This window comes from Gymnodraco acuticeps, unplaced genomic scaffold, assembly GCF_902827175.1.
Source record: "Gymnodraco acuticeps unplaced genomic scaffold, fGymAcu1.1, whole genome shotgun sequence".
Classification (NCBI taxonomy): Eukaryota; Metazoa; Chordata; class Actinopteri; order Perciformes; family Bathydraconidae; genus Gymnodraco; species Gymnodraco acuticeps.
The window spans coordinates 353,826-425,914 of record NW_022989882.1 but is presented as its reverse complement, the minus strand read 5'-3'; the positions used below and the strand labels follow the sequence as shown (position 1 = coordinate 425,914).

Sequence of the window (72,089 nt, the reverse complement as noted above, 5' to 3'; positions counted from 1 at the left end):
TCCTTTGCCTCATTTTTTATTTTGTGACCTGTCTGGTTTAAATGAGTGTGTTGCTGCTTTGATGAAGCCTAATTTGATAAAGTTTCAAATTAATTTCTGAAATATTTCGTTAATAAATATTTCATGAGTATTATATAGTTGTCTTTGTCACATTTTATTTGGCATTAGTAAATAATTATGCACATTTACAGATATTTTTACATGATATGAGTGATAACACGTGTTATGAGGGCTATTTTGCACAATAGGTGTGCCTTGAGATTTTTACTTGTCCTTTGGTGTGCCTTGGGCACAAAAAGTTTCGGAACCACTGCTCTAGAGCAGTGTTTCTCAAACTTGTTCATACCAAGGACCACTTAACCAATAAAAAAACACTCGCGGACCACCTAACTCCACAAATATCCAAAAACACATCATTTTTTTAGAACAGATTACAAATCGCCTGAAAATTGTACAAACAAGTGGCAACATGTGTGATGAAGGTGTTGCGCTGGGCTATATCATTCCATCGACAGTAAAACTTAAGCTCACTCCATTGCGGAGATATTCCCGCGAGAGTGCGGAAAACTTACATTTATTCATTTATTTCAAATGTGAAATGTTACCAATATACTCACGGACCACTAGGGGGCGCTCACGGACCACCAGTGGTCCGCGGACCACACTTTGAAAAGCACTGCTCTAGAGCAACAGTCTGACCCACGTCAACAGGGACTACAGTCTGACTCAAGTCTTCTAGAGCAGCAGTCTGATTCACGTCAACAGGGACTACAGTCTGACACAAGTCATCTACACTACTGATCTTTCTTTCTTACAGTGCAGACGCTTTTCTGCTTGCTCCTGCCTCTGCTTACTTTTTATGCTGATGTTCCTATTCTTATTCTCTGAAAACTTCAAGCAGCGGCTCCTGGACATTAACTTATCACTTGGACAGTTCATCTTCGTAAATAGACGGAGGGTTTCAGCCATATTTCAACATTTTTACGACGACCTCAGTCTTACAGTAGCGTGGCCTAGCAAAAGCTAAAGCCTGGTAGGCTACTGCATGCTATTTAGCTTAAGCAAAAAAAAAATGCCTCAGTTCTCTACAGATGACTTCCACAAACGTATACAGAAGATGGCTGTGTTGGAAATGAAAATGCAACGGTTGGAAGTTAACGTGGAAGTGAATGGACTATGTCATGGGAATGACACCACTTTACCAGTGTTGCAAAATAATGGAGAAGGGTATGCTAACTCACAGCTAGTTAACAGCTACAAGGATTCCAAGGAACAGGAGGGCTGTGTACCGGGTAATAAATCTACAAGTGATAGTCCTCCCTGGAACTCTCTGGGTGCAATGCCTAAGAGTAAATCATTTCCATGGGATTTGGGAGGACGGATAACATGCAGAGCCCAGCGCTCTGAAATCTGTGATGCGACCGGCTGGCCTGCATTGTTATCACCCAGGAAGAGCGCCTCTTCAACCCCTATTCATACTAGGAAACAGCAGTGGACAGCTGCTAAAGGGAGAATTACAAACAATCCTCCTAAACCACCAAGTGTGCCAATCCAGAACAGATACGCTCCGCTGACCGAGAACCGGAGATCTGATGACCTGGATAACCTGTCTTCTTCACACAGCAGGGTAAGGACCAATAGCTACTCCAAAAGTAAAAGGCTAGAGGGAAAGCTAACGACTGGGCCTGAAACTCTGATTGTGGGTGACTCTGCTGTAAGAGATATAGAAGGTCTGTGTAATAAGAACAACACCAAAGTACTCTGTTTTCCCAAGGATGTGGTCTCTGACTTGGCTGAGAAGATCCTGCATATTGGGGCTGAACATCTGACTGTGAAGAATGTGGTACTACACATTGGAACAAATGATGTTGTGAAACAACAGTCAGAAGTGCTGAAAGAAGATTTTAAATGTTTGTTGGAAACTGCCAGCTCTCTAAATGCCGAGGTGTTCATCAGTGGCCCTCTACCGCCAGTCAGAAGAGGAGTGAAGAGATTCAGCAGATTGTTTGCACTGAATACCTGGCTTTCAACTGTCTGTACTGACCATTCTGTTCATTTTATTGACAATTTTAACTTTTTCTGGGATCGCAGACATATTTTCAAGGCAAATGGAGTTTGCCTGAACAAGTCAGGAGTGAAATAGTTTATCTCTAACATATTCAACTGCCTGCGTTATCAATCTGTTCCCTCTGCCAAGGACAAGCGGCAAGAGGAATCAAAACAGGAGAAAGACACAACACATCGCGCAGAAAACCCTGAAGAATTATCACTGCACCCGCCTGAGGAATGTTCTGATTATGGCGTTGACACTGTCAACGCCTTTGAGGATACTCCGTTCACCCTTTCACCCTCGCCCACCTTCCTGGGGATCGTTGAACACATGAAGGAGATACAGAGGGTTGGCACCGATTCCTTCCTGGAGTTCAAAGACCAAACTAAGGCGATACGCAGGGCTGGCACCATGTCCTTTACCGCCGCTCCTCAACGACGCCCACCAAAATCACCGCAGAGGCGCGCACCATCTCCCCCGTCTTCATCACCGTGCCTACGTCAACCACCTCCACCCCCTGGCAGCATGTCCTCTACCCCCACACCATCTCCCACGTCTCCATCACCGTGCCTGCGTCGGCCGCCTCCCCTCCCTTCGAGAGGGCATCTGCAGTCTCCGAAGCCTGATAAGGATGTGTGTGTACTAAACGCTGCAAACTGATATTTGCTGGGTCCAGGCTCAAGGGCGTATGGCACTCTCAACTCTTTCCAGGAAATGCCGGGGCCCTGCCTGCCTATAGCTTTGCCGATATCTGTGTTGATAGGTAATAGATTAAGAGCGGTGAATCATCTTAGATACAGGAAGCGCTCAAACGTTTGTGTGAGTTTATCTAATTTAGCAGTGATTCCATGTCAGCCACAGCTTGTTACAAAAAACATGACTGATAGTGTGTTTAAAAAACTTAAACTAGCTTTATTAAATGTCAGGTCTTTGGCAGGAAAAACATTTTTAATCAATGATTTTATCACTGAGCACAATCTCGATTTTATGTTTTTAACAGAAACTTGGATTGAACAACATAACAGTGCAGCTGTTGTTATCGAATCAACCCCTCCCAACTTTAGTTTTATGAGTCAGGAAAGAATGCATAAGAAAGGGGGTGGAGTTGCTATTCTGTTCAATGATTCCCTTCAATGCAGGAAGACATCGTATGGAAACTTTGATTCTTTTGAATATGTGGCCCTTTAGCTGAAATGCACAATAAGGGGCACACTCTGGACTTAATTATCTCAAAGGGTCTGAATATCTCTCAGGTTGTGGTGACTGATGTTGCACTCTCTGACCATTCCTGTGTTTTCTTTGAGAGCTCTATTTCTGTTCACAAAAATCTTCAAAAAGAGGTAACCACAAAGCGATATTTAACTGAAAATACTAGGGAAATGTTTACTCAGAATTTCTCTTCCACACTTGCCCCTGCTAACATCTCAGTAAATGAGCTAGTAGATCATTTTAATTCAAAAATTAAAAATGTTATAGATGCCATTGCTCCAACTAAGGTAAAGGAAGTGTCTGGCAAGAAAATATCTCCATGGAGAAAGGCAAATGAGCGTGAAAACAGAAAAAAGAGAATGTCGAAAAGCTGAACGCAGGTGGTGAAAAACAAATCTCCAGGTTCACTTTGAAATATATAAAGAGAGACTTGGCCTTTATAATTTGGAATTGAAAAACGCACGAGAATCGTTCTTCTCTGACATCATTACCAACAACAAAAACAACGCACGTGCCTTGTTTGCTACCGTCGACAGACTAACTAACCCCCCAGTGTCAGTAGCCTCTGAATTTCTATCCACCAGGACATGCAATGATTTTGCCTCCTTTTTCACTGACAAAATTTAGAAAGCAGTCAGTGCCTCTGCATCAGGAACAGCAAATGTGTTGTCTCTGTGTCCACCTAATATCAATTCAAACACCATGACACAATTCCATCAGATTAATGATAAAAACCTAGAGGACATTATACAACTTCTGAAATCCTCCTCCTGCTGCCTTGATATTATTCCAACAGGATTTTTTAAAGATGATTTAACTTGCATGGCCTCAGATCTACTTCATATAGTAAACAAATCTCTTCACTCAGGTATTTTTCCACAGGCCCTGAAAACTGCAGTCATTAAACCGCTCTTAAAAAAGAATAATCTAGATGCTTCAGTAATGAACAATTACAGGCCCATATCAAACCTCCCATTTCTAGGTAAAATCATTGAAAAAGTTGTTTTTCAACAGTTGAGTAATTTCTTGCATTTAAATAACTTTCGATGTGTTCCAGTCAGGCTTTCGTCCAAACCACAGCACTGAGACTGCTCTTGTAAAGGTCTTTAATGACATCCACTTAAACACAGACAGCGGCAGAACTTCAGTGTTAGTATTATTAGATCTTAGTGCTGCGTTTGACACTGTTGACCACAGCATATTACTAGACCGGCTGGAAAACTGGGTGGGACTTTCGGAAACAGTTCTAAATTGGTTTGAATCCTACTTAAAGGACAGAAACAACTTTGTTTCTATAGGTAAATACACATCTGAGTTGACAAATATGACATGTGGGGTTCCTCAAGGCTCCATCTTGGGGCCTCTTCTCTTTAACATCTACATGCTACCACTGGCTCAGATAATGAAAAACAACAAAATAAGTTACCATAGCTATGCAGATGACACACAAATGTACGTAACAATTTCACCAGGAGACTATGCTTGTCCATGCTTTTATCTTCAGTAGACTCGACTACTGCAATGGTGTCTTCACAGGTCTCACTAAAAAATCTATTAGGAAGCTGCAGCTGATTCAGAACGCCGCTGCTCGAGTCCTCACTAACACTAAGAAAGTGGATCACATCACTCCTGTTCTGAAGTATTTACACTGGCTTCCTGTGTGTCAAAGAATAGATTTCAAAAATACTGCTGCTGGTTTATAAAGCACTGAATGGTTTAGGCCCAAAATACATTTCTGACCTCCTGCTAAATTATGAACCATCCAGATCTCTCAGGTCTTCAGGGACTGGACAGCGTTCTGTCCCCAGAGTCAGAACTAAACATGGTAAAGCAGCATTCAGTTATTATGCTCCAAATATCTGGAACAAACTCCCAGAAACCTGCAGGTCCGCTGCAACTCTGACTACTTTTAAATCCAGGCTGAAAACTTTTCTTTTGCTTTTAATTGAACTATTCATATCTTAGACTGCACTGTACCTTTTATCCATGTACTTTTTCATTTAATGTTTAATTGAACTATTCATATCTTAGACTGCACTGTAACTTTTATCCATGTATTTTTTCTTTTAATGTTTATTTTATTAGCTTTTCTTTTTAATGACTGATTTTAAATGCCATTTTCTTAATGACTTTCATTTTTTGTAAAGCACTTTGAATTGCCTTGTGTTGAAAAGTGCTATATAAATAAACGTGCCTTGCCTTGCCTTGCCTTGCCTTGCCTTGCCTTGCCTTGCCTTGCCTTTCAGCAGCAGTCTGATTCACGTCAACAGGGACTACAGTCTGACTCACGTCATATGGGGCTACAGTCTGACACAGGTTCTCTAGAGCAGTGCTTCTCAAACTCTTTTCAGTAATGTACCCCCTTTGAAAATGTTTCTCAGCCAAGTACCCCCCTGACCGACCCGAACATTTTTGATCGAAAAAGCCTATATAAATGATTACAATGTAGTGATGTTCCCTCAGTGTGTGATTTATTAACTCCTTCGTGCATGCACAATAAACTAAGGATATTTTCATCTTCATGCATGAAAAAAAATAACATAACAACGTTTTTATAAAACAGATTTTTCCAAGGAGTTTTTCAATTTAAGTCATATGTTTAACAAACCAATGAACAAAATGATATATTGTGAAAAACTATAAAATACATACACATTTGACATGTTTATATGAGGACCCCCCTGGTGGTTCTAGGAATATTTTATATACAATTGTGTTTTCTATGTAACTTATTGTACTGAGATTATTTTTGTAATCATGCATGGTATTTTTTTAATTAACCTTTTTTTAATTTTATTTTTTAAATCTCACGTACCCCCTGCAGTACCCCAACGTACCCCCAGGGGTCCGCGTACCCCCATTTGAGAATCACTGCTCTAGAGCATAAGTTCAGCCCGTATTAGGTTCATCATGAGCATCCTGACGCAACTTTCAGCAGAGAGCATCTTGGCTTACAGCAAAGCATCCAACAGCATTCTAAATTACACCACCAGGACCAACATCAGGGCAGTTTTTATAGAGACCAGCATCAGACTGTCACACCATTTCATGATAATGAACAAGCTCTCAATCAAAACCGCTCATATTCTCATTATTACCCAGATCAAAGAAAAATAAATGTCAGAACTTGCCAAATTTCTAGCCAAAAGCCAGCTAGTGCTAGGCGGATTGACAACATTTGATGATCAGCCGGAAAATTACCTCGGGTGGAAGTCAACGTTCAACAGCTCTGTGGAGGGTCTGGATCTTTCTGCTCATGAACAAATTGACTTACTCATAAAATGGTTGGGGCCAGAGTCAAGCAAACAAGCACGTCGACTCAAATTAGTCAATGTCAGACACCCATTGGTCGGCCTCAAAATGATTTGGTCAAGGCTGGAGGAAAGTTACGGCTCACCTGAAGCCATAGAGAGTGCTCTGTTTTCTAAAATAGAAACATTTCCAAGGATTTCTAATAAAGAGAACCACAAGCTCCGTGAGCTTGGTGACCCGCTCTTTGAACTAGAAGCAGCCAAAGAGGATGGATACCTACCTGGCTTGACATTCTTGGACACAGCAAGAGGTGTGCGTCCTATTGTAGACAAGCTGCCCTTTCATCTGCAGGAAAAGTTGATGTCTGTAGGTTCCAGATACAAAGAAGAACATGGAGTAGCCTTTCCACCTTTCTCCATTTTTTCTCAGTTCATACAACGTGAGGCCAAGGCTAGGAACGACCCCAGCTTCAATACCACAGTGTCTACTACACCTTTGATAAAGGAAAGACCAGTAGGAAAGCCCATCAGCAAATACCCTGTCACAGTGCATAAAACCAGTGTGTCCATCGAAACTGACAACAATGCAGAGACATCATCAGAAGATCCTGGATAAATATGCCCCATACACAAGAAACCTCACGCACTTGGGAAATGCAAGAGTTTCAGAGCCATGCTTCTTGAGGATAGGAAGAAATTACTCAAAGAAAAGGGCATATATTTTCGCTGTTGTGCCTCAACTTCTCATCAGGCCAAGAACTGCGAAATAGTGGTAAAAGGTGCAGAGTGTGAAAGTGAGAGACATTTAACAGCACTTCATCCAGGTCGTGCTCCACACCTACCAAAGCCATCAGGTCCCTATAAAGAACATGGCGGGGAGCAGGTAACTTCCTTTGCGCACGTATCTAACCAAGCCGCACAACCAATGTGCACACAAGTCTGTGGAGACAGTTTCAGTGGAAAGTCATGTTCTAAGATATGTCTGGTAAATGTATACCCATGTGATCGTCGTGAAGAAAGTAAGAGAATGTATGCCATTTTGGATGACCAAATTAGCCAGGACGGAATTCTTTGATGTGTTTAACGTTCAGGGAATGCCAGCACCATATGTCTTAAGAACCTGCGCAGGGGTTGTTGATGTATCCGGTAAAAGAGCTCAAGGGTTCATTGTGGAGTCACTCGACAGAAAGACAAGCATCCCTCTCCCAACTCTTATAGAGTGCAATCAGGTGCCGAACAATAGAGAAAAAATTCCTACTCCTGAAGCCGCATATCACCACAGCCACATGCGGGCCATAGCTAATGAACTACCAGCACTTGATGACAATGCAGATATCCTGTTACTCCTGGGACGGGACATTCTACGAGTCCACAAAGTCCGGAAACAGTTTAATGGTCCTTATGATGCTCCGTATGCACAAACACTGGATCTTGGAAGGGTCATTGTAGGTGAAATGTGCCTTGGTGGTGCACACAAGAAAAAAGAGGTCAGCACTCTGAAAACCTGTATCCTTGAGAATGGTCGACCAAGCCATTTGACACCCTGTGAGAGTCAGAGTCAAGGAGAACTTCAACCTGGGCTGCCCACAGGTCACTCCAGACTGGTCTCATATGCTAAAACCAAAGAAGAATCGTGAAGCAGAGGAACGTTTCGGCCAGACTGTCTTCCAGAGAACTGAGAACGACAATCACCTTGCACCTTCAATTGAAGACCTGGCTTTCCTACAGATAATGGAAACGGGATTTGTCAAGGATACTTCACACAGTTGGGTGGCTCCTTTGCCCTTTCGTGAGCCAAGAAGACGTCTTCCGAATAACAGACAGGCAGCTCACCAACGTCTCTGCGACGTACCTTGGAAAAGAAACCCACTATGAAGAGCCACTATACCGAATTCATGCATTTCGTAGAAAGAGACTTCTATGTAGATGATGCCCTGAGGTATTTCCCCACAAAAGAAGAAGCCATTGACATACTGCAAAAGACTCAAGCCGTGTTGGCACAATCCAATATAAAGCTTCACAAGATTGAATCTAATAGTGCGGATGTCATGAATGCCTTCCCCACGGAGGATCGAGCCAAAGACATCAAGCACCTAGATCTTTCGGTTGATGACCTACCAGTTCAGCACAGCCTTGGAGTGAGCTGGAATATGAAGTCGGACACATTAACATTTCAAGTTCCAAAATGCCAGAAGCCCTTTACACGCCGTGGTGTACTTTCCACAATAAACAGTTTGTTTGACCCCCTTGGACTTCTTGCTCCGGTAACAATACAGGGAAGACTTATCCTAAGAGAGCTAACATCTGAAAACACAGAATGGGATACACCCCTCCCTGAAAGTAAGTACACAGCATGGAGGAGATGGCAGGACTCGCTACAGGAGCTGAAAATGTTGGATGTGCCTCGAACTTATGCTTCATTCCCTCTTTCAAAGGCCAAAACAACCGAACTTTGCTTATTTTCAGATGCCTCATGCAAAGCAATTTCCGCAGTCGCTTACTTGAAGGTGACAGATGAAGAAGGTCACATTGAGGTTGGTTTTGTCCTCGGCAAGGCCAAACTTGCACCTTCATCAGAACCAACTATTCCCAGACTAGAACTCTGTGCAGCAGTACTGGCAGTAGAGGTTGCAGAGTTTGTCAAAGAAGAAATAGGGCAGAAGCTGGACAAAGTGACATTCTATACTGATAGCAAAGTTGTCTTAGGATATATCTGCAATGACTCACGAAGGTTCTATGTGTATGTGCACAACAGGGTGCAACGTATAAGACAGTCAACTTGCCCAACTCAGTGGAAGTATGTTGCCACTGACAACAATCCTGCAGATCATGGGACGGATAACAAAAACCCTTCCGAGCTCAGATGGAGTAGTAAGGAAAGTGGAAGTAAAAGTGTCTCTCACCAACCTAAAAAGACATATACAAGGCCTATCTCGGACCTTGTGCTTCTCCTGGCTTCTGAGGAGTAACAGGAAAGAGAAGAGAGGAAGTAGCTAAATGTGGCATCATTAATGACGCCAGACGGGGAGTGTCATGGAACACAAATAAGAATGTATTAGCAGTTAGAAGGCAGCTTTTATTTTGAAATGTACTTTGAAAGAGATGGCACTTCCTTTGTGGCTATGACCACTTCCTTAATTCCAGGAAGTCCTTTTACACATGGACACTAATGCAATAAGCATGTAATGGGAGCACTCGCTGCAGAATCCCCATCCATCCTTCGTTCTAAGCTCGAAACGTGGCATTATCAGTAAGTCAAGTTACTAATTATTATCTTAGCTACAAGTGTTTGATATTATTTGTGGTAATATATTTTTGTAGTAAGGATAATTATTATTTTTGTAAGAACTTGTTGCTGTGTTATAGTGTGTTACGTAATGCTGTGTAATGTTGCATCACATATTTACCTGCAATAACCTGCTCTTGTAAAAAGTACATTTATTCTGTAAATGTTAAGAACATATCATTGTTTTATGTGTACTTATGGAGAAATGTATTTTGTTTCAGTTTCACACTTCTTACCATTAAAATCCCTGCCAAATACAACACCTGCCTGTTACTTGGAGGAATGATGCTGAGGAGAGTTTAGCTGGCTGTTAAGTTTCAATATCCACATGTTGAAAAAGAGAACAGTACAGTACAGTACTGTGTTAATACAAATGGCATACGTTTTGGTGAGGGTGTGAGTTATTATTATTTATTTTCAAATGTTGGAAGTTTTAAAGCTACAATAAGTCTACAATGAAGCATATAGCCTAAATACAGACACTTAGACCTGATGTTTTGAAGTGGGGTTGTATGAGGTACTTATCCATAGTCAGTGTATTACGCCCACAGTAGATGATGGTCGGCATTCCCCCAGTTTGGAGATGCAGACAGGAATTACCGCACAGAAGCAAATCAATGTACTGGGGTGGATGCGGTCGGCAGCAAAACATTATTTAAGACACATAAAAGAAAGGCTCACAAAAAAAATTAGTTAAGTGTATGATATATTTAGAACATTTTGCTGGTTTACCTTGCCATGAGACAGCTATACTGTCTATGTTTCTTACAGAGAACCGAAGTCACCATCTATGTTCTCATCAAACCACCAGACAAAAAACAATAATTTTACCTCTCAGAACACTGGAGTCGCTTGTCTGCTGCTGCCTCAATCGCTTAGTTTGTTTGTGCTATTGTGTGACTTTGGTGAATCCAAACTTACCAAAGTCACACAATAACAAAAACAAACTTACCAAAGGTTGCTTTGGCGAGAGCATAGATGCATACAACAGCTTCAGTTCCCTGAAAAGGGCTGTCTTATGGCAAAGTAAACACACGAAAATATTCAAAATATAGCGTACGATATTTTTAGGAGGGCCTTTCTTTAAGGTGGCTACAATATGTTTTGCTGCTGACCCTGTCCAGAGCAGTACATTGCTTTGCTTCCATGTGGTTGCTCCTGTCTGCATCTCCAAACTCGGGGCATACCGAAATCATCTACTCTAGGTAAGACACTGACTATGGATAAGTACCTTATACAACCCCACTTTAAACACCCAAACTATCCCTTTAAGATGTGCCATCTTCTACTGTTAACATTAAGAAACACTTAAGAAAGAAAAGAAAGCTGCAGGAGCTCACAATTCTTTAAATACAATTGGCCATATGATCACCAGTACAAACAAATATGAACAATCTGCACCAAATATTTTTTGCATTTATAATTTTTTTTGTAATTTTTTTACAGGGAGTTCTCCCCTGACAGCTGGACACTTCATGGTCGCCGTCGACCAAACCATCGTCAATGGCAGTGTCCCAAATGTTGTTGACACTGATGTTTGCAGTATATTACTGCCTCAACATCAGCTATCCCACAGAACTGGGAGGTACCCTGGAGTTCTTGCAGAGGTAAGACTTGAATTGTAATTATTCTAACTCATTCCATCTTAAACCACAGAGTAGAGGATTGTGCACATTTCTGACACACGATAAGTGCTCCTGACAATACAAGATAATCGAGATAAAAAGATTATTGCGCTGCATTCTGTTTCGCATTATGCTCTAGTTCTGTCTTGCGATGTCAATTCAGCGTACCCCTTTCCTTTGCAGTGGTGTGCTTTAGCTCCTCCCTAAAAGCCCAAACTCACTCTTAGCCAATCGGTGGTATGTTTACTTCAGCTCAATGAAAATGACCGAAAGAGGGCCTTTTGTCGACAACAAAAGAAAACCAATTAAGTTATTTGGAAAAAGGAATTGTTTTCAAGGAGTCCAATTGAATAGGGATTCAGCTAGAACTGTATAGGGGAAGGTTTCACTCGGAGTGACTTACACTTTGGGGTGTCGGTAAGAACACACAAGATTCTTGGTAGCGGTTGATTTCCTTAACATATTCATATCAACAGCACAGTAATACAGCCATGGAGCAGGTTTAGTGTATGTGTGTGGTCTATAGAGGCTTTGCGTGCGTGTCAGCACCTGATGACAACGGAATCTGACGAGGAAGAAGCAACTATTTCTTGCACCGAAATGGGATGGGCACCAAAACCCGGTATTATTGCAGTGAACAAACACATTAATACTTATTTTGGTTAACTAAGATGCTTTTACACCGCTCACTCTGCTGCTGACACGCACCTCATCTGCCCCAGTTACACAAACCTCTCAAGATGGCACTCGTAGCTACCACACTCAAAAAGTATTTTCTCCTGTTTACAGACCTGCTGCGATACTGTCCAGTGTGATAGTGATGCCAAGTGACAACTTTATATAACAGAACTCTTTTCAAACCAATGCTTTAAATGTACAGATATGATCATAACAGTCAATTTAAGAGTAGTATTGCCCTTTGACTTCAAGCTGTATAAGTGTGAAGACAATTAATGGCCGTATCATCCACAGAATTTGTAATTATAAAAACTATTGTTTGTAGCACTACATTTAAGTGTACTTCTGTCTTAACAGGTGCCTTTTCAAAATCAATCCGGACAAGGGGACTAAAGTGGAGAGGAAAGCTTCAAAGAAACAGCAGTCAGTCAATCCGAAGGTGCTTTCATTGATCACCAACATCGCTGACTTTGAATGGAGAGAGTAACATCGCACACACATAGTCACATACATAACTGTTAAGAGAGTTTAGTGTTTATAATGTTATCTTTGGCACAATATGTTGGCTAATGTTTAAGGTATCTTTGAATGGAGAGAGGGAAATCGCACACACATAGTCACACACATAACTGTTAAGAGAGTTTAGTGTTTATAATGTTATGTTTGGCACAAAATGTTGGCTAATGTTTAAGGTTTCTTTGCCGGTCTATTCTGCTTTATTATTATTGTGTTTATGTGTATGGATGTATGTGTGTATATGTATGGGTTATATATATATATATATAGAAAGTATTGTGATAACGTGTATATATTGTGTTCTTAATTATGTTACGGCATTGCAAATAATAAGAAATTATAAAAAAGAATGGTGGTGGTCCATCCATCCATCCATCCATCCATCCATCTTCTCCCGCTTATCCGTGGTCGGGTCGTGGGGGTAGCAGTTCCAGCAGAGAGCCCCAAACTTTCTTTTCCCTGGCGACATCAACCAGCTCTGACTGGGGGATCCCAAGGCGCTCCCAGGCCAGCGAAGAGATATAATCCCTCCACCTGGTCCTAGGTCTACCCCTTGGTCTCTTCCCAGCTGGACGTGCCTGGAAACACCTCCCTAGGGAGGCGCCCAGGTGGCATCCTAACTAGGTGCCCGAACCACCTCAACTGGCTCCTTTCGACGCGAAGGAGGAGCGGCTCAACTCCGAGTCCCTCCCTGATGACCGAACTTCTCACCTTATCCCTAAGGGAGACACCAGCCACCCTGCGGAGAAAACCCATCTCGGCCGCTTGTATCCGCAATCTCGTTCTTTCGGTCATGACCCATCCTTCATGACCATAGGTGAGGGGAGGAACGAAAATGGCCTGGTAGACAGAGAGCTTTACCTTCTGGCTCAGCTCCCTTTTCGTCACAACGGTGCGGTAAAGCGACTGCAGTACCGCTCCCGCCGCTCCGATTCTCCGGCCCATCTCACGCTCCATTGTCCCTCACTCGAGAACAAGACCCCGAGATACTTGAACTCCTTCACTTGGGGTAAGGACTCATTCCCTACTTGGAGTGGACAGTCCATCGGTTTCCTGCTGAGAACCATGGCCTCAGATTTGGAGGTGCTGATCCTCATCCCAGCCGCTTCACACTCGGTTGCGAACCAATCCAGTGAGTGCTGAAGGTCGCAGACCGATGAAGCCATTAGAACCACATCATCTGCAAAAAGCAGTGGTGCAATCCTTAGTCCACCGAACTGCAGACCCCCTCCCCCATGACTACGCCTCGAAATCCGATCCATGTATATTACAATCAGGATTGGTGACAAAGCGCAGCCCTGGCGGAGGCCAACCCTCGCCGGAAATAGGTCCGACTTACTGCCGAGGACACAGCTCTCGCTTTGGGAGTACAGAGATTGGATGGCCCTGAGTAGAGACCCCCTCACCCCATACTCCCGCAGCACCTCCCACAGTAACTCCCTGGGAACTCGGTCATACGCCTTCTCCAAGTCTACAAAACACATGTAGACCGGATAAGCATACTCCCAGGCCCCCTCCAGGATCCTTGCGAGAGTAAAAAGCTGATCCGTCGTTCCACGACCAGGACGGAATCCGCATTGTTCCTCCTCAATCTGAGGTTCGACAATCGGCCTGACCCTCCTTTCGAGTACCTTAGAGGTAAAGTAAACTTTCCCGGGGAGGCTGAGTAGTGTGGTGCCTCTGTAATTGGCACACACCCTCTGATCCCCCTTTTTAAAAAGGGGAACCACTCACAGGTCTGCCACTCCTTCGGTACTGTTTCCGACTTCCACGCAACGTTGATGAGACGTGTCAACCATGACAGTCCCTCAACACCCAGAGCCTTCAGCATTTCCATCCACCCCCGGGGCTTTGCCACTGTGGTGGTGGTGTCATTTTTTATTTATATTGTCAAATATTTTCAACATGTTGCCAAAGGCATAACGTTTTAATGATACCTTTCTTTGCTGCATCATTTCACAGATTTTAAAGTATTATGCAGACAAATATCATCATACTTCAGGAGTTCTTTTTTCCAATTTATATTTTTAAATACAAGATTGACACAATGTAAAAGTACAGTAAACCTACATTTAGAGAAAGTAAATGCATTTATTTTTGACAGTTTATTAATGTATTTGAATACAGATTTTTTTCTGCAAAACATCTGACAGTTAATGTAAACTTAAGCATTTGCGAAAATAAAATTAAATGTTTTCTTTGTATTTTACAAATATAATATTTTTAAAGAACAACAGTAATCTTCTGTATTTTAGCTTTTCTTTATCATTTTTAAAAGATAATTATTCTGTTTTCTAGAGGTTTATGACTCTATTCTAACAAATAATATATGTTAAAAGAAAGATATTTCATGTTAAATTACAGTAATAGAGGCTACTTGTGGTAAGGTAAGTTACTGTTTTTTTACATTTTATCTCCGTATTTTATTTTACAGTTTTTTTTCTTTTTTTAACAGACATTTCCTGGCGCCCCCGTCGCCAGAAAAGAACCGTTTTTTTACAATTATTTTTTTTACAGTGTACTGTACAGTGAAATAAAATACGGATACATTACATTACATTACATTGCATTTAGCTGACGCTTTTATCCAAAGCGACTTACAATAAGTACATTCGACCAGGAAGACACAACCTTGAAGAAAACAGAATCATATAAGTACATCAGGTTTCATAGAGCCAAACATTTCAAGTGCTACTCAACTGGCTTTAGATAAGCCAGTCCTTTATTAGTATATAAGTGCTTTGTTAATAATTCTATCGCTCAAAGTGGAATCGAAAGAGATGAGTTTTCAGTTTGCGCCGGAAGATGTGTAAGCTATCTGCTGTCCTGATGTCAATGGGGAGCTCATTCCACCATCTTGGAGCCAGGATAGCAAACCCACGTGTTTTTGCTGATGGGAACTTGGATCCCCCTCGCAGCGAGGGTGCAGCGAGTCGTTTGGCTGATGCAGAGCGTAGTGCACGCGCTGGGATGTACGGTTTAACCATGTCCTGGATGTACGAAGGGCCAGATCCATTCGCAGCATGGTAAGCAAGTACCAGTGTCTTGAAGTGGATTCTAGCAGTTACCGGAAGCCAGTGAAGGGAGCGGAGGAGCGGAATGGTGTGGGAAAATTTAGGAAGGTTGAAGACCAGACGAGCCGCTGCATTCTGGGTGAGCTGCAGAGGTCGGATGGCACATGCAGGTAGACCAGCCAGGAGGGAGTTGCAGTAGTCTAGGCGTGAGATGACGAGAGCCTGGACCAGAACCTGAGTCGCTTTCTGAGTCAGCTGGGGACATATCTTCCTGATGTTGTAAAGCGTGTATCTGCAGCAACGGGTTGTAGCAGCAATGTTTGCAATGAAGGGCAGGTTGTTATCTAGGGTCACACCCAGATTCCTTGAAGTCTGAGTCGGGGAAACAACTGAGGTGCCGATGTTGATTGTCAGGTCAAGAGTGGGACAATCTTTTCCTGGAAGGAAAAGCAGCTCAGTCTTGTCAAGGTTGAGCTTGAGGTGATGAGCAGACATCCACTGAGAGATGTCAGCTAGACAAGCAGAGATGCGTGCGACGACCTGGGTCTCTGAGCGGGGAAAGGACAGAATTAATTGGGTGTCGTCAGCGTAGCAGTGGTATGAAAAACCATGCGGGCTAATGACTGATCCGAGCGAGTTTGTGTACAGGGAGAAGAGGAGGGGACCAAGAACAGAGCCCTGAGGGACCCCTGTAGTTAATTGACAAGGGTCGGACTCAGACCCTCTCCAAGTTACCCTGTAGGTACGGTCTTTGAGGTATGAGGTGAGGAGGGAAAGTGCAGAGCCTGAAACTCCAAGTTTTTGGAGAATGCGAAGGAGGATCTGATGGTTTACCGTGTCGAATGCAGCAGACAGGTCCAATAGGATGATGACAGAGGAGAGGGATGCTGTTTTGGCAGTGTGCAGTTCCTCAGTGACAGCAATGAGAGCAGTTTCTGTGGAGTGACCTGCCTTGAAACCAGACTGGTGCGGATCCAGAAGGTTGTTCTGATGGAGATAACAGGAGAGTTGTTTAAAGACAGCGCGTTCAAGTGTTTTAGACAGGAACGGGAGTAGAGAGACAGACCTGTAGTTTATAACATCTGACGGGTTGAGAGTGGGTTTCTTTAGGAGAGGGTTTACTCTTGCCTCCTTGAGACTGTTAGGAAAGTGACCAGAAGTTAGAGAAGTGTTGATGAAATGGGAGAGAAACGTTAGAATATCAGGAGCGATAGTCTGAAGGAGGTTTGAAGGGATAGGGTCCAGAGGACAGGTGGTAGGGCGGGCAGAGGTAATGAGGGTAAGAACCTCACTTGGAGAGAGAGGGGAAAAGGAGGTTAGTGTGTGGGTGAAAGGAGGGTCTGGTGACCCAGCGGTAAGTAAAGGTGAGTCAGAAAAAGAAGAGCGAATATCATCAACCTTTTTTTCAAAGTGGATAACAAAGTCGCTTGACAGAAGTGAGGAGGGGGGAGGGGCTTTGGGAGGGTCCAAGAGGGTGGAGAAGATGGAAAATAGTTTTTTGGGATTGGAATAGGAAGATTGGATCTTATCTTGAAAGAAAGTGCTTTTTGCCTGAGAGATCGAAGCAGAGAAAGAGGAGAGGAGAGCCTGATAGGTTAGGAGGTCGTCACAGTGTTTGGATTTCCACCATTTCCGCTCTGCTGCCCTAAGGACGGTTATATTAGCACGCAGTGCATCATTTAGCCAGGGAGCAGGAGGGGACTGACGAGCCTGCCGAGATGTGAGAGGACAGAGCGAGTCCAGAGTGGATGAGAGAGTAGAGAGGAGAGTTTCTGCAGCAGAGTTTGGAGGTAGTAGTTGGAACGAGTCAGAGGAAGGGAGGGCTGAGAGCACCGATGAGGCAAAGATAGAGGGGGAGAGGGAACGAAGGTTACGGCGGACAGGTGCAGGATGAGAAGAGATTAGTTTGTTATGTTTGGAAAGGGGTAGAGAGAATGAAATGAAGAAGTGATCGGATGTGTGGAGCGGGTTTACAGAGAGGTTAGAAGTAGCGCAGTTCCTTGAGAATATGAGATCAAGAACATTGCCAGCTTTATGAGTTGGTGAGGAAGGAGACAGTGAGAAAGCAAAGGCGGTTAACAGAGATGTTAGTTCGTCTATCTTCCCTGTCTGGAGGTTGAAGTCTCCGAGAAGTACAGCGGGAGGGCCAGTTTCAGGGATGTGTGAGAGGAGATTATCTAATTCCTCCAAGAAGTCCCCCAAGGCGCCTGGTGGACGGTAGAGAACAACAATGGTTAATTGTATAGGATGGGTTACTGTGACGGCATGGAATTCAAAGGTGGAAGGAGTGAAGTTAGGTAGCTTGAAGAGGGAAAAGCTCCATTTGGGAAAGAGCAGGAGACCAGTGCCACCTCCTCTGCCAGTGGGTCTGGGTGTATGGGAGAAGGAATATGCTGTGGAGAGAGCTGCTGGGGTGGATGTGTTGAATGGAGTAATCCAGGTCTCAGTGAGAGCAAAGAAATCCAGAGACTGCAGGGAGGCTTAGCCAGAGATGAAGTCAGCCTTAGGAACAGCTGACTGGCAATTCCACAGGCCACCTGAAACTAGATGTTGGATCTCAGTGGAGCATGTGGGATAGATGAGAGCAGGCCGGTTATAGCGATTAGGAGATACACGGGGCCAGTGATAATTGCGAGAAGACACATGAACAGGAATGGAGAAAATACACATGATTATAGCATGAGGGGCTAGAAAACTAAAGAAAAGAGAAATAAGAGACCAGCGGTAATTAGCTGAATCAGAGTAGGATTTGCCTCCTCTTTGCCTCCCTCGTGACTCCCGCAGGACTCCAATGTCTTTGTCAGTCTTACTCCCGCAGGACTCCAATGTCTTTGTCAGTCTTCGGCTGTCTGACGCTAAAGCTGACGCTCCAGGAAAGAGCTACCTATAATGGACGCCTGATTGCTGAGTTCTCACAGCTGTGGGGCCACGCCCCTCTAATTAGTTAACTCTCTACAGCTGATGGGCGACAGCAGACTGGCCCTGCCTATATTGTAATGCAGGCTTGAGTGCCCCTACTGAGACCTGTGTAACAGGTTTCGCTTGAGCAGATCTGAGATTTAAAATCTCTCAAAAGCGCCGTTTTAGCTACAATAACTACAGAACAATTATACAGAGTAGAATAAATGAAACAGAGAAGTCTAATTAAACAAGAATATAACTTACAGTGGTTGCTGCGTCAATAGGTATTGTCGTCACCCGGTCGAGATGCACACTGAAATACAAGCCTATGGTTTGTATAATATTTTTTTATATACTTTATTCCTGGACATCTTCTTACAAATCGTGTCTCTGCAGATCAGCTGTCCATTCTCAACTGTTGAGTCAAAACTGTATCCAGATCAGTCTGGCCTGGTTTGACCCACATTGTTTCTGTTTCAAGTGCTGTTCATCTAGGATAGTGACTCTTTTTGCATGCCAAATAAACATACTTTCCAGCCTAAACACTGAGTACCCAGGACTGGTTGTGGCTGGGGTACAGCGACCTTGATTGGCCTTTAGATGGTCTTGTTCAGACCAGAACAGTCTGGCTTGTAAGTTACTGAAACAATATTTTTGATTGATTTTTACACATAATGCTGTGGTACAAGTTCTATCCTTTACAGAATTAAACCAGAAATTGCATTGTATCCGCTGTCCCTTTGTGTTCCCTTTCGTGAACCTCAAGCATTCATTTAGGATGTAATTTCTCTTGCAGTCTCTTTGTCCGAAGTTCATGTCCTTGTTCCTGATATCTAAACATTAAAACATGTTCTTGGAAGGAAAGAAGAAGATGCCCTGATAAGTCAAAGAATAAGGTTCAAGGGAAAAACGAGGTTAACCAGGAGGAAAGGGATATTACAGACTTTGTAATCTGTGCTTCCAACCCTAAATAGACCATGGGGAAGCATACTGAGCAGAGAGAGAGCTGTTTGTGCCAGTCAATGACGTCTCATGTTGGCTTCACACTCTCAAACAAATAATTAGGGCTGTCAGTCGCTTAAAATATTTAATCGCGATTAATCGCATGATTGTCCATAGTTAATCGCGATTAATCGCAAATTAATCGCACATTTTGTATCTGTTCTAAATGTACCTTAGAGGAATATTTGTCAAGTTTTTAATACTCTTATCAACATATAAGTGGACAAATATGCTTTATGCAAATGTTTATTATCATTTGAACAATGACAACAATTCTCATGAATATTAAACACAGCAACCTCTGAACATTACAAATATTCGCCTCAATTCAACCTGGAACCTCTCTCATACAATAATACAATACAAAGTGTGTGTGTGTGTGTGTGTGTGTGTGTGTGTGTGTGTGTGTGTGTGTGTGTGTGTGTGTGTGTGTGTGTGTGTGTGTGAACGGGAGCTGCCTGGACGCTGCGATCATGTTGCGCGCACTATCCGTGCTGAGTGTGCTGACTTTTCGTACAATGTCCCACTGTCTGGCTTCCTGCATAAAGTCAAGTGCTCGGCGCAGTTGTCGGCGAAATGTCGCTCCTCTGTTTTCATTGAAACAGCTTCTTATATCCGTTAGCGCAGCTAGCTAGCACCAGATGCTAACAACAACAATACACGTAAGGTCTCTCCGGGGCCCTTTCTCATTTCATCAAATCCCCCTCCTCGACTCCTCGGTCCTCCGGTAATGACCCGGAAATGAATTTCAGCGCGTCATGTTGAAGGACATCTAATTTCTCTAAATGCACTTCGAGGACCGAGGATCGAGCGTCGAGGAGGCTCTCTGGAGGAGCTCTAACCGAGGATACACTGAGGGGTCCTCCACGGTCCTCCACGGCTCCTTCGTGGATGCATTTCCGGCAACAGAGATGTGACGTACGGCCGGACTTATCTCAGCCAATGACAGCTCTGCATGCATCCCCTGGATATTATTGTATTAACTGCTTTCATCGCGACGCGATGTTTACAGTGAGAACAGCTGTGAGGTCCGTGCATAAAGCAGAGCAGTGTGTATAATATATATCACTCAGTATAACAGGCCTACTCTTTTTATTTGATTTAGTTTAGTAGACATCTACAAAGGGTCGATATTTTTCTAAAACCATTTAGTGCTTCACATAATAAAATACACAACGGCTGTAGCCTGTTTTAGGAACTGTATGTGCGTGTGTGTGGTACAGTGTGTAGGTGTGTGTGGTACAGTGTGTGCGTAGACACAGCGGACAGACAGGTCTTAGTTGGTTTGGTGTTCTCTGCTTACTTTTAATACTTGTAAATAAAATAAAACATTTGGCCCGTAATTTATTTTCCTCATTGTAGCGACCAGAGAGGGGGGGGGGGGGATATATCCAGTCTCTGATAGTGTTACGTTATTATGAGAGTGCTCTGTTTGATTCTGAAATTGTATATATTTATATAAATATATACATATATATGTGTGTGTGTGTGTCCGCATCTGTAGCCTGTTATTGTCTCATTACACCGCACTGTGAATGAATCAAAGTAAATATATAAGTCATCATGAACACATCTGTCCATCAGACAGAGGGCTGCTGTGCCTCCTGTCATCATTAATGGACGTCTCTTTAAAATGACCGCTCAGAAGAGAGGAGTTCTCATTTCTCTAACCGCCTGCTGCTTCCCCTCCTCTCTCCTCGGTTCCCCTCCTCGGCTCCTCCGCTCGCATCTCCTGTGGGCGGGACTAAGTGTCGAGGAGGGGAGTTAGAGAAATGAGAAAGGGCCCCGCTCCTCCCAATAGCCAGTCGGTGCCTGCCGGTGAGCGTGGAAGTGTGGTCTGCAGCAAGCGGGCGGCAGGAGCGGGGCTGTCAGCATCAGCTTGTAGATGGTATTTTAAACTCGATGCGCGCTGAAACTACGGGGCGGTGGAGGAAAAAAATGCACATGCGTTAATCGCGTTAAAATAATTTGTGGCGTTCATTTTTTTTGCGTTAATGCGTTATTAACTGTGTCAGGCCGTTGTGTCCTTGGGCAAGACACTTCACCCGGATTTGCTCCTGTGGGTATTGTCCACAGTACATGTATAATACCAATGTGTACCTGTAAAAGCGCCTCGATGACCTCGAGGCGTGAAGATGGACGGTGTGGCGCAGTACGCTGTGCAATGATCATCAGATCAAGGGGTGAAACCCGCCGCTGCTGCGTCTGTAAAGCCGGTGTGTCCTTGGGCAAGACACTTCACCTGAACTTGCTCCTGTGGGTATTGTCCACAGTATCTGACCATTGCATGTATCATATATGTGTAATGTGTGTATATGTAAAGCGCTTTGAGTCATTGATAAAGCGCTATAATAAATGTAAGGAATTATTATTATTATTATTAACTTGACAGCCCTACAAATAATATATTAACCCCACAAGCTCTAGATATCATTGATAGAGTGGTTACATTGGATTATTTTTATTCAAAGCTCTCCAAAACAATCACAAAACCGAATGGAGATATTTAAAATGTGACCCACTGGTAACCTATCTGAAGATTGAGAATAGGGCCCAGAAACTAGATTGGAAAGAGTGCATGTTTGTCGAGTCTAATAAATGCACTCTTTTCTAATAATTAGACTGTAACATGTACAACCCACAAAATACCTCACTGTTACCAAAGACCCTTAAAAATACCAAACCTTACCTTAACTAATACATGTTTTCCAAAATATTGATTCTATCAGTCAAACATTGGTTTAAATTGGATTAATATCAGACGTGATAAAACGAAGAAACAAGGCAAGTAAAAGTGCAAATGAAATGCATTTGGCAGGGCAATCCTGTCTCCTAAAAATTACGTTCCCACAGAACTAAACTGCATTCTCAATTACGTTTAGCGAGAAACGTATTTTCTCCCACGTTACGTTCGTTACAACGAGACAATCCTTGGTTTTCTGCTGAATTATCTATTCTCCTACATGAGAGAAACAAGGCCTGGGCAAAGGCTAGGAATTCAGGCTCAGAGGTAGAATGGCTGCGTTTTAGGCAGCTAAGAAATAGCTTCACTTCACATGTCAAAAGTGCTAAATCTAAGTATTATCTGTCAGTTACCACAAAGAAGCTGAGCAACCCTAGAAAATTCTGGAAAGCCATAAAATCGATATCCACCGGTGATATCCGTAATGAGCTACCTCCGTGCCTTACCACAGTATCTGGCACTATATCGGATAGGGCCACCATACTAAATTGTTTTAATGAGCATTTTGTGTCCTGTGGCTCTCTGTTTCATTCTGTTTCTAATTCTGCTTCTGTGAACACCACAGTCGGTGACTCAGAACAATGTGGTCTGGAAAACCCTTTCAGTTTTACTCCTTTTACTGTTGATGTTGTTCGTGAAGTCTTAACTAAGCTAGATCCTAAAAAGCCGGCTGGTCCGGACAACGTAGAACCTTTCTTTTTAAAGATAGCTGCAGATTGTATTGCTCCACCTCTTACTACTCTTTTTAACCTCTCTCTCAGCAAGAACAAAATCCCAAAAGTATGGAAGTCAGCTTATGTCCTGCCACTACTAAAAGGAGGGGATGCCACCTTATTAAACAATTATAGACCCATCTCTAAATTGTCAGTTCTGGCCAAGGTTCTTGAACGCCTAGTGAGTGAACAGGTAAAGGTGTTTTTATGTAACAATGACATCCTGTCTAAACATCAGTCAGGCTTCAGAAAGCAACATAGCACCATCACTGCCACAATGAAAGTGGTAAATGATATTACGAGTATTTTAGATAATAAGCAGAGTTGTGCAGCTCTATTTGTTGACCTATCCAAAGCTTTTGATACCGTCGATCATCGCATTTTGAAGCAAAGGCTGGTCAGTATAGGCATGTCCAGCCATGCAGTGGGTGGTTTGTGAACTACCTCTCTGAAAGGTCCCAATGTGTTCAGTTTGATGGGCTGTCTTCTGAGTGGTTAAACATCACTAATGGTGTACCACAAGGTTCAGTTTTAGGTCCGCTATTATTCTCTATCTATATTAATAGTTTAGGTGAAAATGTCGAAGGAGCAACCTTACATTTTTATGCGGACGATACCGTTATGTACTGTGCAGGTCCATCGATTAACGAGGCTGTTGTTAAATTACAGGCTGTTTTTAACATTATTCAGGCTCAGCTCTCTGAACTAAAGCTTCTTTTAAATGTGGATAAAACCAAGGTAATGCACTTTTCTAAAGCTAAAGCTAAAAATACACCAGAGACTACTTTGGATATTGTAACTACACAAGGAATACAACTTGAAGTGGTTACCTGTTACAAATACTTGGGTATCTGGCTTGATGACTGTCTCACTTTTAAACTTCATGTCAATAACCTGCTTAAAAAGCTGAGGGTTAGGCTAGGTTTCTTTTAGAGAAATAAGTCCTGTTTCTCGCTTGAGGCCAGGAAAAGGCTAGTCACTGTGACCTTTTTACCTGTGCTGGACTATGGTGATTTGTTATATATGAATGCACCTGCTAATTACCTGAGCAAGTTAGATGCTGCGTATCACAGTGCACTGAGATTTTTGACAAATTGTAAAGCACTTACGCATCACTGTACCCTGTATACCAAGGCGGTTATGCCATCACTTACTGTACGGAGGCTCAGTCACTGGTACTTTTTCATTTACAAAGCCATGTTGGATAAACTACCATCTTATATCTGCTCCCTGATCTCTCGGCGAATTGAAAGTACTTATTGCCTGAGATCGCATGCTGTGGTTTTATTAAATGTGCCAAGTGCTAGGACTGTCTTAGGGAAGAAAGCTTTTAGATGTGCAGCTCCACTAACATGGAACAGTCTGCAAAAAGAATGGAAAATGACCAAGCTAGTACTACTACATGTTTTTAAAGCTCGGTTGGATGCTACACAATCAGATGCTGTTGGTACCTGTACATGTGGTTAAATATGTAAATTGTAATCCCTGTACATTTTGCTGTATGATGTCCTTTTGTTGTTCTGTTGTTTATGTTTTTATGTCTTCTTGTGGAACCTACTGCTGCAGGTCTCCCTTGAAAAAGAGATCATTGATCTCAATGGGATTTTACCTGGATAAATAAAGGTTTTGAATTGAATTGAATTGTTATGAACATATCTCAAATACGTTTATTTTCTATCTTTGCCATTTATTGTCTTGCTTATAATAATGATAATAGTCATTTATAAATATCATTTTAGAGAACACATTGAAATCAGTAGGCGAGGCTGTAATCTCGCCAGCTGTTACTCTCATGAGCGAGGCAGAAAATAATAGTTTTAACATGCCATAAAGCTGCTGTGTCGTTTATTGCACCTCAAAGATTAACACAAATCCAGAGTTACGTGTTTCTGTACTTCCTCTAAGAAGAAAGGACAGTAACAGAAGATCTCTGTGACGCCAGATGTGGTGTTGTTAATGCGATATGATATCCGGAAAAAAATTCAGTTTAGGATGGCCGAAGACACTACACTACCCATAATCCCCAGCTATCGTTTGGGACTACAGTCCTGTTGACAAACCACGTGATTAATCTTCAAGCTCTGGGATTGGATGTTGGAGTGGCAGTGCGCCAAGGTTACGCCGAGCGTCAAGCTCTTTGAAATGGAACGAAACCACGGCAGACTATTCAAAACTGGACTTGAACGCCCCCCCAGAACTACACATGCTGGCTATTGTGTTTCGCAACATGTTCTCTATGGCACGTCTCTTCTGGGAATTGTAGTTTTAAAAGACGTTTTCGTTTTTCCCAAAATTGAAAGTTGACAGTATTAAGCTGGAGGTTTAGGCGATAGGAAACACATTGGCGACAGGAAACACATTGGTGTGTACAAATTTAAAACATGTAATTACTAAATGGGTGAAAATCGCTTGTATCCATAATGGGCAGCATTAATATATACCAACATGACAGCTCATTGTTACTTTGTAATTCTACTCCACTACAATTCAGAGGTTAACCTGGTATGTTTACTCCACTACATTTATTTTTGTTACTTTGCAGATTCTGATTGATGATGTGAAATATAAACAACCCTTAAAGCAGTCTTTAGTTACACCTGAGTAAAATTCAGGGTACAATCAGGAGAGATATTTGATTGTTGGTGCTTGATAAGACTAAACATTTATCTGCAGATCTCTATAAAGTATATTCATTACTCGTTATTCTCTACTAATAGTTAATTAAAAACTGTATATAATGGCTATTTTGCACATCCCTTTCAAGATTTCAAGATTTTCTAAGGTTTATTGACATATCATATACACAACTACGGTGTAGTTATGCAATGAATGAAAAACTTGGGTCACAGGTTCCTCAACAGTGCATTACAAGACATCTATCAATATGTGTGTATACCTCCACCATTAAACTGTCAAATTCTGCACATTTCTTATACTATCTACATAAGAGTATAATTAATGTGTATAATATCAGTTAAAATAAGTGCTTCAACATAGTTAACATTGCAGGAAAGCAATATATTAGACGTTAAGTACTTTGTCAGGCTTAATATTTATCTATAGATAGATACCCCCAAAGCTTTTTCCTTATTTGAAAGAAGACCTTAACCTAAAGTACTCTTTAATGTGTTAATAAAGGTTAATTAGTTTGTCTGTTTTGCACATCCTCATATTAATATCTTTGTACATCCTGCACTAAACTGTTTTATTGTAGAGATCACTTACAGTATCTTCTTGATTTTTTATATTCTATATTTCTATCATTGACCTTCTACTTTCCCCCTATGAAAGTATGTATTCTTAATATTTTGTTCATCAAATAACATTATTCAACAAAAATAATTCAATAATGTGCTTTAACCACTAGGCGGTGCACACAAGGTACACACAGCATACTAATAATAACTTTGTATTATTAGTGTAGGACACTTATGTATGTATAACATCTGAAGATGTGTATTTTTATTCATGTTTTACATAATTGTACAGGATATTGCTATATTATTTCTCATGTTTTACTTCTACACAATTTAATGGTAAGCTATTGAAATTGTGATTCCATAGATGTGTCTCCCATCACCCAAATCCCCTGACTATTCTCTCAACTCAGTATTTACATTCTTATATTCAAAGAAAATCAGTAATATCTTTAAAAACTACAAGTCCTTTTCTACCAGCTGTGCACCGTTATGGTGTAAATATAACCTATCTACCAATTGGATCAAATATAAAAGTCAGCCGAATTACTATTGATACTGCAAGGAGACGTATTGTGTGAAAAGAAAGAGATTTCAGTATTTTGAGGCTCTAAGCCCCATTTATTTTCCTCACAGACGACAAAAAAAGTCCGACATATACCCTTTAAAATAAAAACAAATACATAAAAAGTAGGGCCGGGACTCGATTAAAAAAATTAATCTAATTAATTAGAGGCTTTGTAATTAATTAATCGAAATTAATCGCATTTTTAATCACATATAAATATTTGACCTGAGAACAGTGAGAAGCAATTTTTTTCACATGGATTTTAGTATACCATTAGGTGCATTCACACCGCAGTACTTTTCCCACAAAGGTTCATGAGAATTTAGTTCATGAGAACTCTTTAAACCTGGGGGAGGATTAGGCAAATGAAGCCACTGACGTCACTTCTTCTTCTTCTGCTTTGGGTTTACTGGCAGGCCGCAAACCACTTCACGGCGTATACTGCCACCCGGAGTCCCCGGCCGGAAGTCCCCGGAGTTGGGGACTGGCTTCAGTAGAAGCTGCTGGGAGTCCCAGCAGCCTTCCGAGTAAATCGCCAGAACGCCGACACCTCCTCATCTCCACCGCTCCCATGTTTTATTTTGTGTTGCCATAAGTTAGTCTCTCTGCGTTTCTGCGCTGGGCTAATGCTAATAATGCTAATGCGAGGATAATAAAATGGCGGCTTCACAAAACTTTTTGGGAGTTTTACGGGGCGTGGTTTGCAATCCGCCCAGCCAATCAGAAATATAGCTCTTTTCTCACAAGAGAGCCGTACGAAAGTCCCTGCTCTCTAGCAGCTCTCTGCTCTCTAGCAGGGACTTTCGTGGGGGTAAAAAGGTTCTCATTAACTAATTTTAGTACCGGCTCTTTTTGGTGTGAACGCGATAAAAGAGGCTAACGTCCATGCTAGTTTCCACGCTAGCTGCTATATGTTTTGCATTGAGGTGATACTTGAGGCTTGATGTGCTGCGGTGATATGCGAATTCCTTTTTGCATAATTTGCACACAACCGTGCTCTTATCGACGCTTCCATCCGTCCGTTTTTTAAAACAACATTTCCCACTGTTGTTCACTGTGGTTTGTTGTTGTCTGAAGTCATGAACGTTAGTTGGTGCTCCAGTATAATCGGTACGCCTGAAACTCATCCAGTGAGAAACGTTCCGCGGTGCAAAAATAAGTGCGATTAAAATGCGTTAATTTTTTTAACGCGTTAATTTTTGTGTAATTAATTAATCTTAATTAACGCGTTAAAGTCCCGGCCCTAATAAAAAGATAAAACACTGGCATGTAATTTACGTTAGAATAAATAGAATGGTTTTGAATAATAGATGATAGTAAAATCTACGTCACTTTACAGCCCCGCCCACTTTTGGGGAAACCAACGCTGTCATTTGAACGGCGATCAAGCCTGAAGGCACAGAGATCTTCTGTTACTGTCCTTTCTTCTTAGAGGAAGTACAGAAACACGTAACTCTGGATGTGTTTTAATGTTTGAGGTGCAATAAACGACACAGCAGCTTTTTGGCATGTTAAAACTATTATTTTCTGCCTCGCTCATGAGAGTAACAGCTGGCGAAATTACAGCCTTGCCTACTGATTTCAAATGTGTGCTCTAAAATGATATTTATAAATGACTATTATCATTATTATAAGAAAGACAATAAATGGCAAAGATATGTAGAAAATAAACGTATTTAAGATACGTTCATAAGAAACGTAATGTTGGAGAAAATACGTTTCTAGCTAAACGTAATTGAGAATGCAGTTTAGTTCTGTGGGAACGTAATTTTTAGGAGACAGGGTTGGGCAGGGGCATAACTAGCTTTGAACTAACATTAAAGGGACCAAGCAAGACAGTTTGACAGTTAGGACAGCTCCTGCTTAAAGACAATCAGACGAGTCCATTATGACAAAGCACCAGGAAAGCATTGGGAATATCCTTTCCTTTAACATGCAGGACTCTGGTGAAGGCACCAGGAGCATGTGTGTGGAGTCACCATAACAATGAGCTGACAGATGCAGATTAAGAAATGCTATGGCTGATCATCAGACTCCAGTGCAGAAACACTGTGTGAGCTCCCATGACAGGAACACAGAGGGAGGCAGTCTCTGACTCAGTACAATTCTGCACATAGACCACTGAGGGCATAAACATGGCCCAAACCATAAAACAGCCAGCAGGTCAGGTTTCATAGTAAACCTACACCACAGCTCCGTCTTCCTGCCTGCAGCACTAAATATAAACATGGACAGCTGAGGAGGGCAGGGCCAGAGCTCCCTGGGGTTAACGTGTGATTTATGCCAAAGAAACACCAGCAAAGCCTTTAATTGGGGGTCGCTGCTGGCACTGGGACTTTATAGAGGAACTGTAACCAGAACAACTTTATTAAAACACGGAGCTACAGCTGGTATTGGGACATGCATCAATTTAATCCTTCTTCGTAATAATATGACACTACTCAGTAACCTGATATTATGGCGCTACTCCATATCCTAAAACTGTATCATTATATTTCTATAATTTTACAGTCAACTTGAGCTACAAGAAAAACAAGATAAAAAATAAGAGAATATGAAAGCATATCTGTAGCATGGTGCCTTTTTTAAATATGCATGGTGCCTTTTTTAAATATGCAAATCAATGGTCAAATCTCAGGGCATATAATGTGACCGACATATTTTATGTTTTAAATTCCCAATCAGGAAACATTTTCCATCAATTCTGATGAATGAGCGCATGGATCAACATTTTCCCCACACACCCCATGTATACACCACTCAGAAACCCTCTGTTAGAGCGGTTCAAGATTGCCAGAGGAGGCAGACTCCATACTACAGCCCAAGTTCCAACACACAGACTGGGGTATGTTAGAGTCCTACATAGACATTGACTCATATGCCTCCTCCATTCTGGACTATATCAACTTCAACAACATCAATAATTGTACCACCATCAAAAGGATCATAATATTCCCGAATCAGAAGCCGTGGATAAACAAAGAGGTCCGTCTTCTGCTGAAGGCACGTGACACCACTTTCAAAACAGGGGACACTCAGGCCTACAGTTCAGCCAGGGCCAACCTGAGAAGTTCCGTCAAAATGGCCAAGCACAGCCACAAGCTACGGGTAGAGGAACACTTCACCACCAACTCTGACCCCTGACGCATGTGGCACCACAGACTGCAAGCTCACCTACACCTCATTACAATACATTACATGTCACTTGTTAGACGCTCTTATCCAAAGCGATTTACATACATTCAGTACTCTGGGCAGTCCCCACAGGAGGAACTTAGGGTGAAGTCTCTTGCCCAGGGACACAACGACATGCTGACTGCAGTGGGGATAGAACCAGTGCTCCCCTGATCCGAAGATCAACGCACTAGGCCCCTTAGCCACAGCTCCCGAACCAGCAACACCTCCCTCCCTGCTGAGCTAAATAGATTTTACGTTCGCTTTGACGGAGACAACCAGGCGGCGCGCTGACAATAACTTGGAATTCAACACCAAGAAGACCAAGGAGCTGATTGTGGACTTCAGAAGGTCCAAGGGCTACACACACACACACACACACACACACACACACACACACACACACACACACACACACACACACACACACACACACACACACACACACACACACACACACACACACACACACACACACACACACACACACACACACACACACACACACACACACACACACACACCACACACACACACACACACACACACCCACACACACCCATCAGCATGTAAGCACCTTATTGTCCACATCAATGAGGACCTCTCCTGGATGCTTAACACCTCTGTCATTGTAAAGAAGGCTCACCAGTGTCTCTTCTTCCTGAGGAGACTGAGGAAAGCACATCTGTCTCATCACATCCTGGTGAACTTCTACCGTTGCACCATCGAAAGCATCCCTTCTGCATCACGGTCTGGTACGGCAACTGCACCGCTGCAGACAGAAAATCACTCCAGAGGGTAGTACAAACTGCCCAACGCATCACCGGTACTCCTCTGTCGGCTGTAGACACAATTCAGCACACATGATGTCTGAGGAAGGCGCATAGCAGCATCAAGAACACTTCTCACCCCAGCCACAGACTGTTTGCTCTGCTGTCGTCTTGGAGGTGCTACAGGAAACTCTGCACCAGGACCAGCCGGTTCAGGAATAGCTTCTTCCCCTAAGCTATCACCTGGCTGAGCCAACACAACTGATGGTCTCAAACACATTCAGAAGGCAAGCCATTCCACAAATGGACTCTTGACAAGGCACACGTGTTCATTGAAAACCATTTCAGGTGACGACCTCATGAAGCTGACTGAGAGAAGCCAAGAGTGTGCAAAGCTGTCATCAAGGCAAAAGGGGGATACTCTGAAGATTTTTTTTAACTAGATAAATCCATAATGTGTTCTTTCATAGTTTTGATGTCCATCTTCCATCTTCTCCCGCTTATCCGTGGTCGGGTCGCGGGGGTAGCAGTTCCAGCAGAGAGCCCCAAACTTTATTTTCTCTGGCCACATCAACCAGCTCTGACTGGGGGATCCCAAGGCGCTCCCAGGCCAGTGAAGAGATATAATCCCTCCACCTGGTCCTAGGTCTACCCCTTGGTCTCTTCCCAGCTGGACGTGCCTGGAACACCTCCCTAGGGAGGCGCCCAGGTGGCATCCTAACTAGGTGCCCGAACCACCTCAACTGGCTCCTTTCGACACAAAGGAGGAGCGGTTCAACTCCGAGTCCCTCCCGGATGACTGAACTTCTCACCTTATCCCTAAGGTAGACACCAGCCACCCTGCGGAGAAAACCCATCTCGGCCGCTTGTATCCGCAATCTCGTTCTTTCGGTCATGACCCATCCTTCATGACCATAGGTGAGGGTAGTTTTGATGTCTTCAGTATTAATCTACAAAGTAGAAACAAATTAAAATAAACAAAAACCATTGAATTGAATGTTGGTGTGTCCAAGCTTTTGACTGGTAGTGTATATTATACTTGAACAACTCTGCACTTCCTGCTGTTTTGCACTTCTGGTTAGATGCAAACTACATCTAATTGACCTAGTACCTGTATTCTGTGCAATGACAATATCGTTGAATGTAATTCATTTTCTTTTGGAGGGATTGCAGTGTCTGTTAGACACAAACATGCTAATGGCTTGGTTTGTCCACCACTTGGGTCACCATTGAGAGAAACTTGGGGTTAAGTATCTTTCCCAAGGATACATCGACATGATGAAAGCAGGGGCTGGGATCAAACCGCAGACCACCCGATTGGAAAATGACCGCACTACCTCACAGCCACAGTAATGGATTAACATGAACCTTTTTACAGATATTCGTGTTCCTCAGATGGAAACCCACTAAACTAAAACAAACTTAATGTCTTTTTTGGGGTCTCCACAAGTTCAAATGTCTTCCTTTACAATGTTTAGTCAAAGATTTAATTTTCTCTGCTAGCTCGGGTTTTAATTCCAAATACTTGCACAAAGAATGATTATTATACTGCATTGTTATTGCTTGTTAGAAATGTGAAACATTGCAATCCTCATGTTAGCATTATCATTGTGGACATGTTAGCATTTAGCTTTAGGAACCACTGTTACCTCAGAACAACATCCTGAACTGCAATGAAAGCTGTAGACTATATTCTAAAAAGATATATATTATTTTTGTGGCTTAACCTTTAATATAAAAGGAACATTATAAGAAAGAGAGAGGGGGATTTAAATAGAGGGGGTAATACAGTAAAATGATGCAAGTTGGATTCTAATTGAGGCTGGAAAGATTAGATTCGACCTTTGTAAATGTGCGTGCTGTATCAGGCTTGTTCAGGGTGCCCAACTCTATGATTTAAAGAATGAGTTCACCGGCTAAAAAAACATTGTCTCTTTTGATACCTAGCCATTTAAATGAGTTCGAAACAACAACTTCAAAAGGAATAGAAGAACTAGTGCCCATGAGAACAGTGTGTTCTATATATTTAATTGGCAGATTATACAATGATACTCAGAACTGCATTTAGGTCTGATGCTGTCCCATAAGAAATAATTGGGGGAAATCAATTACGTTTTTGGCAAAATTAAATCAAAGTGAAATATTATGTAGCCTATCTATTATAATTATTATATCATATCTGATGAACACCAATAGACTTATCAATGTGCTAATTGGCTTTCTATTAGCTACCATTTGCCCGCAGTATAACACATACTTCAGCAAATCAGAAAGAGCCATTCAAGCGCTATGAAGTTGTGAAGGAATTATACTGCATTCAGGTAAACTTCATTCTAATGAATAATATAGTGAATTATAAATGCGTGCCACCTGCGAATGAATAGGTTTATTTAAGAGCCAGTGTGGGCAGATGGCCAGGAGGGGATATATTATAAAAATACGATAAAAAAACTAAATACACACAGCTAAATGGGAGGAAAGAAAATAAAAACTAATGTACAATGCAATGTGTTCATTATAATAGAGCGAAACATATTCTGAACACAAAAGGTCTATTCAGATCCATTGCATTGACAAGAAGGTAGAAACCTCAGGCAGTTATCTGAAAAGCAGGGCAAATAGAACCTTTACTGAAGCCTTCTGCATGGACAGATAGAGGCAAAACATGTACAAAAACATGAACTGACATTCATTTGACACCAAAGATTGTCGCTGAAAAAAAGTGAAAGAAAAACAAAAGGAAATAAAATTACACAACCTAGGTTTATCATCTTGCACATACATTTTAAACTAGTCCTTATTTGACAATATACTCTCGAATCAATACGCTTGATCTTGGCTGGTCAGTGTGGTTCTACAGGCAGTGACGGAGGAAGAGTGTTGTGAACAGACGCTGTAGATGGTGAGAGTGAGAAGAGAGAGTAGTGAGCATTAAGATGGTATTTCAGGATCCCTGCCAGGCTAAAGTGTTTCTGGGAGCGACTGATTAGTCCTCCAATTGCAGCGATTGCAAGAAGAGCTTTCATGTTTTCTCAGCTGACAGTTAGCTGCAGGCCAGCATTTAGAGATGTTTGTGTTTTAATAGCAAGAGTATTTACTGCCATAGAAGGTCTAAATGAGTCTGCTGAGCTCATGGAGGAACAATGTTAATGAACTAGATGTTATCTTTTGATTTAGGTTAGATGTGAGCTTATACTCACTTTAAGTAGCTCTGAATGAATCCTATTGATGTTTTACCTTCAGCTTTTGTATTTAGCTAGACTCAATAGAAGCAGACGGAGTCTGCAGACAGACAGAGGGGAGGGGGGTTTAAAGCCAGCTGAGAGATAATGTGACTACTCCGCAGAGGTAGAAAGATTCCTATTTTTACAACAAAGAAACTAAATGTACTTTCAAGATTGTGCGTAAAAAATAAACGTTGCAAGTCCAGGAGTCATTAAAGGCTCAGACACAGGCACAAAGCTTTTCAGGAGGAGGCTCGTCTCAGCACGTCCTCAGACAGAGGCCCCCTCACACAAGGCAAGGCAATTTTATTTATATAGCACTTTTCAGCACGTGGCGATTCAAAGTGTTTTACAGATTAAAAGCAAAAGACATTTAAGAACAAATACAGCATAAATACATTATTAAAATAAGCAAAGGTAATTAAATAAATAAAATAAATAAACACAGCAGGTACAGAATACATGACTAAAAAGGCATACTGTAGTGTGAGTATGGGCAGCTCAATTAAAAGCAGCGGCAAATAGGTGAGTTTTTAGTCGGGATTTAAAAATACGAAGTGCTTCGGCGGACGTGCACGATTTGGGCAGTTTGTTCCAAATGGTTGGGGCATAATAACTAAAAGCTGCTTTTCCATGTTTAGTGGTTATTCTCGGAACAGAGAGCAGACCCAACCCAGAAGACCTGAGACTCCTGGATGCTTCATAGTGATGGAGTAGGTTGTGGTGACACCATGTTTGACCATAATTCACCTTTTGTATTGTGTTGCCACACGGACCCTTTAGTGGGGACACTTAGCTCGTCATTCCTGCTTAGCTTGTCATACTGAGCAGACGTGTATTTACCTTCTTGATGTTAAATGATAATAAAGAGTGGAACTCCATTCTCAACATATCGCCTCTGACTCCCTTTCATCGGCACTACACTGGTGACCCTGACGTTTCCGAGAAAGTTTCCGGAAACTTAACGAACATGGCTGAGCGCGATGTTTTCGTAAAACTGCCGGAGTTCTGGGAGCACGCCGCGGAGGCATGGTTCGCCCACGTAGAGGCACACTTCGCCTGCAGGCAAGTCCGCGATGGGGACTTAAAATATTACCACGTGGTGGCAGCGCTGGGATGCTCCACTTCATCCAGGTTGGTGGGATTTGTCGCTGCTCCCCCTCACCATTGCAAATATGAGGCAATTAAGGCCCTTCTCCTTAAGACATTTGGCTTATCTGCTAAGGAGAGGGCCCGCCAAATTCTGGACATTCAAGGCCTAGGGGACAGCAAGCCATCTCAACTCATGGAGAGAATGTTGAATCTGCTAGGGGGGGAAGATCCCTGGATTTTATTCACAGAGATTTTCCTGCGTCACTTACCTTCCCGGGTTCAGACGGCGCTGGCCAACATGCCTGTCACGGAGCCCCGTGCCTTGGCTGAAGAAGCGGATCGTTTTTTCCTGGCTACACAACAGCCCGGTGCAGAGACGTTAGCCGCGACGCTCAGCGGCCCATCTGCAGTCAAGAAAGCATGGCGGAAGCCGGACACGGCGGTATCGAGCCAGCGTGGAGACACCGGAGAGTGCTCTTACCACGCACGTTTCGGGACAATGGCGAAGAAATGCATCGCCCCGTGCAGCTACAAACCCCGGGAAACGGAGGTGCCGGCGCTCAGTAGTGGCCCTGAGCGTCGGCGGCACGTGCAGGCTCCTCTTCGTCAGCGACAGCGTTTCGGGGAGCCGTTTCTGTGTGACACGGGCGCTCAACGGAGCGTAGTTCCCACGTCGAGTGAAGACGTCACCCGTGGTGGGCACGGACCGCGTTTGACGACGGCTAACGGCGGTCCCATTCGCACGTACGGCGTGAGGCCTATGTGTCTGTGCATCGGAGGACAGCGTTTCAGCTGGGATTTCGTGACAGCGGACATTTATTTTCCCCTCCTCGGAGCGGATTTTTTGTGTGCTCATGGTCTCTTGGTGGACGTTAAGAATAGGCGTTTGGTTGATGCCTTAACGTTTTCTTCCCTTGTGTGCACACTTGGCAGCGCACACTTGGCTGTCGGGCTCGCTGTCGGGGGCAGACATGTTTCTCAGACTGTTGGCCGAGTTTCCAGACCTGTCGCTGCCCACCTTCTCTGCGCTTACCACTAAGCATGGCGTGGAGCACCACGTCACTACCGAGGGGTCTCCTGTCTACGCCAGGGCCCGGCGGTTGAACCCTTCTAAGCTAGCGAGGGCGGAGTTCGCAACCATGGAGCGTCTGGGCATTGTCCGCCGCTCCGACCGTCCTTGGGCTTCCCCTCTGCACGTCGTCCCCAAACCGAACGGCGGGTTCCGCCCGTGCAGGGATTACCGCCGACTCAACGACGCCACTACGCCTGACCGCTATCCGGTGCCGCACATTCAGGACTTTTCGGCACATCTGGCCGGTACGGGGGTGTTTTCCAAGGTGGACCTGGTGCGTGGATACCACCAGGTGCCCATGCACCCCCTGGATATTCCCAAGACAGCAGTAGGGATGGGTATCGTTAAGGTTTTAACGGTACTACTACTTTTATCGATACCGCTTATCGGTCCGGTCTTTTAACGGTACTCTTATCGGTTCTTTTGGAGAGAAAAAACAAAGTAAACTAACTATACAAATTGTGAACAAAACTAACATTTCTTTTTATTTAAATTAAATAAATAATATTTCACATCAAAAGAAACAACAATGCTTTAACAAATCGTATTAAATAATGTGATGACAGAATAGCTGAAACTTTAACAAAATAAATAACTCAGTTACCTCTAATCATTAACCCATGTTTGTATAATTTAGTTAACTCCATGTGTTGCTGCTAGCATACATAACACCTGACGTGGAAACGTTACTTGTGGATGGGGCTACAGAGCTACTAGAAAGACAGTCGAACCCGGTGCATTCCTCCGTCTGAATGTGGTGCACTTTTGCTAAATGTTTCGACAAATTGCTCGTGTTACCGCCCTTACATGCTAAACTCTTATTGCACTTTTGGTAACGAGCATTGTCCACATCGAGACGGGTAAAGTTTAACCACACCTCGGAGCACGTTCTCTCTGCCATCTCCTCCGTGTGTGTGTGTTGCTGCATGTAGCAGCTGAGCAGCTGCGTGTGTGTAAACTCCCCCGCCCTCGCAAGCAGGCGGGGGAGAGAGAGATCTCTCGACTGGATTGGAAAGATCGAAAATACTAAAAATAATCATTGACGCATTTTGCAGTCTTATTGCATATTAGAAACGGAGTTGGCGACACTAAAACTGCAATATAATGTTTGTGTAGCAATAATACATATGACATACATTTTTTAGATGTCTCCAGTACCGATAAAAAGACCGATAACGTCGGAGCTTAACGGTACCACGGTCTTTAATAATTCAGCCCCGGGGCCCGCTCACCTTCGCCATGTCAAAAGTGGCGGAGCCTTGGTCGGCACGTCAGCAGCGGCAGCTGTCCTACATATCAGAGTTCACTACAGACATAAAGCACGTGGCTGGCAAGTCTAACCTGGTTGCTGATTGCCTCTCCAGGGTCGTCATCGGTGCCGTCCAGTTGGGTCTGGATTATAGTCGCATGGCGGCGGACCAGGTCGCTGACCCCGGCGTCCAGGCTCTGAAGCTGGAGAGCACTGGGTTGTGTTTGGAGGACGTGGTGTTCGGCGACGCGGGCATTACTATCTTGTGTGACGTCTCTACGGGCCTGTCGCGGCCTATCGTCCCCGCTAGCTGGAGGCGTCCTGTGTTCGAGGCTGTGCACGGCCTGTCACACCCCGGCGTCAAGCCTTCGGTACGTTTGGTGGCGGCGAAGTTCGTTTGGCAAGGGCTGAAAAGGGTCGTGAGGACTTGGGCCAGAGAGTGCGTGGCTTGTCAACGCGCTAAGGTGCACCGCCACACGAAGGCCCTGTTGGAGCATTTCCTGGTGCCTGAGAGGAGGTTTGATCACGTCAACATTGACCTGGTTGGTTCATTGCCTTCTTCTCAGGGGTTTTCCTACCTCCTCACCATGGTGGACAGAACAACCCGTTGGCCGGAGGCGGTTCCGCTCGTTTCGACGTCGGCTGCAGACGTTGCCCGGGCCTTCATTGCAACGTGGGTGTGTCGTTTTGGCACCCCGTCGGACATTTCTTCAGACAGGGGCTCCCAGTTCACGTCCGAACTCTGGAACGCTGTGGCAGGCGGTTTGGGGGTTAAGCTGCACAGGACTACCGCTTACCACCCTCAGGCTAACGGCCTCTGCGAGCGCTTCCATCGCTCCATGAAGGCGGCCCTCAAGGCCGGCCTTACGGACGGTAACTGGTTCGACAAGCTGCCCTGGGTGATGCTGGGCCTGAGGACTGCACCTGAGGAAGATCTGCAGTGCTCTACAGCGGAGATGGTCTACGATCAGCCGCTGAGAGTTCCGGGGGATATCCTCCCAAATGCATCAGCTCCCTGGTCTGCCACGGCCTAGCGGGTTTTCCTGCGAGACGCAGCGGAGGCTTTCGCTCCAGTTCCGACTACTCAGCACGGTGCGCCAAGGTCTCAAGTTCCCGCGGAGCTACGCTCGGCTGGGCACGTTTTCATCTGTCACACAGAGACCCCCTGCAGCCCCCTTACGATGGACCTTTCCGGGTTTTGGAACACGGTGACAAACACCTGGTGGTCGACACGGGCGGTAAAGCGGAGCACGTCTCGGTTGACCGGGTGAAGGCGGCTCACTTGGACGTGGACAAGCCGGTGGTGCTGGCTCGGCCGCCGAGACGGGGCCGCCCCCCGGCTTTGATTCCTGTCAGGGAGTGTGGACTTGTTGTTCCGGTTCCTCCTCTGACGGGGGCCGCACAGGCGGAAGTCGCTGTACCGACTCCGGTGCGCAGGTCTCGTGGGGGCAGGCGAGTTATTCCTCCCCGCCATATGGATTTTGATTACACGTGAATTCTGGGGGGGCTTGTGTGGTGACACCATGTTTGACCATAATTCACCTTTTGTATTGTGTTGCCACACGGACCCTTTAGTGGGGACACTTAGCTTTAGCTCGTCATTCCTGCTTAGCTTGTCATACTGAGCAGACGTGTATTTACCTTCTTGATGTTAAATGATAATAAAGAGTGGAACTCCATTCTCAATATACCGCCTCCAACTCCCTTTCGGCACTACAAGGTCGTCTATATACCTCGGTCCTAAGCCATTTAGTGATTTAAAAACTAGCAGTAGTATTTTAAAATCAATTATTTGACACACAGGAAGCCAGTGTAATGATCTCAGAACCGGAGTGATGTGATCCACTTTTCTAGTGTCAGTGAGTACTCGAGCAGCAGCGTTCTGAATCAGCTGCAGCTTTCTGATATCATTTTTAGTGAGCCCTGTGAATACACTATTGCAGTAGTCGAGTCTACTGAAAATAAAAGCATGGACAAGTTTTTCTAAATCCTGTTGCGACATTAGTTTTTTAATCCTAGATATATTCTTCAGGTGGCAGTATGCAGATCTAATAACTGTTGAAATGTGACTGTTAAAATGCAGGTCTGAGTCCATCACTCAGGGCCGCCCCTCCCTACAGGCCAATCACGCAGGCTGCATGGGGCCCCGCCTTGCGCAGGGGGCCCCGCCCAGAGGGCCTCAGCTGCTGTGTGCAGTTCTCCACTCAGTTCTCCGCGCACCCCCCGCGAGAGTGAGAGTGAGAGGTGACAAGGGGAGCACGTCTGTAACCCGACACCGTTGCAATGAATCGACATCTGACCAATCACGGCTTTGATACGGCCACTAGTGCAGGTGAAAAGATGTCGGTGAAAAGACAGTTTCAGTCCGGCACAAGCAAGAAGAGGGCAAAAAAACTAAACATGAAGAAACTAGAGCATCATTCGAAGGTGGGTTATTGCATGAGTCAAATGTACAACTTGCGAATGTTGCATAAGCAAATTGCCAATTGCCATATTAAAACATCAGCTGCAATTCACGACATGAAGAAGGCAGTCTCTGCATAGCATATAGGCTATTGGAGATGCAGTTATTTCCAGCATTCTTTATTTACCATTCATTCAAGTATGTTATGCCTTTTATCTGCTAATGTACAGGAGGAAGAGTGATACACTGTCTGTCTAGTTGGCTTACATAACAGTTCAAGTTTACAGCCTAAAAAACATGGAGCATTTATTCCCCTTTTATTCATTTTTATGTCAATTTGCACATTTCATGGTGATGCTCAGCCTCTCCCCTTAAGGCAAGGCAAGGCAAGTTTATTTATATAGCACCTTTCAACACAAGGCAATTCAAGGTGCTTTACAAAAATGAAAGACTTCCAGACAAAGGCATTTAAAAACAGTAAAAGATAATAAAAGAAACATTAAAAGAAAAAATACATGAATAAAAAGTACATTTAAAGTAAACTTTTACTCCTAACAGTCATCATGTCAACCACAACACAGATAAATACTGATAGAAATGTGTGTGTAGTTGTTGATACATTGCTGACAGAGGGAACTACATTTGAATACAGATTTAAGAAGTATCAGTTTTTGAGCATGTCATAAGCATGTTTTGTCTTGACTATATTACAACTATATTATAATAAAATAATATAGTATTTACATTATTGAATGGATTATGATTATTATTATTAGTAGAAGTAGTTTATTTGCATTCATTATATTTTAATCTTTTTGAGGCTAGTATTTGGCAGGAAATGCAGACGTATTCACCTGTAAACGCATACTGAACGACATACATGCACATTTACCATTTACCTCACTGTATAAAAAAGTAACTGTGTTGATAATAATAATAAACAGGAATTATATTTGCAAAGTAGCCTACTTTGTTTCCAAAAAAAAAATGTTCACTCCTGTCGGTTGGGGGGGGGGGGCCTCATCTCACAATCTCACTTGGGGTCCCAAGTTGTCCAGGGGCGGCCCTGCCATCACTACACCCAGATGTCTTGCTTTGTGAGTTACTTTGTAGTCTGCCGACTGAAGCTCTGTGATTACTTTTAATCTATCCTTCTTTACTCCAAACAGAGGCAAGACACCAGGCCAATCAGAGAGCTGCACAGGGTTGCCAACTCTCACGCATCTGGCGTGTGACACACGCTTTCACTCTCAATCTCACGCTCTCATGCTGCCCAAACTATTCTCATGCCAAAAACAAGATGAACCGGCGATCATTTTTTGGTTGGTTATTTACAATGTTGAGTTGACAGCTGCTCAAGCTGTCGATCCGCCCCCACCACTCTTAACAAGGTTAACAGACAGCAGAGCAGTGGGAGCCGGTTGGTCAATCCCCGACCCGTATTGCGCATGCGCAGATCTAAGATCCAGTTGAAATGATAAAAAGTAAAAGTCTGCTGCTTATTGTTCTACTATAGGCCAAAATAGAGTCAAAGAGTATATGAGAGTGAGAGTGTGTTAATTAATATATTTGGCAGTTTGGAGTAAGTCTGTAGATTTGTTTGTGTGTGTGTGTTTCATGTATATGTGCCTCTTACGATAATTAATTTTGTTGGATACATTTTCCCGGAAATTATTGCGATAAACGATAATATTGTCGGCACCGTTGTATGACCATTTTAGACCACTGACATAATGATAATATATAATAATAATTCAAGTACATCCTTTCAAACTGCTAGTTACATCCTCATGTAGATGGCAATTTATCGAGTTCATTTTTATTTATCGTACGATAAGTCAATTAATTGCTTATCGCGACAGGCCTATGCACACATTAAAACTGTGAAAACAAACATGTGTTTGACTTTCATTAGTGAATGAAACTTTGTGCCCTATATAGTCTGTGTCCAATATTGTGTATTTGTATATATATATCCTATATATATGCTAAGGTCCCGCTACTGACACGATAGCAGTCATTTAGTGCGCATATGTGTAATTAAACCCATGATATCAATCTCACTCCAGCCAGGTACCCAAAGTTGGCAACCCTGGAGTTGCAGGTAAATACAGTACAAGTACTTCTGGGTCTCTGTGTTTCATTCAAGCTCGGCTCTGTGTGTGTGTGGCAATAGCGCATTTAGTGTGATTGAGCAAGCAAGAGAGAGCGAACCGGTGCCAGCAGGGACCGTGTTGTTAGCATCTGGTTAGCTAGCTGCACTAACGGACATAAGGAGCTGTTTCCACAACAAGCTGGAGGAGAGTCCTCTCCTGTCAGACTGAGAGACTCAGGTGAGCTAAAGCAGTGGTTCTCAGCTGGTCAGGCCTCGGGACCTACTTTTTCAAATCCCCACAGGATAGGGGTGTAACGGTTCACAGAATTCACGGTTCGGTACGTACCTCGGTTTGGGGGTCACGATTCGGTACGGGTTCGGTAACAAGAAAAGCAAAAAAAAAGTCCCAAATGCATAATTCCAGGTTTGTTGTTATTTATAACAATAAAAAGACAGACTCCGGGCACTACAGAACCCAGGAGACAACACATAGAGCAAAGATGACAGGCATAGCAGTTAAACATATAACAACTCTAAAACAATATTGCTGTGGTTCAATCAGTCATTCAAATCAGCATCAGGCAAAGCAGCTACATGTGTGTACCAGGGTGACATTGAAGGTGCGGGGGGAGACAAAGGTTTTCATTTTCAACGTTTTTTAATGACATTCCAGCTATCAGCTGCTTCAAATTGAAAGGTGGAGCGGCCAAAGAATGTATGGGCTTTGGGGATCTTTAGCAGGATGCTTGTAGCTGACCGGGTGTTGTGCGTCGGGGGTGGGCAGAGTTGCAGTAATTGTGTGAGGTAGAAGGGGGTGAGGCCTAGGAGTGTTTTGTAAACAAACAACAGCCAGTGGATGTTGCGCCTGGTCTCAAGAGAGGGCCAGTTAGCCAGAGAGTACAGGTCACAGTGGTGTGTCCTGTAGGGGGCATTGGTGGCGAAGACAGAACGTCTAAATGATCGAGAGCTCCTTTACACGCCGAGCGGTAGATGGTATCGCCGTAGTCGAACAGAGGAAGGACAGTCATCTGGACCAGAGAGAGTTTAGCAGATTAAGTGAAAGAGGAGCGATTCCTATATAGAAAGCTGAGTCTAGCTTTAACCTTGCTGAATTTTGGAGAGATGTTCTGAGAATGACAGATTACTGTCAATCCAAAATCCAAGGTATTTATAAGATTTAACTATTTCGAGGTCACAATAGTGCCAGTTTGGGAGGCACCACTGCGGCCAAACCACATGATCTTGGTTTTAGTGGTGTTCAGGACCAGGCCAAGGGCAGAGAGATGTGACTGGATTCTCTGAAAACTATGCTGAAGAGTTTTCAGGACAGTCTCTGGGGAAGGGCCAGTAGTGGACAGAAACGTGTCATCGACATATAGGTGGATAGAGGAGTTGCCCACTGATTTCTCCATGTCATTTATTGAGAATAGGATGGGTGCTAGGATAGAGCCTTGTGGTACTCCCTTAGAGATGGATAGGGGCTGTGTCATCAGATTTTCAGATTTTCAGATTTTACACACTGGACAGGTAGTTTTCAAACCAGGCTATCGATTGGTTAGTGACACCAATGCATCTAAGCTTTCCCAGAAGCCGTTTGTGATCCACCGTGTCGAAGGCTTTGGCAAGATCGATGAAAATGGCTGCACAGTATTGTCTGGAGTCAAGGGCATTGATGATATTATTTAGTACTTTGACAGTCGCCGTCTCACACCAATTACCTGCACGGAACCCAGACTGCATGTCAGATAGTATGTTGTAGGCAAGGCAAGGCAAGTTTATTTATATAGCACCTTTCAACACAAGGCAATTCAAAGTGCTTTACAAAATATGAAAGACATTAAGAAAATGGCATTTAAAATCAGTCATTAAAAAGAAAAGATAATAAAATAAACATTAAAAGAAAAAATACATGGATAAAAGTTACAGTGCAGTCTAAGATGTAAATAGTTCAATTAAAAGCAGCGGCAAAAAGAAAAGTCTTCAGCCTGGATTTAAAAGTAGTCAGAGTTGCAGCGGATCTGCAGTTTTCTGGGAGTTTGTTCCAGATATTTGGAGCATAATAACTGAACGCTGCTTTTCCATGTTTAGTTCTGACTCTGGGGACAGAAAGCTGACCAGTCCCTGAAGACCTGAGAGATCTGGATGGTTCATAATTTAGCAGGAGGTCAGAAATGTATTTAGGGCCTAAACCATTCAAAGCTTTATAAACCAGCAGCAGTATTTTGAAATCTATTCTTTGACACACAGGAAGCCAGTGTAAAGACTTCAGAACATGAGTGATGTGATCCACTTTCTTAGTGTTAGTGAGGACTCGAGCAGCGGCGTTCTGAATCAGCTGCAGCTTCCTAATAGATTTTTTAGTGAGACCTGTGAAGACACCATTGCAGTAGTCGAGTCTACTGAAGATAAAAGCATGGACAAGTTTTTTCAAATCCTGCTGTGACATTAGTCTTTTAATCCTAGATATATTCTTTAGGTGATAGTAGCCTGATTTAGTAACTGTTGTAATGTGACTGTTGAAACTCAGGTCAGAGTCCATGACTACACCTAGATGTCTGGCTTTATCTGTTGTTTTGAACGTTGCAGACTGAAGCTCAGTGCTAACTTTTATACGTTCTGACTTGGCTCCAAAAACCATTACCTCAGTTTTATCTTTGTTTAATTGGAGAAAGTTCTGACACATCCAGTCATTGATTTGTTCAATGCACTTACTCAGTGTTTGAATTGGAGCATAGTCTCCTGGTGAAATTGTTACGTACATTTGTGTGTCATCCGCATAGCTATGGTAACTTATTTTGTTGTTTTTCATTATCTGAGCCAGTGGTAGCATGTAGATGTTAAAGAGAAGAGGCCCCAAGATGGAGCCTTGAGGTACCCCACATGTCATATTTGTCAACTCAGATGTGTATTTACCTATAGAAACAACGTTTTTTCTGTCCTTTAAGTAGGATTCAGACCAATTTAGAACTGTTTCCGAAAGTCTCACCCAGTTTTCTAGTCGGTCGAGTAATATGTTGTGGTCAACAGTGTCAAACGCAGCACTGAGATCTAATAATACTAACACTGAAGTTCTACCCCTGTCTGTGTTTAAGTGGATGTCATTGAAGACCTTTACAAAAGCAGTCTCAGTTCTGTGGTTTGGACGAAAGCCTGACTGGAACACATCGAAACAACTATTTAAATGCAAGAAATTACTCAACCGTTGAAAAACAACTTTTTCAATGATTTTACCTAGAAATGGCAGGTTTGATATGGGCCTGTAATTGTTCATTACTGAAGCATCTAGATTATTCTTTTTTAAGAGTGGTTTAATGACTGCAGTTTTCAGGGCCTGTGAAAAATACCTGAGTGAAGAGACTTGTTTACTATATGAAGTAGATCTGAGGCCATGCAAGGAAAAACATCTTTGAAAAATCCTGTTGGAATAATATCAAGGCAGCAGGAGGAGGATTTCAGAAGTTGAATAATGTCCTCTAGGTTTTTATCATTAATCTGATGGAATTGTGTCATGGTGTTTGAATTGATATTAGGTGGACATAGGGACAACACATTTGCTGTTCCTGATGCAGAGGCACTGACTGCTTGTCTGATTTTCTGAATGTTGTCAGTGAAGAAGAAGGCAGAATCATTGCACGCCCTGGTGGATAGAAATTCAGAGGCTACTGACACTGGGGGGTTAGTTAGTCTGTCGACGGTAGCAAACAAGGCACGTGCGTTGTTTTTGTTTTTGGTAATGATGTCAGAGAAGAAAGACTGTCGTGCGTTTTTCAATTCCAAATTATAAAGGCCAAGTCTCTCTTTATAGATTTCAAAGTGAACCTGGAGATTTGTTTTTCGCCACCTACGTTCAGCTTTTCGACACTCTCTTTTTTCTGCTCTCACGGTCATGGCCTTTCTCCATGGAGATATTTTCTTCCCAGTCACTTCCTTTACCTTAGTTGGAGCAATGGCATCTATAACATTTTTAATTTTTGAATTAAAATGATCTACTAGCTCATTTACTGAGATGTTAGCAGGGGCAAGTGTGGAAGAAAAATTCTGAGTAAACATTTCCCTAGTATTTTCAGTTAAATATCGCTTACTGATAAATTATTACTGATATGTGCTGGGTCCAGGCTCAAGGGCGTATGGCACTCTCAACTCTTTCCAGGACATGTCGGGGCCCTGCCTGCCAGTAGCTTTGCCGATATCTGTGTTGATAGGTAATAGATTAAGAGCGGTGAATCATAGAAACAGGAAGCGCTCAAACGTTTGTGTGAGTTTATCTAATTTAGCAGTGATTCCATGTCAGCCACAGCTTGTTACAAAAAACATGACTGATAGTGTGTTTAACAAACTTAAACTAGCTTTATTAAATGTCAGGTCTTTGGCAGGAAAAACATTTTTAATCAATGATTTTATCACTGAGCACAATCTCGATTTTATGTTTTTAACAGAAACTTGGATTGAACAGAATAACAGTGCAGCTGTTCTTATCGAATCAACCCCTCCCAACTTTAGTTTTATGAGTCAGGAAAGAATGCATAAGAAAGGGGGTGGAGTTGCTATTCTGTTCAATGATTCCCTTCAATGCAGGAAGACATCGTATGGAAACTTTGATTCTTTTGAATATGTGGCCCTTTAGCTGAAATGCTCCTCTCGAGCTCTGTTCCTAAATATCTATAGACCACCCAAATACTGTGCAAGCTTTTTTGATGACTTTACTGAACTGCTGTCTATAGTGTGTATTGACTTTGACCGTCTAGTCATTGTTGGTGATTTTAACATCCATGTTGACAACCCCCAGGACAGAGGGGCTAAAGAACTGTTTTGTGTTCTTGATAGCTATGGACTGACTCAGCATGTGACGGAGCCCACGCACAATAAGGGGCACACTCTGGACTTAATTATCTCAAAGGGTCCTAATATCTCTAAGGTTGTGGTGACTGATGTTGCACTCTCTGATCATTCCTGTGTTTTCTTTGAGAGCTCTATTTCTGTTCACAAAAATGTTCAAAAAGAGGTAACCACAAAGCGATATTTAACTGAAAATACTAGGGAAATGTTTACTCAGAATTTTTCTTCCACACTTGCCCCTGCTAACATCTCAGTAAATGAGCTAGTAGATCATTTTAATTCAAAAATTAAAAATGTTATAGATGCCATTGCTCCAACTAAGGTAAAGGAAGTGACTGGGAAGAAAATATCTCCATGGAGAAAGGCCATGACCGTGAAAACAGAAAAAAGAGAATGTCGAAAAGCTGAACGTAGGTGGCGAAAAACAAAACTCCAGGTTCACTTTGAAATCTATAAAGAGAGACTTGGCCTTTATAAATTGGAATTAAAAAACGCACGACAGTCGTTCTTCTCTGACATCATTACCAAAAACAAAAACAACGCACGTGCCTTGTTTGCTACCGTCGACAGACTAACTAACCCCCCAGTGTTAGTAGCCTCTGAATTTCTATCCACCAGGGCGTGCAATGAATTTGCCTTTTTCACTGACAACATTCAGAAAATCAGACAAGCAGTCAGTGCCTCTGCATCAGGAACAGCAAATGTGTTGTCTCTGTGTCCACCTAATATCAATTCAAACACCATGACACAATTCCATCAGATTAATGATAAAAACCTAGAGGACATTATACAACTTCTGAAATCCTCCTCCTGCTGCCTTGATATTATTCCAACAGGATTTTTTAAAGATGTTTTGCCTTGCATGGCCTCAGATCTACTTCATATAGTAAACAAATCTCTTCACTCAGGTATTTTTCCACAGGCCCTGAAAACTGCAGTCATTAAACCGCTCTTAAAAAATAATAATCTAGATGCTTCAGTAATGAACAATTACAGGCCCATATCAAACCTCCCATTTCTAGGTAAAATCATTGAAAAAGTTGTTTTTCAACAGTTGAGTAATTTCTTGCATTTAAATAACTGTTTCGATGTGTTCCAGTCAGGCTTTCGTCCAAACCACAGCACTGAGACTGCTCTTGTAAAGGTCTTTAATGACATCCACTTAAACACAGACAGTGGCAGAACTTCAGTGTTAGTATTATTAGATCTCAGTGCTGCGTTTGACACTGTTGACCACAGCATATTACTAGACCGACTGGGAAACTGGGTGGGACTTTCGGAAACAGTTCTGAATTGGTTTGAATCCTACTTAAAGGACAGAAACAACTTTGTTTCTATAGGTAAATACACATCTGAGTTGACAAATATGACATGTGGGGTACCTCAAGGCTCCATCTTGGGGCCTCTTCTCTTTAACATCTACATGCTACCACTGGCTCAGATAATGAAAAACAACAAAATAAGTTACCATAGCTATGCAGATGACACACAAATGTACGTAACAATTTCACCAGGAGACTATGCTCCAATTCAAACACTGAGTAAGTGCATTGAACAAATCAATGACTGGATGTGTCAGAACTTTCTTCAATTAAACAAAGATAAAACTAAGGTAATGGTTTTTGGAGCCAAGGCAAAATGTATAAAAGTTAGCACTGAGCTTCAGTCTGCAATGTTCAAAACAACAGATAAAGCCAGAAATCTAGGTGTAGTCATGGACTCTGACCTGAGTTTCAACAGTCACATTAAAACAGTTACTAAATCAGCCTACTATCACCTAAAGAATATATCTAGGATTAAAAGACTAATGTCACAGCAGGATTTGGAAAAACTTGTCCATGCTTTTATCTTCAGTAGACTCGACTACTGTAATGGTGTCTTCACAGGTCTCACTAAAAAATCTATTAGAAAGCTGCAGCTGATTCAGAACACCGCTGCTCGAGTCCTCACTAACACTAAGAAAGTGGATCACATCACTCCTGTTCTGAAGTCTTTACACTGGCTTCCTGTGTGTCAAAGAATAGATTTCAAAATACTGCTGCTGGTTTATAAAGCACTGAATGGTTTAGGCCCAAAATACATTTCTGACCTCCTGCTAAATTATGAACCATCCAGATCTCTCAGGTCTTCAGGGACTGGTCAGCTTTCTGTCCCCAGAGTCAGAACTAAACATGGAGAAGCAGCGTTCAGTTATTATGCTCCAAATATCTGGAAGAAACTCCCAGAAACCTGCAGGTCTGCTGCAACTCTGACTACTTTTAAATCCAGCAAGAAGACTTTTCTTTTTGTCGCTGCTTTTAATTGAACTATTCATATCTTAGACTGCACTGTAACTTTGATCCATGTACTTTTTCTTTTAATGTTTATTTTATTAGCTTTTCTTTTTAATGACTGATTTTAAATGCCATTTTCTTAATGTCTTTCATATTTTGTAAAGCACTTTGAATTGCCTTGTGTTGAAAAGTGCTATATAAATAAACTTGCCTTGCCTTGCCTTGCTTTGTGGTAACCTCTTTTTGAACATTTTTGTGAACAGAAATAGAGCTCTCAAAGAAAACACAGGAATGATCAGAGAGTGCAACATCAGTCACCACAACCTTAGAGATATTCAGACCCTTTGAGATAATTAAGTCCAGAGTGTGCCCCTTATTGTGCGTGGGCTCCGTCACATGCTGAGTCAGTCCATAGTTATCAAGAACACAAAACAGTTCTTTAGCCCCTCTGTCCTGGGGGTTGTCAACATGGATGTTAAAATCACCAACAATGACTAGACGGTCAAAGTCAATACACACTATAGACAGCAGTTCAGTAAAGTCATAAAAAAAGCTTGCACAGTATTTGGGTGGTCTATAGCAGGGCTGCACATAACTGGTGCGCAGGTGCGCATGCGCACCTCCGCCAAAAAAAGAGCACCGTGTCATTTGAAAAAAGGCGCATTTGCGTACCAACATTGAGAGAGAGAGGGAGAGAGAGAAGAGAGAGAAAAGAGAAAAGAGAGAAGAGAGAAGAGAGAAAAGAGAAGAGAGAGAAATATATTTGCGAGTTGCATATGAACTCAGAGCCGGCCCGTAGCGATGGCGTAATAGATGCTCGCCTAGGGCGCCAGATCTGTGGAGGCGCTGCGCTGACAGCTCTGGGAGGGAAAAAAACATTTTTGACCGTTGGTGCTCATCCTAATTTTCGGCCTTGATGTAACAATATTCATAATTAAGTAAATGTAACACCCTTTTCACCCCGTTTACACGTTTCATTTGCCCTGTACAATGGGCGCTGTAAGTGATGAAAGTGGGGGATGTTGGCTTATCTGGCAACCGCAGCTCACAGCCAAAATGCGAGTGAGCGTGGGAGAGAGGGAGGGTGCACCGGTACCGGCGCTGTTGTTATTAGAATCTGGTGCTAGCTGCTCTAACGGATATAAGAAGAAGATGTTTCTACAATAATGTGGAGGGAAAGTCCTCTCCAGTCAGACTGAGAGGCTGATAACTACAGCTCAGTGAGGTAAAGACTCTGAGTGTTTAGATAGTTCACTTTAGTCTAAGTTCAAACGGTTTGGTCACAATTTATGTAAACACATATTTCCAAGGCACTCCTTTATAATTATTGGGATAAACAGGTTTGAAATCATTCCAATGTATACTATAGGACAGTAACCAAAAATATCCTTTAAAACTGGAGAGATACAAAAAAAAAACATAAATAAATGTTGAGGTAAAATATACGGTGGCCGGCAGGTGCAAACGCTAAACAACGGCCAAAAACACACACATAAGCAGGAAACACCTGCAAATAATGAAATGAAAAACCAACAAACCCTGAAAACACATACAACAGAAAAACGCTGCATTTACAGAAATGATGCAAACTAAACCTACAACAGACAAACCCTGAAAACAAACGCAACAGAAAAACGCTGCAAATACAAAAACGATATGCAAAGTCAAAAGCACATACAATCGAATAACACGTTACAAAAAAAAAGACATTACAAAAAAAAAACATTCCGGAAGTGCTTCAGGCCTCTAGGGGGCGCGCTACGTGGAACAGATTGATGTATGACCAGACATAGAGAGAACGAACAAGAGGAAAGAAAGTTCATTTAAGTGGAGAAAGATATAAGAAGGTAAGTTTTGTTTTGTTTTTATACATAGAGCGTCATATTTACGTAGCTAGCGTTAGCGTGTTTGATCAAAGAGCTTGCAAGAGCCATTGTGCACCTAAATGTAACTCTTGACATAATATAGATATAGTATAGAACCGGGACGCCCCTCCCTACACGCAGATCACAGACTGGGTGGGGTCTCACGCCCTCACCTCGTGGATGGGACCTCAACTGAGCCGCAAATGCGATGCGGTGATAAAAAGGAAATCAAATGTAAAAAGTTGAATTAAAATATTAAAACAGCAACACAACATTATTCCCACATTAAAAGACAGTCTGAAGAGGTGTGTTTTGAAGGTGGGGGGGTCGGTGCAGTCTCTGATGTTTAATGGGAGTGAGTTCCAGAGGGAGGGGGCAGCGATGGAGAAAGCGCTGTCCCCCCAGGTTCGGTGGTTGGTTTGTGGGGGGGATAGACAGGAGGTTGGCTTCTGATGAGTTAATTGAAAGACCGTTCTTTAATACTATTATAATATTTAGGTAGCTGAAAAATATCCACTCTTTTTGACTTAACCTAGCTGTCCTACATTTTATTTCTCCACAGATGTACTGTCCATTCTGTGGTTCCAGCGTGACATCTTCGCATGGCTTTTGTGGTGTCTGTGGCAGAGACATCACATTTCTAAAAGATGTGGCTAACAAAGTCCCTGCGGAGATGCCCACCACTAGTGCGCATCTAAGTGCACAGCCTAGCACCAGTGCAGGTAAATAGGTTGTTCGTTTTATTACCAAACAATAAGTATTTATAGAAAACTTGGTTTAAAAGTTCGAATTCTGTTATTATACAAATACATCTCTAAACTATGTGGCTTACCTACTGTTGAATGTGTTATAAGATGTTCCTCAAAAGGGATTGAGGATGAGACTCCTATTGAACATAATGAAGAGTAATGAATGTTTTATTCCTGTTTTTTTGTAGCAGGAAGCTCAGCTGTAGAGTCCTTTCAGAAATATAGGGAAATAAAAAAGAGGGAGAGACCTTTTTTACAAAGGGACGGCATAACTCCAAAAATAAACAGAAATTGGTGAAGGTATGCAACGTTTTCTGTTATGAATACATCTGTCATTCAAATCTGCTCACCACACTCTCATATAATGTCCGAAAAAATGTTTTATTCATTTGCATATTATTGTCTTTTTGCAGATTTCTGTTGGAGTAATGAGGAGGATGGATGGCTGCCTTAAACCTTTGAGAGGGAGGTCACTTCCCCTTAATGTCGAACCTCAATGGGCATGTGAAGAACTGTTGGCTGCTGCCATAAAAAAGCAGAAAGCCTTTAACCAGGACTTGGAAGATGGTGCCCATGTCTTGTTGTACCCTGATGCGAGGGTGATAACAAATATCCCCGGAACGGACACCCCTTTCACAGTACAGATGTACAAAGAGGCCATTCCCATATATTCCCCCTTGTTTAAAGCACTAAACTGTATAATAGTTCAAATGTAAACATAACAGTTGTTCTGTCTATATTTCTTAACACAATTCATTCCACCCATCATTCCTTTCTCTTCGTGGTTGAACTTATGACGTCAAATGGTCTTTTATGAATAGTGGCAGAAGAATGGAATTTAAGTATCAACAAAAGCTTCCAAACTTTCCTTCTGTTCAAACTGTTATAAATTCCCTCTTAAGGATTGTAATTCTAAATTAACCTTTTTTCTCACAACAATGTTGGTTTGTTGTGCCCTAAATCCTAATGTGAGAGTGAAAAAGACGGTCAACAATATAATGTACATTTCACAAACATTTTGTGTTTCGATTGAATCCTTTCTGATTGATGTCAATCCAATAATTCAGGATTCAAACCAACATTTGATGATAGGTACAGACGTAGGGGAACAATTATTTGTATAGTATTAATCATGACACTTTTATTTTCTTAGGTTACACTGGAACAACCTCTTCAAGTGACGAGGACAGTGTGGTTTTTGCAAAGTTGCCATCTGGAGACAGTCTTGCTGACACCGTGGTCAGTTTGGATCTATCGTGGCATTTATTCTTAATTAAAGTGAATTTATTTTATTTCAGTCAGTCATTTGTGTGTTGTATGCAGGTGTGGGACTTTCCAAATGAACAGAGCACTCCCAGAATGGACAACAGTTTGCCAGGGTCAAATAAAACATTGTCAACATGTTATTTTGTGCCACAAGAAGCAGAATGTTTTAACAGTACAGTAGTACCTTTATCAGACCTCTCAGGCACCCACAACCAGCGTCTGATCGGGTAAGACTAATTCAAAATGTAATTATACCATGTAGGTTTGAATTTGTGAACATGAAATCAATAAATACCTTTGTGTGCTAATGACACTGTCATTAGATCAACTGCATCATTATTTATTGGGTAAAAGTAGGATGGAGAACCAACCCCATTCCAGGAAGAGGTCCAGTCTGCCCCGGGTCAGAACACCTTCTATAGGTAAACGATGTTGACAGTTGCATCGTGACACAGTTGTTTGGTGTGTATTTTTATTTGTACATTTGGTTGTTTGCATAGCCTCCAATCACAGTGGGTAATATTGCCAGGAAGCAGAACAATTATACTTTCATACATTTCCAAAGGACACCCACAACATCTTAGTGAACATGATACAAAAAACACCCACAAATATTTGTCAAAGGTCAGATATTGTTTGTTGCATCCATTTCAAATGTTTACAAGGATTGTGCAGGAGTATGACAAAGTGCTGTTGTCAGTTTAGAACCCAATGTATTAAAAAAAAACAGGAAGAGGATTGACATCCTTTTGCAAATATGACTGTCATGCATATATTATGTATTTGAAAGTCATTATTCAACTGTCTTCTCACTGCAGCAACTACACAACTGTGTATGCACTTATCATTATTGACAGCCAGTCTGAGCCAGAAGAGGAAACGGAGCAAACTGCAGAGGAAATGTATTAAATGTTACTTTTATCACTTGATTTTTTTATTCTATACTGTAAATCTTATTATAGCTTCATCATTTAATATTACAATACATCACTTTGTCTTTCCCAGCACAGAATACCTGACTGCGCCAGACATTGTTGCAGAACTCTCTGCAAAAATTAAAAATGCCTCTTGCAGCAGGTTCAATATTAATAGAGCCAATGTGTGGGATGGAGCAATCCGCGGCTTCAAACGGGCCTCATTCGACCCCTCTCATTAGATGCAGGTTAAGTTTACTGATGATGAGGGACAAACTGAGGATGGAGTGGACACTGGTGGTCCCAAGCGTGAGTTCCTGACCCTCCTAATGGAATGCCTGAGAATGAGAAGAATATTTGATGGTCCACAGGACAGGAAATTCCTCAAGTTCGACAATGCAGGTAATGATGTTCGCAAATCTGTCTTATGTTCAATACTGTACTGTAAATATAGGAGCTGCTTATGGATTTTGCAGCTTGATTTACGTGACAATTACATTATCTTATACTGTATATCTTTATGATAACGTGGCAACTGTTGGTTAACGTGATAATAATTTAACAAAAAATATCAACAGCTGCAAAAGATGACGAATACTTTCATGCTGGGAGGATGATTGCAACTTCTATAGTTCAAAAACACAAGGAGAAAAAGAAGAAAACATGTCATGGCTCACTGTCTTAAAATCTGATTCTAAATGTATAATGTTCTTTATAAAGATATAACTAATACACAATTATGAATGTATAATATAAGCTGTTTTGTGTATTTAATCATGCGTTGGTCTACAATTTAATGATGGCTTCTACATATTTCACATAAACAGACAATGAAAAAATGTGTCCTTCATGCTGATAACTAGTGTATGCATCTGCCAATTAGCATTCTAAACAGAGCAGTGTGTTGAATCCTTATTTCTTGCATTTGAAACAGATACAATACAAAAAGTGAACTTACTGTTGTGTTCAACTTCTGCCACAAACTGTACATGTTTGCCACAGGAGCCACAGAGCACTTGAACTGTCCCCAGATGTTGGCCACAGAAAGGACAAAACATGGCAGCCTGAAAAGACATACATTGATGTAGTAAATCCATTTAATCAAGTTAATCAAAAACACATAGTCTAAATAGTGGTTAGCTAAATAAATAGATACATCATGTTCACCGTTGAATCTGTGATTTGTCTCTCTCTCTCCTTGAATGTCTAATGCACACTACTATCCTGTCATTACTTTGTCCCTCTTCACATTTTGTCACTTTCTCTCTCTCTTTCTCTCTCAATTCAATAGCTTTATTAGCATGACCATAGTTACAGGCAATTGCTAAAGCTCTGTATAGTTGCAACATCTATACACAAATACATAAATATAAACAAACTGCTAAGAATTCAAATGTCCTTTTTCCGCGGTACTCACTATGGCCCGTGTTATTTGCCTGCACTTGATTTGTCATCTCTTTACAATGTTCTTCCCTCACTTTCTCTTCTCTTCACGTGAAGCTCTCCTCCCTCAGCTGGTGTAGTAGTTAGGCACGCTAACGCTAGCTATATAAATATGACGCTCTATGTATAAAAAAACAAAACTTACCTTCTTATATCTTTCTCCACTTAAATGAACTTTCTTTCCTCTTGTTCGTTCTCTCTATGTCTGGTCATACATCGATCTGTTCCACGTAGCGCGCCCCCTAGAGGCCTGAAGCACTTCCGGAATGTTTTTTTTTTGTAATGTCTTTTTTTTTGTAATGTGTTTTTCGGTTGTATGTGCTTTTGACTTTGCATATCGTTTTTGTATTTGCAGCGTTTTTCTGTTGCGTTTGTTTTCGGGGTTTGTGTGTTGTAGGTTTAGCTTGCATCATTTCTGTAAATGCAGCGTTTTTCTGTTGTATGTGTTTTCAGGGTTTGTTGGTTTTTCATTTCATTATTTGCAGGTGTTTCCTGCTTATGTGTGTGTTTTTGGCCGTTGTTTAGTGTTTGCACCTGCCGGCCACCGTAAAAATAAGATATGAATGAACAACATAAATAAAATAAGTTACATTCATTTGTTATTGGCTATGGTAGGTTATTGGTTATGTTCACATACTTATTTGATTACATCCACTTGTCTAAGATGACAACAGAGACTTTCGACCCAAACCCAGCTGTTGACTTGTGGATGCAAGCAGCTAATCGCAGACTCAACCAGAGAGAAAGAAGTAGGCCTACATCATCAGCTACCATGTCTGACAGAGAGGAAGACAGTGAGGAGAACAGTCAGGAGGGTAGTGATGACAGCTTGTAGGATTACTGGTCGTGCTAATGTTGTCTTGTGTTCACCTCTGCATGTGTGTTCTGTGTTCACCTCTGCACGTGTGTTCAGTGCCGTGTGTCTGGCAAATAAAGTCAAGACCCCTCAAAAGCTACAGTTTATTTCATTTTAAGGATGAGCACCAAGCAACATCTCCAGGTGCTCCTTTGAGAACCAGGGCAAAAAAGTTATGTGCACCCCTGGTCTATAGATATTTAGGAACAGAGCTCGAGAGGAGCATTTCAGCCGAAGGGCCACATGTTCAAAAGAAGCAAAGTTCCCATAAGATGTCTTCCTGCATTGAATGGAATCATTGAACAAAATAGCAACTCCACCCCCTTTCTTATGCATTCTTTCCTGACTCATAAAACTAAAGTTGGGAGGGGTTGATTCAATAAGAACAGCTGCACTGTTATTTTGTTCAATCCAAGTTTCCGTTAAAAACATAAAATCAAGATTGTCAGTGATAAAATAAATGTTTTTCCTGCCAGAGACCTGACATTTAATAAAGCTAGTTTAAGTTTGTTAGATACACTATCAGTAAGATTTTTTGTGACAAGCTGTGGCTGACATGGAATCACTGCTAAATTTGATAAACTCACTTTCATTTAATTTAATTTCAAACCTTTATTTATACAGATAAATCCCATTGAGATCATTGATCTCTTTTTCAAGGGAGACCTGCTCAAGTAGTTCCACATGAAACATAAAAACATAAATAGAACAACAAAAGGACATCATACAGCATTATTTACATAATTATCCACATAAACAGGTACCTATAGCTTCCGATTGACTAGCATCCAACCGAGCTTTAAAAACATTTAGTGGCACCAGATTGTTCAGTTTCCATTTAATTTTCAGACTATTCCAAGACAGAGGAGCTGCGCATCTAAAAGCTGTCTTCCCTAAGACAGTCCTAGCAGTTGGCACATTTAATAAAACCACAGCATTCGATCTCAGGCAGTAGCCACTTACAATTTTCCGTGAGATCAGGGAGCAGATATAAGATGGAAGTTTCCCTAACATGGCTTTGTATATAAAAATGTACCAGTGACTGAGCCTCCGTACAGTTAGTGAAAGCAAACCAGCCCTTGCATACAGGGTACAGTGATGGGTTAATGCTTTACAGTTTGTCACAAATCTTAGTGCACTGTGATACGCAGCATCTAACTTGACCAGGCAATTGGCAGGTGCATTCATATACAACAAATCACCATAGTCCAGCATAGGTGAAAAGGTCACAGTGACTAGCCTTTTCCTGGCCTCAAGCGAGAAACAGGACTTGTTCCTCACACAAACATTTGAGCACTTCCTGTTTCTAAGCTGATTCACCGCTCTTAATCTATTACCTATCAACACAGATATCGGCAAAGCTACTGGCAGGCAGGGCCCTGGCATGTCCTGGAAAGAGTTGAGAGTGCCATACGCCCTTGAGCCTGGACCCAGCACATATCAGTAAGAGTTTGTTGCGTTTGTACACACACATCCTTATCAGGCTTCGGAGACTGCAGATGCTTTCTTGAAGGGAGGGGAGGTGGTTGACGTAGGCACGGTGATGGAGACGGGGGAGATGGTGCGGGGGTAAAGGACATGCTGCCAGGGGGGGGGGGGTGGTTGACGTAGGCACGGTGATGAAGACGGGGGAGATGGTGCGGGGGTAGAGGTCATGCTGCCAGGGGGGGAGGTGGTTGATGTAGGCACGGTGATGGAGACGGGGGAGATGGTGCGGGGGTAGAGGACATGCTGCCAGGGGGGGAGGTGGTTGACGTAGGCACGGTGATGAAGACGGGGGAGATGGTGCGGGGGTAGAGGACATGCTGCCAAGGGGGGAGGTGGTTGACGTAGGCACGGTGATGAAGACGGGGGAGATGGTGCGCGTCTCTGCGGTGATTTTGGTGGGCGTCGTTGAGGAGCGGGGGTAAAGGACATGCTGCCAACCCTGCGTATCGCCTTAGTTTGGTCTTTGAACTCCAGGAAGGAATCGGTGCCAACCCTCTGTATCTCCTTCGTGTGTTCAGCGATCTCCAGGAGGGTGGGCGAGGGTGAAAGGGTTAACGGAGAGTAGAGAGAGCTGTGGGGTGAAGGAAGAGTTTCCTCAGAGGTGATAGGGGGGGTGAAGGGCGCTGGAGACTCCTCCATTTGTCTCCCATAATCAAGACATTCCTCAGGCGGGTGCAGTGATAGATTTTCAAGGTTTTCTGAGCGATGTGTTGTGTCTTTCTCTTGTTTTGATTCCTCTTGTTGCTTGTCCTTGGCAGAGGGAACAGATTGATGACGTAGGCAGTTGAATACGTTAGAGATAAACAATTTCACTCCTGACTTGTTCAGACAAACTCCATTTGCCTTAAAAAGATGTCTGCGGTCCCAGAAAAAGTTAAAGTTGTCAATATAATTGACAGAATGGTCAATACAGACAGTTGAAAGCCAGGTATTCAGTGCAAACAATCTGCTGAATCTCTCCACTCCTCTTCTGACTGGCGGTAGAGGGCCACTGATGAACACCTCGGCATTTAGAGAGCTGACAGTTTCCAACAGACATTTAAAGTCTTCTTTCAGCACTTCTGACTGTTGTTTCACAACATCATTTGTTCCAATGTGCAGTACCACATTGTTCACAGTCGGATGTTCAGCCCCAATATGCAGGATCTTCTCAGCCAAGTCAGAGACCACATCCTTGGGAAAACAGAGTACTTTGGTGTTGTTCTTACTACACAGACCTTTTACATCTCTTACAGCAGAGTCACCCACAATCAGAGTTTCAGGCCCAGTCGTTAGCTTTCCCTCTAGCCTTTTACTTTTGGAGTAGCTATTGGTCCTTACTAGGGATGCTCCGATCGATCGGTCACCGATCGAGATCGGCCGATACTCACTCTCTACCGATCGATCGGTGCTATCTAAACATGCCGATCGCGAGAGCCGATCGCATGACGTAAAATACATGACACTTTTCTCTGTGTGCGGCAAAACAAGCTCGCCAAAATGGCTTCACCGGTCTGGCATTATTTTAAGGTGTCCGAAAAAGACAGTAAAATAGCGGTATGCAACGTGTGTGAAGCAGAAATCCTGCAGCTCCGCCCGCCGGACAGGTAAGCGCAGCGAAACACACACACAGGGAGAACCAGACCGCAGTTCATTTCCTCATATTCCAAACGAGAAATTACGGTAGCAAATCACCCGGTTCTTTACGACCAGAACTATTAACGGGATACAAACCGGAGGAACCAGGCATGGAGGGAGGTGGCAGAGACAGTGGGTGAAACTGGTAGGTTTTCGCCTGTTTGGGGAGTTTATATATATATATATATTGCTCACATAAAATCCCCGGGTTTTTTTGCTTTGTATGTCGGGGGCGGGAGATTCATGTGATTGGTTGTTGGTCGCAAAAAATCCCCAAGCTTTCAGACACGCCCAGCTCCAAGATTTTCAAGATTTTTGAAAAGCTGCTGTGTGGACGTACCGTAATAGTTAGACCTAACACACTTAGCTATTTTATCTACCTCTGGAACAAGCTAAACTAGTTATTATAAATATATGTATTCTTCATTATCGGGTCACTCATTACTGGATCAGTGAGCTGCATGAGATACTGACAGGCTGTCAGGAGAGGGAGAGAGGGGGAAGAGAGAGAGGGAGAGAGGAAAAGAGAGCGCTTCCGCTAATTTCTCCCGTGTTATTATCCAAAGTGAATGTAAACTTGAATAATGTACATCATTTGAATGTAATAATTAAGTTGATTGTTGTTTGTGGAAGCACCAGTGAATGAGCCCCATTAACTGAGTTGTAAATGTAAACATCACTTTAAATCTTCCATTTAAAGTGATGTTTAAATCTTCCATTTAGGCCCCGCCCACTCGATCGGATCGGCGATCGGTATCGGCCGATACTGATTCCGGCGATCGGAGCATCCCTAGTCCTTACCCTGCTGTGTGAAGAGGACAGGTTATCCAGGTCATCAGAAAGAGATCTCCGGTTCTGTGTCAGCGGAGCGTATCTGTTCTGGATTGGCACACTCGGTGGTTTAGGAGGATTGTATGTAATTCTCCCTTTAGCAGCTGTCCACGGCTGTTTCCTAGTAGGAACAGGGGTTGAAGAGGCGCTCTTCCTGGGTGATAACAATGCAGGCCAGCCGGTCGCATCACAGATTTCAGAGCGCTGGGCTCTGCCTGTTGTTCGTCCTCCCAAATCCCATGGAAATGATTTACTCTTCGGCCTTGCACCCAGAGAGTTCCAGGGAGGACTACCACTTGTAGATTTATTACCCGGGACACAGCCCTCCTGTTCCTTGGAATCCTTGTAGCTGCTAACTAGCTCTGAGTTAGCATGCCTTTGTCCATTCTTTTGCAACACTGGTAAAGTGGTGTCATTCCAACCTAGTCCATTCACTTCCACGTTAACTTCCAACCATTGCATTTTCATTTCCAACACGGCCATCTTCTGTAGAAGTTTGTGGATGTCATCTGTAGAGAACGGAGGCATTTTGCTGCTAACTAGCTTAAGCTAAATAGCATGCAGTAGCCTACCAGGCTTTAGCTGTTGCTAGGCCACGCTACTGTAAGACTGAGGTCGTCGTAAAAATATTGAAATATGGCTGAAACCCTCCGTCTATTTACGAAGAATAACTGTCCCAGTGATAGGTTAATATCCAGGAGCCGCTGCTCGAAGTTTTCAGAAAAGAAAAATAGAAAAACAGCATAAAAAAGTAAGCAGAGGCAAGAGCAAGCAGAAAAGCGTCTGCACTGTAAGAAGGCTAGGCTACACACACAGTTGTAAGTCTTCAGAAACCATGTTAGCTGTTTGCAAACTAACTTTTCGAACACTTTCGCTATACAGGGTAGAATGGATATTGGACGATAGCAGTTAGTGTCAGCATGGTTTCCCCCTTTAAACAAAGGTTGCACTGAGGCTGCCTTCCAGGCAGAAGGTAGCACTGCTGTCTGTATAACCCGAAATGTTCCCACACAGCTGATTTAAAAGAAGCAGGTGGGTTCTAGCTCCTGTGTGTTATCTGAAATCGCTATACTACTAACTTTTCTTCTTCTTGTATTTTGTTCATTTTGTTGTGTTTTCTTCTTGTTCTTCATTTATTGGGCGGCTGGCAAACAGGCGCAATACCGCCCACTGTATTATAAATATAATACATTGTTCTTTGTTCTTTCTTAGTAAGATCCCATTTTCATTACCAATGTGGTCTTACCTTGACTTGAAGATGAAGTCCATGCTATCCTTCTGGACAACAATCTCTATTACTTTTTTGTAAAAGTCCTCCTTATCTTCCTCTAGTTTCAAAAGTCTAGTTTGTTGTTTACGTACCGTCTCTGCGTAGAATAACAGTAGCAACAAGGACCTGTGGGCTCACTTGCGCCCCCTTCAGTGCGGCAAAGGTTATGGCTGCCTCCCCTGGTGCTTTTTTCATTGCCGTTGTATGATGAGACCAGCGGGCCTAAATATCATATATACGTGAAATAAGTTATTTAGAGACTATGGATGGCGAGGATAAATGTAATAAAGGAATCTATCTACAAACATTACATTGGTGACCTACAGTGAGATGGTAACAGGCATGCGCTTAGGGCCCGCTATCCAGACAGTTTCTGTGAGGTGACGCATTTTGAGGTGAGGCAGAGCTCATCTGTGCCTCACCTCTGAACACAGTAACTGGCTTGAGCGCGCTCACAAAATAAGTGCCCGCGCTAAATTAGTGCCCGCGCTCCAGCAAATTACTGTGAGTTTACGTGAGGCAGAGCTCGTCCCTGCCTCACTTCTCATCGCTACCCGTAGTTGTAGCGGAGCTCGGCAAATTAGCTGATTTTGACTATAAAAAGCGATTGGAATCATACATAAATCACATTTACAACACAGATCAGTGGAGACATTTTATTATTATTACTATTTAGTTTTTCTTTCGTTACATTGTAGTATGGCCAGTCTATGAGTATGACAGGTGAGGCTCTGCCTCCCCTGACTGCACGTCGCTGCTGCAGTGGGGTTTGAACCTGTGACCCCCTGTTCCCAACACCAAGGCTCTATCCACTGCGCCACACGCAGTTCTACTGGAAAGCTATTCTCCGTGGGGAGTTCCTGCAACAATCTTGATTCTGATTGGCCAGAAGACTCGAAAAAACATCAGCAAAGATGTTTTATTGAGAAGATGATCACTACGTGATAGAAGTTTTCAAAACACTTTATGGCCTCGGGTACTTCCAAACAAAAATACAGTTTAAAAGGGGAGTGATTTTAAAAAATCTTCCCCCCTAGAGGAGGTTAGGTCCGCCCCCCACTTATAAAAAATAGCACTTCACCCCTGTTTATACCTATATGCCGTTATATCATTGTAACAGTCGCGGGTACGTTGTGTATGTGCGTGTGGGGAGTGTTGCAGTAGAAAATTCCACTGTAGCGTCGGGTACCTTAATGGGAAACCCTAGATGTTTGAGACCCTCTATGAAACGTCAAGCTACCCCACAGCACCCCTAAAAGAAAATCTCTGGCGCCGCCACTGTGGGCTAAGCCCCTAATGTTTCCAGGTCCAGGAAACGTCCCTGACTACTACTACTACTACTACTACTACTACTACTACTACTACTACTACTACTACTACTACTACTACTACTACTACTACTACTACTACTACTACTACTACTACTACTACTACTACTACTACTACTACTACTACTACTACTACTACTACTACTACTACTACTACTACTACTACTACTACTACTACTACTACTACTACTACTACTACTACTACTACTACTACTACTACTACTACTACTACTACATTAACACACATGCAGCATGTACAGTGTACATCATACATGAATGCAGTGGCATAAGGTTGTGATTGGCCCCGGTGCAAATATTGTTTTGGGAGCATAGTGGATAAAAAGTGGTTGTCCACTTTTATTTTGGGGGATTTTAGAATATTTGCTGTTGAGGACCATAAGGCTCACACAGGGACATAAGACGGTAAATAATTGGTGACGTTTTTCAAAGAACTCTGACTTGAATCTCAGAACAACAAAATGTTGGTCAGTACTTTTAAAAAATTACTTATGGCCTTAATCCTAATCTGAGTATCTTGTGTGCATCTGGGAGAAACAGTGGCCATCAATCATGATGCCAGTTAGTGAGTTTCACAGTGAATAATGACAAGTGAGACAAGAAATGTGGAGACTTCTTACCAAACAAGATGTTGCTTCTATGTCAGAAGCCATCCTCCCACAGATGGAGAGGTAGGGTCATACATCAGCATCTGGGTGGAGTGCAACCAGTGGCGTAGCCAGGAATTATTGTGTGGGTGGGCCTGGAGAAATGTAGGTGGGCCAGGGGGAGACATATTAAGCGTGGGGTCTGAGCTGAAACTTCATTAATGATTTTAATGATTTTTTAATGCACTAATAGAACATAAGCATAAATTAGCAGTAAAACAAAAAACATAGGCACGGCGGCCTCAGAATGTGTGTAAAACTGACATCCACATAGGGATGGGTATCGTTAAGGCTTTAACGGTACTACTACTTTTATCGATAGCGCTTATGCTTATGCTCCAGGTTCAGTACCAACCACATCATAAAGTACGCGGACGATACAACAGTGGTGGGACTCATCAGGGACAACAACGAACAGGCCTACAGGGAGGAGGTGAAACATCTGACAGACTGGTGTAACACCAACAACCTGATCCTGAATGTCGATAAAACAAAAGAGATCATTGTCGACTTCAGGAACAAAAAGCACTGTCACCCACCACTCCACATCAACGGCAGAGCAGTGAAGACTATAGACAGCACCAAGTTCCTGGGGGTGCATATCACAAGCAGTCTGACCTGGTCCACTCACACTACATCACTATTTAAGAAGGCACAGCAGCGCCTACACTTCCTGCACAGCTCCCCCCTCCCATCCTCACCACGTTCTACAGAGGAACCATAGAGAGCATGCTGACCAGCGGCATCTCCATCTGGTCGAGAGACTGCAACGCCAAAGACTGGAAGTCTCTGCAGAGAGTGGTTAGGACAGCAGAGAAGATCATCAGAGTTTCTCTCCCTCCCTTCAGAGACACCGCTCAGAAACGCTGCCTGACAAAAGCCCAGAACATTTTGAAAGACCCCACTCATCCTCACCATGCTCTGTTCTCCCTGCTGCCCTCCGGCAAGATGTTCCGCAGCATTAAGAGCAGAACAGCCAGATTCTGCAATAGCTTTTTCCCCCAAGCCATCAGAATGCTGAACAGCAAGTAGACCAGTAACATAAAGATTACATTACGCTGTGTAAAGAGCACATATTTTGTATATAGTATGTCTATTTTATTTATATGTATAGTAAGTCTTTATATTTTAAACGCACACTTTATCACCACGTCACTATTATTTATTTATATGTACAATTTTAGCAAGTTTTTATATTGTCCTGTTCCTGTAAGCCAGTACAACGACATTTCGTTTTAATAGTACACTCTGTGTCTTGTTGAAATGACAATAAAGTGTGTCTATGTCTATGTCTTATCGATCCGGTCCTTTAACAGTACTTTTATCGGTTCTTTTGGAGAAAAAAATAAGGTAAACTAACAAAACAAATTGTGAACAAAACTAACATTGCTTTTTATTTCAATTAAATAAATAATATTTCACATCAAAAGAAACAACAATGTTTTAACAAATCGTATTAAATAATCTGATGACAGAACTGTAAACAGAATAGCTGAAACTTTAACTAAATAAATAACTCAGTTACCTCTAATCATTAACCCATGTTTGTATAATGTAGTAAACTCCGTGTGTTGCTGCTAGCATACATAACACCTGACGTGGAAACGTTACTCGTGGATGGGACTACAGAGCTACTAGAAAGACAGTCGAACCCGGCGCATTTCTCCGTCTGAATGTGGTGGCAAGATGTTTTGACAAATTGCTCGTGTTACCGCCCTTACATGCTAAACTCTTATTGCACTTTTGGCAAGGAGCATTGTCCACATCGACACGGCTATAGACAGTTTAACCACACCTCGGAGCACGTTCTCTCCGCCATCTCCTCCGTGTGTGTGTGTGTTGCTGCATGTAGCAGCTGTGTGTGTGTAAACTGCCCCGCCCCCTCGCACACAGACGGGGGAGAGATCTCTTAAACGGAGTTGGCGACACTTAAACTGCAATGTAATGTTTGTGTAGCAATAATACATACGACATATATCGGGGGCACAGGTTGTTTATCCTTGACAGTCGCACAGTGGGCACACACTGAGTGTTTTCATATTCAGCAAATGTGTACACGCTAAACTGCAGACCTCAAGAATAAATAATACTTTCATTCACTCACGGCAAAAGTTACTTTACTTACTATAAAAACTCACGGTAAAAAAATGCACTCCCTATTCCATTGTCATGAAGGTGGAATCTAACTATATCCAGAATAAGTTTGATTGGATCCAGGCTAGAAACATGTTTATTTCTGCTGTAAAGTTGGGCATTTTAACATGGGGGTCGATGGGAATTGCTCCTTTTTGCATCCATCCCCTGTCGGCCACTAGATGAACTGCAGTTTGTGGCACTTTCTTCTGGGCTTCCCGGCTCTGCACTATGAAGCGCTGATTGGCTGTGGGTGGGCCAGACGTGCATGTGGGTGGGCCCCACCCGGGCCCACCCACAGCTACGCCGCTGAGTGCAACAATGCATTAAAGAGCTCCAACCATGGGCACTGTTCACACATCTGCAAAGCCACACTCAGCCTTATGGTTTGTGCAATCAGTTTCTGCTTTCCCCCTCATGAAAACACCTGCCATTCAGAAGGTTGCAGTAAGAATCCCACTGTTGTTGAACACTGCTGGTGCTCCAGAGAGAAGACAGTGGGTGTTTTTATGCACGCATAGAAATAGCAACTTCAAACAAGACTATCAACATGAACAATATCACTGTTTTCTAAACAAACAAAATTATTGGCTTTATCCAACGTTGACTACATAGTACCAGTCACCAAATATCCACCTTCTAAAAGGCCAGCGGGGTGGTTTGGTTTGTATTAGCTAAGGAATGAGGAGAGCTTCAGTTAAATGTATGACAACTTTGGGACAAATCACTCTTCTCTCTGGCTGTGGTCTGCGGGCCTGCTGAATGAAGAGCTGTTCATTTTTGCAATTGGATGCTTCCATTTTGGTGGATTTTTACTGAGCTTTTGAGCCACATCTTTACGATTTTTAAATTGTTATTCGGGTAAGATTAGAGCAAAAAGAGTCCACTTCTTGTTGCTGTGATTGCATTGTGGTAAACCTGTGGCACCCAACTCAACCAGATGTGTTTGGATGGGTAAGGGAGGCAGAGAGACAGTTGTGAGGCAGATGAAATAACCATACTTGGCCATGTATGTCAGCACTATCTACCTCTCTATCTCGGGAGTTGTTTTTTTTATGCACCATTCGGGATGTAGGGAAACGTCCCCGTACTCCCTATAGCCACTGCGCCTTTGAGTGCAACCATTGAGTGATCTGTGTGCGTGAGAGAGCAGCATGAGGGACAGCCTGTGAAATAACACATTTTCCATATTAAACTTGTGTTCATGATCTTGATCAGCAGGATGACTATGTGCTGTTCAAAAAATCACTGTTTGAAAAAAACCTTTTATGGTTGATTTCTGGTAAGATTTAGGAACAAAATGATTTGGTTAGGTTTTGGGAAACATTTTGGTTTGGGTTAAAATTATTCTTTTGTTTAGGTTAGGAGAGATCAATCTTAGAACATCTCCTCCTGGCTGTGTGTGCTGGAGGTCACATTCTCTTGAAGCCAAAAGAACAGCATTATCTGCAAAGAGAAGAAAGACATTTCTACAGTCGCAAAACTGCACACTCTCCCACCCCCCGCTGTGTGGTGAGATCCTCTTCCTGAAAATCACATACCTGACTTACCAGGTAGAGGGAAACAGCTCTCACTTTGGATAAACAAGCACTGGATGACCTCTAGTAACAACCCTTGTATCCAATATTCCAACAGAACCCCCCCCCCCCCCCACAGGACTCCATGGGGATACAGGACAACCCTACAAATGTCCAGAGCCATCATCATGACAGAGTGCATTACCCCCACTTATGGCACCTCGTCATACCAAAGAGACCTCTGTCTCCCTAAACGTGAAAATGGTGCGAGGTAAGAGTAAGTGGTTTGGTCGAAGGGTGCCAATGCATCCTATTCCAAAATAGACTTATTGCTAGCTGTAAACTGCCAATTAGGAGTATGTCAAACTGATATTGTTCACCATGAGTTGAAATATATTACTCTTCACTATTCTGAAAATTAACCTTCTTCTGCTTCCTCACGGACCAAAATGAAAAAAGCACGTTTGACAGATTTCATATTTCAGAACGAATCCCTTTAAAGTAGTCAGACGCTACACATGAGCTATGTCAGCAGATGAGGGAGCAGAGGGGGTTGGGGTGGGGATAAGATGGACAGCACCCACAGGAGCATCAAAGCATTTCCTATTTTCTTCTCCAGAAGGACCCTCAGCGCGGGCACAGGGGAGGCAGCAGTCATCTGTTGGGAGCTGGAGCAGACAGCTTCCTGCAGGACTCACAGTTCCTGACGGATAGCTGGGGTGGAACATCGATTGCCGTGCTTGAAAACTTCACCAGACCCTTCGAGTTGGTGGTTATGTTTCCTCTTTCTCTCAAGTTTCAGGGTATGACCTCTTCTCCGAAGACTCCCCCTCCACTACAGGTCTCCAGGGCGCATATTTAGTTTGAACATTAGGGGGCATCATCAGTGGGTGTTTGAGGCGTGTCAAAAACGTAATTTCACATAAAATGAACAGTTTCTCTGATTGGTTCAATTTATAGCCATTTGTTTGAGTCAAATTTGGGTTTGTTTGATACTATAAATGAATGACAATGTTTCTCCAGAATTCAAGATACAGATATTATTAACCAGTGAATGTGTTTTCAGAAAATTCCAACTGGTGATAAAAAAAAAGAAATGCAAGGTTTTTAGAACTTTATATTTATTTAATTTGTTTAATTACTACATAGGGAGAAATACAAAATCTGAATTTGGCAGAATAATCCTAACTACCAATCCCATCCTTCATGTGTCTTGGCATTCTCTCCTCCAGTCTCTCACATTGCTGCTCGCTGACTTTATACCAGTCCTGTTGCAAGGGTTCAGCTCGGCAGGACCATCTTTATATTGATAATTCAACAAATTCAGATGAGGTTCAGTTTTTAATTCAGATCAGGTTCCGATCTCAAGATTGTGGTAACAATGACAGGGTCATGATCTGGTGGTCCTCTATCCACCCCTCCACTTACCTGGTTGTGTGGCATTAGGCATTGTTTTGATGTAGAAACCAGACATTTAAATGTCAAAAAAATTGAAACTTCTGGAATATGATCAGAGGGATAATGCGTGATCACAACCAAAGCCGGGCTGTTCGAATAGTTGCTTCAGAAGAAGCAAAAGGTCATCCTGCAATGTGAGAGGCTGGTGGAGACGCCCACACACGACAGCTGTGATTGTAAATCAGGATTATTCCACCAAAATTGATTTCTAAACCAGGCACCAATTGAACAATTAGGATTAAATAGCTTTATTTAGGTAGGAAGGTGACCTACAGTAGATTGGAGTATTAGCGGAACAGAGAGGGTGGTAATGATGCAAGAAGACTGACGAGTGAAGATGAAAACTGTGAACAATAGATAAAACAAATAAATGAATAATAAGAATAAGGAACTGGAGGGTGAGTGCCGGACGCTAAATCTGAGAAAGGAGTTCCCTGACCTTCTCAACAACGATTTTTTGTATGGCGATGCGTGAGGAAGTGTGTTCTCTCCGGCCGTAAGATGCTGCTGACTACACGGAGCGTAAACTCTAGGCCAATCGTGCTATGATGTACTCTGAGATAAATATAGTCTCTGGCCAACCAAGCTGCTGATGCCTGCCTGAGGGAGTGTAAACTCCAGGACAGTGTGTTAGGGTGAAATGAATGAGTGAGGTCCGGCGACCCGTTAAAGATCTGACAATGGGACGTGAGGGAGTGGGATTCTAAGGCCCCAGGGGAGCATGAGGCAAAGAGTTTTAATAATGAGAATAACATTGTATTCTGAATAAAAATATCAAAGGGCCTAGGTTTTAAAAGTCACGGCTCGCCACTGGTTTAGACAAATAAAAAAGTGCAGCAGTGGATTATGTAAAATTGCTGTCTTGCAGGGAGCTCAGAAATAGAATCCACAGTAACTTGTCATTAATGATGGTAATTATATTTAATAGGTGGGTGGGGTTGTTTCATTTCACTTTTCTTTGCGGGTTTCCTCATAACTCTTGATTAGCTTGGCTGTATTAAAGCTTGGATTGCCTCTGATGCCTTAAAGCATTATAATGTATGAGATAAAATTGAAGTAAGTGATCCGACAGTAAAAATAAAGATATACTAACATGAACAAAACCTTGTTACTGGGCCTACCTCTCGACAAGGCTGATGGTGTTAAAGAGGCCCCATTATGCTTATTAGGGTGTTCCCTTTCCTGTAGTGTGTTATATAGGTTTTTGTGCATGTAAAAGGCTAAAAAAGTTCACGGCTGAAACGCCTTCATTGGTCTCTTTTGTTTACTTCATTAACATGGGGACATCACTATGTCACACTGATGCCTCTATTGGCTAGCGCCCCAACACATTGTACGTGATAGGCGAAGGGGCGGGACATCCCTAGGCGGTTGACTAATCACATCAGAGCCGGCCAGCTGACCAATTAGAGCAGACTGGGCTCTGGTTTCAGACAGAGGGTGAAAAGCATGAGAGTAGGTAGCATGAGAAAAATAAAGAGCTTTCTGAACATTAAAGCATGGAGACATGTCACAGTAGAGACACTACATACTGATATGAACCTGAAAATGAGCTGAATATGTCCCCTTTAAATGATCTGAAGGGAAAGAAGGCATTCAGGGAAAGACTAGAAAACAGAGTGGGGAGGATAACAGAATCAAAAAGTATACATGTTATTTATAGGTCGGTGACAAGACTCTGTTCTGGTCTGCTACATTAAACTACCACCAAAACCTATGCACCTTAAGCCTCTTTGGCATTGAAAGTTACTGTTGGATGTAATTAAAGAGATGATGGATAGACCCCTACGGACATTAATCCTTGGGACCCTGGATCGGACTTTTTTTTGCATTTTGTTTCGGTGAATGAAAATCTGAACCTGAATTACAATTGACAGAAAAACTGTCTTCATCCAGAAGAGAGGAAGATCAATCATCATGGGACATGTATCAACAGAAATCCAATACTTAGCCTAGTGGCAAACTGCCTTTGTAATCATCAGTAAAGGGCTAAAAATTAATCAGTTCAAGAGCCATGGAGCCAAAACTCAAATTGTATTTTGGAATTAGAAGAAAATTAGACCAATAAGCTGAGTAATTCAATGACACGCGCTTACAACAAATTGAAACCTTCAGTTTTAGCTTTCTCTGCAAATCCAGCCCCAGTGATCAGCCGGTGCACATATACTTCTCCCTCTGCCGGCCTCAGCTTGTTTTTCTCTTCATTAAAGAGTTCTCCACACGTGCCTTAACAACTCTCTCCACGTTCTGCAGTAAAACCTCAGGCTCGCTGGTTTGTCCCCCCCTTACTCATTATTAACCAAGGCAGCCTCAAAGTGGATCTGGTACAACGACTGGGGTGGAAGTAGGAGGTTTCTGGGAGGAGGATAACACCAAAGGCATTTAAGAAGCACTTGGTTTATTTTGCTTTACATATGGTGTTTACTAGAAAGAACACATGTTTGTTGAGTCATCCCTTAAAGGACTAAGACACGTTTTCAATCAGTAGAGACATTGATGTATGAAATACATATTTATTACTGGGACACGTCATATGAATGAAATAATGATTGCCAGAATTGAGACAGGAGAATGGAATGGTGTTTGGCGATTAGGCCCCGGTTTGCAGGATTATCATTCAGGAGGGGAAGAACCGCTCCGAAGAAACCCCCCGGAGTCTAGACACTGGTGGTGGTGATAAGTAGGTGGGACCGGTCTGAAGGGAGAAAGATTAGCTTGGTCCTGTAGGAGACGGGAGTCGAGAGGGGTGGAGGAGGGTTGCGTATTGTCACCTGGAATGACAGCTGACAAGAGGGAAGAGCAGATATAAAGGGATTAGCGGGTGCAACGATAGGCTTGTGAGAATGGAGAGAGGAGTGATTGGTTAGCTGGGGAGTGACGCCCCCGATCACTTAATGAGGGAGGAGAGGGTAGAGAAGTGACGTGTAATATGAATGAAGAGCTTGGTCTTCCTGCTTGAACTTGCGCTAAGCTTCATTTCAATCAGGAGAGACATTGATGTATGAAATACATATTTATTACTGGGAAACGTCATATGAATGAAATAATGATTGCCAGAATTGAGACAGGAGAATGGAATGGTGTTTGGCGATTAGGCCCCGGTTTGCAGGATTATCATTCAGGAGGGGAAGAACCGCTCCGAAGAAACCCCCAAAGAAGTGAAGTATGACATACTGAGCTGTAATGAGTTTCTTACCTTGTGGGCTGACTGCGGTGATCTATGGATGAAATGAGAGATTAACATGTGGATTAAAAAATCGGCCGGAATCACTGCCGGGCTTACTGTACATCATAAGATGCTGACCCGGAGGTCGACGGCCGGAATCAGCGCTGGGCTTACGTGAACACTACCACTAAACATTGCCGACACGATGGTCGAAGATCTGCGATGCAGGGTTAAACATACACAGATGAACACTACCACTAAAATGCATAAATACCAGGTTAGAGAGATCTTGGATGGCCGTCTGGTTGTTGTAGGGATGAGGAATAATTACCTTGATTGCGGCAGGGTTGCTGCACCTATCCTGGACGAAGCCCTGAAATGCTATTAAGACACCACCACCAGTTATATGCATGTTTACCGTAAACTGGAGAGATCTTGGATTGCCGGCACGAGCCGATGTCCGGGCGAAGAGGGAGATGTAGACAATGTAATGCAGCTGTTAGCTTGAGTACAATGATACATGAATGTCATAACCTGGCTTATCGTAAGCCATGTGAGCATGAAACCAAATATAAATGAGT

The 72,089-nt window shown here is 42.7% G+C and overlaps 4 long non-coding RNA genes across 5 annotated transcripts; 3 read left to right on the top strand and 1 right to left on the bottom strand.

Annotated features, from left to right (window-relative positions):
- The first annotated feature begins 50,733 nt into the window (after positions 1–50,733).
- LOC117534374 lies at positions 50,734–52,319 on the top strand. Its single transcript, XR_004567190.1, has 4 exons — positions 50,734–50,789; positions 51,370–51,529; positions 51,745–51,856; positions 51,970–52,319. It is a non-coding gene; the product is annotated as an uncharacterized LOC117534374 (long non-coding RNA).
- Positions 52,320–52,399: 80 nt separating this feature from the next.
- On the top strand, positions 52,400–53,841 carry LOC117534523. 2 transcript variants are annotated; one of them, XR_004567247.1, is made up of 4 exons: positions 52,400–52,935; positions 53,016–53,049; positions 53,180–53,244; positions 53,641–53,841. It is a non-coding gene; the product is annotated as an uncharacterized LOC117534523 (long non-coding RNA). The 2 variants fall into 2 exon arrangements; XR_004567246.1 differs by having other exon boundaries at positions 53,180–53,284.
- On the bottom strand, positions 53,278–54,767 carry LOC117534364. The gene is made up of 2 exons (XR_004567188.1): positions 54,695–54,767; positions 53,278–54,074 (listed from the first exon to the last, which is right to left on the bottom strand). It is a non-coding gene; the product is annotated as an uncharacterized LOC117534364 (long non-coding RNA).
- LOC117534369 lies at positions 53,934–54,489 on the top strand. The gene is made up of 2 exons (XR_004567189.1): positions 53,934–54,138; positions 54,315–54,489. It is a non-coding gene; the product is annotated as an uncharacterized LOC117534369 (long non-coding RNA).
- Positions 54,768–72,089: the final 17,322 nt, after the last annotated feature.